At 36.0% G+C, this 72,089-nt stretch overlaps 2 protein-coding genes across 2 annotated transcripts; both read left to right on the top strand.

Moving 5' to 3' along the window:
* Positions 1–53,053: 53,053 nt before the first annotated feature.
* Positions 53,054–54,658, top strand: LOC121259048 (AT-hook motif nuclear-localized protein 19). The gene has a single exon (XM_041160531.1). The coding sequence runs from the start codon at positions 53,549–53,551 to the stop codon at positions 54,455–54,457; it is 909 nt and encodes a 302-aa protein (XP_041016465.1). The 5' UTR covers positions 53,054–53,548; the 3' UTR covers positions 54,458–54,658.
* Positions 54,659–61,276: 6,618 nt separating this feature from the next.
* Positions 61,277–61,944, top strand: LOC121258996. Its single transcript, XM_041160464.1, has 2 exons — positions 61,277–61,667; positions 61,820–61,944. Exons 1-2 carry the CDS (start codon positions 61,316–61,318, stop codon positions 61,858–61,860), a joined length of 393 nt encoding a protein of 130 aa, XP_041016398.1. The 5' UTR covers positions 61,277–61,315; the 3' UTR covers positions 61,861–61,944.
* Positions 61,945–72,089: the final 10,145 nt, after the last annotated feature.

Below are 72,089 nucleotides of genomic sequence, written 5' to 3'. Positions count from 1 at the left end.
GTAAGTTTACAAATTTGATACAAGAGAGGTTTTAATCTTTACATAATTGTAATGGAAAATAAATCAAACATAATTGCAAGGGAAACCCAACATTTATTCAAATAAACTATTGAAGAAATTCAAGAACTAGAAAGACATGAAGTACAAAAGAATGACACCCAGCAAGACAAATGAGAATTTAAGTAATGCATAGGAAACTCTACAGTCAATTATAATGAAAAATCCAAAAGCACTCATGTTTCCTAAGCACCTCTATTAATGTCTTGTTAGGGCGTGACTGAAACAAAAGGACCTATTTCTAAATATGGTCCACTGTTTTGTATACGACAATCATCTCATCTGCATTAAAAGAACATACACGCAAAGATAAAAATCTGCCTGAGTGATTATTGTACTGTTATTTTCTTTTCTTTGTTTTTTTGGTCCTGATATTAATATATTGATTGGATTCTTCATTCACGAGTTGAAATGAGCATGCTTAACATGAATATTTTTCATAATTGTACTTGCTAGCAACCAATAGGATCTCCCTATTTCAGAGGATATTGTAATCTAATGACTACATATTCCATTATATCATCCTTTTTTGGCAATCATGAAATGCTAATGCAATGAGATTGGAGAATGCGATATTATACAGAAAAGAAACAGTACTAGTTTAGACCTGGGAGAAAGTACTAGTTTAGACCTGGAAGAAAGTATGAGCTGTCCTCAACTTGTATTTTGTCTATGTCCTTAACTAGTTTAGTTAATAGGTAGAGTTTAAGTAGGATGGAGATTGATGAGAATCAATCTAGTAGTTTTGGATGTCCCTAGGGAGGTTGTACTTAAGAAGGAAACCATATTATAGAGTGATAAGTGCTTGTTGTAGAAATCAAATATGATAAGGATACTACAAAATCGGATTAGTGGGAGACTTTTCCTGTGTTGCTAAGTGAAAGAATATAAATATCAATCTTCAAACAAAATAAGACTTTCTTGGTTTGGATTATCGGGTACCTCGTAATCGAGGGCGAATTTCTCAAAGGTATTATAATAGGTTCTCACTAGACTCTCTCTCTCGGTAAGACCCAATTTGGAACACGAGTTTGCATTTATTAACAGTAGCATAGAGAACGAAAAATGAGGAGCAGAGCATGAAGAAGATGAAAACAATAAAAAGCTAAAATTGGAATAAATGAATTGTATTCGAATAATTGTGTATCTGTTCAAGCAACGTGTTGCTATTTATAGATTACAAAAGATGAAATGAAATAATAAAATGAATCAAAGAATAATTGACAGCTTATAATGTATAACCGAATGGCCTCATGTGATCGTTATATCAGGTGGAACCATGGGCATCGTATGTCCAATTGCATCCTTTAATCTCAATAGTCCTCCACAAGATGGAGAGTAGATGTTTAAGACTCCCATCTTGGACAAGCATCTAGGGAGTGCTGGAGAATGTATGAGCTTGGTGAGAAGATCAACTAACTGATCAGAGGAAGGGACGTGTGCAATAGCTACTTGGCCAGCTGAAATTTTGTCGCGAACTAGATGATAATCTAGCTCGATGTGCTTGGTTCGCTCATGGAATACGAGGTTGGCAGCTATATGTAATGCGGCTAATTTATCACAATACAAGGTGGCTGGATCATCAATCGTAATGCAGAGGTTATTCAGAAAATATCGGGGCCATATAAGTTCACAAACTACGACAACCATGACTTTGTATTCTGATTCAGCCGAGGATCACGAAATAGTGTTATGCTTCTTTGATTTCCAGGCAACGAGAGATTGACCAAAGAACACGCAAAAGCCAGTTGTTGATCATCGTGTGTTGGGGCAATTGGCCCAATTAGCATTCAAGTAGGCTGTGAGTTTTAATGGTGAATTGGTGGGAAAGAAGAGTGCTTGGCCTGGTGCATTTTTGAGATACTGAATGACCTTAATGAGAGCATCATAGTGAGGTATCTGTGGGGCTTCCATGAACTGACTTTGAAGATTCACGCTGTAACTGATGTCAGGCCTTGTATTGGTTAGATAAAATAACTTACCAACCAGTTTCCTATATAGAGTAGGATCACGAAATACAACTCCTTCTTCCTTTTGGAGTTTGATATTTGATTCCATTGGTATGGGTGAGGGCTTGGCAGCGAGCATGCCAGTCTCGGATAGGATATCCAAGGTGTATTTGCGTTGACCAACTTGAATTCCATCCTTTGATCAAGCGATCTCCATGTCGAGGAAATATTTGAGTGAACCCAGATTTTTTATCTTGAATTTGGTGGATAAGAAGTGCTTGACTTCATCAGCTAATTTATGGTCTGAACTCATCAAAATAATGTCGTCAACGTAGACCAATAGAGCTGTAAATGATGATGACGTGTGTTTGATGAACAGACTATAGTCTGACTTGGATTGCACGAAGCCAAATTCGGCAAGGGAGGATGAAAGCTTTGTGTTCCATTGGCCGGATGCCTGTCAGAGACCATAAATGCTTTTGTATAGTTTGCAGACTTTGTTTGCTTGTGTGGAAGCAAGGCCAAGAGGAAGCCGCATATATACTTCATCAAGTTGTCCATATAAGAACGCGTTATTTACGTCCAATTGCTTTAAGTCCCACCCAGCTACAACAAGGAGAGTGCGGATAGAGACCATCTTAGCAACTGGTGAAAACGTATCATGGAAGTTGATTCCTTCACATTGAGTGAATCCCTTCCCAACCAATCTCGCTTTCGCAAGTTCAATGGAGCCATCAGCTTTGAATTTGTATCGGTACACCCATTTGTAGTCAATCGACTTCTTGCTAGGAGGTAAATCGACGATGGACCATGTTTCATTGAGCTCTAGAGAAGTGAGTTCTTGCTCCATTGCCTTACACCAGATGAGATTTTTTAGGGCTTAAATGTGTGATGTTGGTTCGGTGTGTACAGAGATCGGAGCTGTAAATGCTTTGAATGATGGTGATAAAAAATCGTAAGACAACACATAAGAGAGAGGAAATAGAATGTTTGAACCTGTGCTGTTGGTGGATCTAGTAGCTTCCAACTCGGAATAGGATGGAGATGGAGACAATGCATTACAATGGAATTCTTTGAGGTAGACAGGGGCGGTTCGAGTTTTGGTGGATCGTCGTAAAGGTAATTCAATTGGCGTAATGTTGGGATTGTCAACTGGAGGTGTAGAATCAAGGTGTGGGGAAGATGTTTGTGGAAGGTGTTAATAAGTGCTGTGGGTGAGTGGAGCGGAGGGGAGGTGTGAAGGTCTTGGGATTCGATGGTGGGTGTAGAATCAAGGTACACAGGAGGTGTTTGATGGGTGTTGTCAATAAGTGGCGTGGGTGAGTGAAGTTGAAGGGAGATATGCAAGTCTTGGGGTTCGATGTTGGCTTGTCTGAGAGGGAAAATGTCTTCATGAAAGATAACGTCACGGGAAATGAATATTTGGTTTGTAGTGGCGTCGAGGAGTTTGTATCCCCTAACACCATAAAGATAGCCAATAAACAAGCATTTTTTGGCGTGGGCATCAAATTTGGAACGGCCATGGGTTAATGTAGAGGCAAAACAGAAGCATCCGAATGTTTTGAGGTGGAAATATGATGGTTTCTTGTCATAGAGTATTTCAAATGAAGACTTTCCTTGAAGGTTTGGAGAAGGGGTGTTGTTGATTAAGTAGACGGTAGTGTTGATGAATTATGTCCAGTATTTTATAGGTAGGCCTGACTGAAATTTCAAAGCTCTGGCGATGTTTAATATGTGTGCTGATGCTTACGCTCAGCGAGGGCCATTTTTTGGGGCGTGGCGACACAAGTAAGTTGATGCAATGTTCCTTTGGAAGCATAGAATAAGGGCATATTAAACTCTGCACCATTACCAGATCTGATTGTTTTGATTTGTGTGTTGAATTGAGTAGCCACAAGGGAAAATAAATTTTGAATGGATGTGCGAGCTTCAGATTTATTTCGAAGTAAATGTATCCATGTGCATTTGGTGAATTGGTCCCCAATTGTGAGGAAGTACTTGACATCATTGTGAGCTTGGATCGGATTAGGGCCCCAAATGTCAACATAAATGAATTCAAATGGTTTGGAAGCCGTGGTATTTGATTGGGGAAATGGGAGTTTGTGCTACTTTGCGAGTGGGCAAATTTCACAAGGAATGTTGGATAAATCCGTGGGCTTTGAACTCGATTCTTGGATATAATTCAATACATGTTGTGTCATGGAACTATGTCCAAGTCTGTAATGCGATAGTGTGAATTCATCAAATTTTGAAACATGTGTAGTGTTAACATAACTAGAACAGAAAGTAGAAAAAAAAATTATAAAGTCGTGGGATTTGATTTGGTATTTTGGAGGTGATAGAGTCCATTATGCACTGTCCCCATGTCAGTCGTCTTCCAAGATGAAAGGTCATGAATGTAGCAAGAGTTAGAAAAGAAAATGAGACAACAATTTGAATGAGTGGACAAAGATTTGGTAGAGAGTAAATTGAATGAGGAAGCAGGTACACAAAGCACATGTTTGAGAATGAGTTGGTCAGAAAGATGGATATCACCAATGTGTGTGGCCGGTGTTGTGGTGCCATTTGGAAGCTTGATCATGTGTGAGATAAGGGTTATATTATGGGTGAAAAGAGTGGGGCTATAGATCATGTGATCTGTAGCTACGGTGTCTATTATCCACGAGTGAGTGGATTTTGTGATGGTATGTGATGTGTTTGTAGAATTGTAACAAAGAGTACCAGAAACAAGGGAAATTGCAGTGGTTGATGAAGCCGAACAAGTATGGTTTGCAGCAGATATAGCGGCGGGAAGTTGAGGAGATTGGAGTAAGGCAAGGATGTGAGCGTACTGTTCTTGAGTAATATGTGAGCCATTGTCGATTTGTTCTTGTTCAAGTGAAGATTGATTAGCATGTGATTTGAACTTCGAATTATTTTTGTGACCTGGGGGAAACCCATTTAGCTTGTAGCACTTGTCTCTGGTATATCTTGGTATGCGACAATGGGAACACATAGGGAGATTAGGATTTGCTTTGAAGCACCATTCTAATGAGTGTCCCTGGATGTTGTAGTGTGTGCAAAACAATCGATCTTTGTGCGAGGAGGATTGGTTGCGTTGATCAGGTCCTCTACCATTGCAATCGATGCTAGAAGGGAATTAAGTTATCTGCGCCTTTCCTCTTGTTGTATAAGAGATAAAACTCAATTTAATGCTAGGAGAGGATCATAGAGTAAGATTTGTGCTCGAACGACATCAAATGAGTCATGCAGTCCCATGAGGAACTGCATAACCTTGCTTCGGTGAGTGTAATCCATCAGAGTTTTCACAGCTCCGCACGTACAGGAAGGCGGGTTCATATATTTCCAATTCATCCCAGAAAATTTTGAGTTTATTATAATATTGACTAATTGATTCATCATCTTAAGTAAGTGCTGAGATTGATTTAGTGAGCTGAAAAATTCGTGGAGCATTTTGAATTGAAAATTGCTAGCAGAGATCGTTCCAAACAGCTGCGGCAGTGTTTGCATGAGCAATGCTTGCTCTATGATCAAAGCCAACGGAGTGTTGAATCCAAGCAATCACCATATCATTGCTGTGTTCCCAAGCAGTATAGATGGGATCTTAAGCATTTGATGGTTTGAGAATTTTGCCATCAATGAATCCCAATTTGCTTTTGATATTTAAGGCTGGGCGCATGGTCCTTCCCAAGTTATATAGTTTTCTGTGGTTAGAAGGTTTGGAACCAGTGGGGAAGAAGCTCCTTCACAGGGCTGGATGTAATATGGACTAGCTGGGTGGTGTGGGCTTGTCTCAGGATGGGCGGACATATTTTTATCGTTGGTTTGGGTTGGAGGTGTTTTTGTCATGGCTCATGATACCATATTAACATTAGCAAAGAGAACGAAAAAGGAGGAGCAAAGATGAAAATAACAGAAAGCTAAAATTGGAATAACTGAATTGTATTTGAATAATTGTGCGTTTGTACAAGCAACATGTTGCTATTTATAGATTACAAAATATGAAATGAAATAATAAAATGAATCAAAGAATAATTGATAGCTCATAATGTATAATCGAATGGCCTCGTGTGATCGTTATATCAGGTGAAACCGTGAGCATCGTATGTCCAATTGCATCATTTAATCTCAATAGCATTAGACAATCCGATCGAAGAAATAAAAAATAAAAAAAATCATAGAACATCGGTTAGAAATTACCATGCTTTCAAAACACTAAAGGAGGAGAAGCTCCTTAAAATGCTACAAGAATATACTCGTGTATCCGGCGAAAGAACATAAAAGACAAAAAAAACACCAAATATTAATAAGAAATTACCACGCTTTCATAGCACCAAAAGGAGCATCTCCTTGACACGCACTATAAGGAATACAAGGTAGGATCCATGAGTTGGAAGGGGGATGGGTTGATTCATTTGGGTTATCTATAAGAGCTATTGAAGGGGTTGGAAGATTTGGGTTATACGTACTTTCCCAGAGAGCTATATGCTCTACATCTGAAAACACCGTTAAAGGGAGGAGAGAAAAACGAGAATGAGAATTGATAAGTTTCGAGGAATCTCAAAAGTTAAAAAATAATGATTCATTTATTACTATTTGATTTTTTTTAATTTTTAATTTTATTTAATGATTAAAGAAGTTTGTATTAATAAAATTATATATATTTTTTAATTTTTTTAGTGATTAAAAATGTTAAAAAATATTTAAAAAAAAAAACTTAAAATATACTTAGATAGTAGACATGTAGTAATAGAGTAATAATCATATCACTACCCAAAATTAAAATATGTAATTACTAAAAATTATAGAAGCAATTTCGTCTTTTGACAAACCTGTACCCACGTTTTCTGGTATGATGAAAAGTACGATGGTAGAAAAGTATCTAAATGATTTTTTCCAATGTAGTTTCTAACTTATTTGGATTTAAAAAGTATTTTTATATAAAGAGAAAATATATTTACAATCGTAAATTGTGTAACCACTGCGTAATCGCTTTGAAAAAAGTAAATAAAATATAAGATCCACATAAAAAAATTAATTTTTTAATAGTGGACCTCACTCTTTTTCAAAGCGATTACGCGGCGTTTACGCACTTCACGGTTATATGTAGAATTACTCTTTAAGTACTTTTCAGACCTCCACCACAATTTTAAACATAGTAGAATATGTTTAAAAACACAACTATTTTTAGATATTTTTCATATTATATTATTATTATTATTTATAAATTACTCATTACTATTTCAATACTATTCTCTATGCTATTTATTAGTACTTTGTAACTTTTTTTAAAAGTTATAACAGTGGCATTTTAAATTTGATAATAGTCATTAACGTGTTTTATTCTTAATCCGTTAATAGTTTTATTGATTCCGGCATTACTTTACATTTGTAGCACAAAAATAAAACCTTCATTGATTCTTGAGTGGTGCGTTTTCTCTTCCCGTTTGACGTGGCCCCACCACGTTGCACTGCTTTTAATTTTTTATTTATTTTTTGTTGAAACACATCCCCAAGCTTGGTCTCCTTCTCCCCAACCATCGCCCATCGACTTCACCCCCCCAGCCCCAGCCCCAGCCCCAGCTCCAGCTCCCCTCCCCTCCATCTCAGAAGGAATCTTCAAGGTAATTTTATTTTTATTTTTATTTTTATTTTTTTACCTTAGTTTCCCCTCCCCAGAGAAATAAAGAAAAGATTGTAGAGATCGTTGTTAAGATATTGTGGATTCCTGGCTACGCATTTGAGATCCGACTGCTTTCAAGAAAGACTACTTGAAACTAGGGAGAGGCTCTCAGTTTTCATTAATAAATTTGATCTATAAAGTGCTTCAACGTTGTTTAGCCCAAATTGGCTCGTCCGATCATTGAAACTCCGGCCAGCAAAGTGGGAGCACTTGGCCGCCCTCTCTGCAAACCCAGGATCAACAGAGAATTCTGCCACACTGGAACTCAAAGGCATTGATTTTCGCAAACTGGGTAAAATTTTTTTTATCACGTGATCCATCCTAGGCACATTAGGCTTAGTAGGAGAATTCAGAGTGTACTATAACAAGAAGTGTTGGCACTGTTATTTCCACTGGAGTTGCCATTGTTTCCCAGCTTTCCAATCAACTCCCTTGTCATTTTGAAAGAACTCGTTCTCCATGGGGAAACAAACAAATAAATAAATAAAATAGGCTAAAATTCAACAAAGTTGAGGGCTTAAAACTGAGGTTAAAAAAAAATTACCTTTGAGATTCCTTCTGAGATGAGATGGAGGGGAGGGGCTGGGTAGAAGGAGACCTAGCTCGGGGGATATGTTTCAGAAAAAAATAAAATAAAAAAATAAAAAATAAAAGTAGTGCAATGTGGAGGGGCCACGTCAAATGGGAAGAGAAAATGGGATGAACGAGCGAGATATGTAGCATTATCCTTTTTTGATAGATATTATCTCTAACTGGGTTAACGAACATCTCTTTAAATTGACATTGTTTGTTTTCACAATTCTTTTAAATTCGTTTTATCTCATCTCATCTAATTATTATAATTTTTTCAAATTCTCATACAAAACAAAATAAATAATTTAACTTTTTTAAATACAAAATAAAGAAAAATATTAAAAGAAATATTTTAACAATATTTTATTTAACTTTCAACTTTTATCTCAACTTATCTCATCTTATTATATCTTATATGCGAAAACAAACGAGACATTTTAGTGGTTGAGCCTTTCTTTTTTTCATTTTATTTTTTCGCACGCCATTCACTCTTAATTGTTGCCTTTAACCTCATTAGTGTTCGTGCTCCACTGTTTTATTATTCCAACATTTAGATTTTCTATGGGATGGTTTTTTTAGGTAATAATTTACTACTCTTAAAAGGCTTCTCAATCATGGGATCTACTTTCATCTCTAAGCTTTCGTTTCTAAGGCCAAAGTAGAAGTTTTGAACCATACACAGAGGCACATAAATGCCTGGATCACAGAAGAGGAAGGTAAGGAAAGGTGGCTGCTAACAGGATATTATGGTCAGCTTGAAACTAACAAAAGGGTAGAATCATGGGATCTGCTTTCATCTCTAAGGCCAAGAGGCAGCAACCAAGGATGGTATGTGATAGGAGATTTCAATGAAATTTTAGCCCGCGATGAGAAGGTGGGAGGTAAGCCTAGATAGGAAAAACAAATGGAAAGTTTCATATCAGTATTCAAGAAAGGGAATTTGTCAGACTTAGGGTGGAGAGGAAATAAGTTCACTTAGAGTAATAGGCATGAGTATGACACTTTCACAAAAGAAAGGCTGGACAAGGTTGTGACTAATCCAGGTTGGGCACAAATGTTCAAAGAATATTGGGTGGAAGTACTAACTGGCAAAAGCTCAGACCACAAACCTTTATTGATGTTCATGAATAATGAAGGGAGGAAAGTAAGGAGGGGAGAAAAGTCTTCAGGTATGACGCAAGTTGGGCTAAAAAGGAGGGCTGTGAAGAAGTCATCAAAGGGGCCTAGTTGATATGAACCCGCGGGAATGAAATCCCTTGAACCCACAATCAATTTGAAAACTCCCCAAGAAAGCCAAATTCAAGTCAATGGATGGAAAACTAGACCCAATAAGAACTCGTTTCAAGAACCTAGATTATATCAAAATCTAGACCCGTTGAAGAACCCGTCTCAAGAACCTAGATTACAAAGGAGGAACGCCACAAAAGTTGTGATTTACCTTTGATAAGTTCAAGAGTTCAATTAAGAACAAGAGGAGAAAACTCAACTCACAAATAACATTCAATATTGTCTAACCTTCAAATGAGGCTACAAGGAGTATTTAAACTAAACTTAATTAAAACCCTAGCCAAAATCAAGCCCCTTTTTACCCAAAATGCCCTGATGAACAGTGTCGCGCTACAGTACCTGCGGCTACAGTAATGCTACAGTACCTCTTGAAACCCTAATTCCTAAAAAGTAACTTTCCAAATAAGCCCTTGGCCAAAATACAAGGCCTTCTTGAAAACCCTAGTTCATTAAAAATAAAACGTGTGGGCCAGACATCTTCAAACCCACTTATTCTAAACTAATAAAATAAATCATTTAACTAAATTGGAAGTCTCCAATAACAATTGGTCCTATCTCTAAGTCATGTCTTCCACAGCTTGAATCAAGTAGATCAAAGCTAGTTCTCCTCTTTCAAGCCCATCTTGAGTGTTGGGCTCTAGCTAGCTTCATTCCAAGTGGATTGCACCAATCCGTGCATTGCTTCCTTGATCTTCTTGGCCCTTGATATTGTAATTAGCCCATCTGGAATTTGCAAATGATCTTTAAGACTAGGCCCACCTTGGTTCCCATCATTCCCCCTCTCCTCAAAAGGATTCGACTTCGAATCTCCAACTGGATCAAAAGGAAAAATGTTAGTAACATTGAAAATAGCAAAAACTTGATACTTACTTGAAAGATATACTTCATGTGTATTTTCATTAATTTTCTCAAGAAATTGAAAATGTTAATCCAAGTTACTCCTATCATCAACAAGCAAAGCCATCAAAGGTAAATGAGTAAGTGGATTAAAACCATAAACAACCTCAAATGAGAAATAAGAAATAGTAGTATGCAAGGTTTTATATGCACACTCTAATAAGGGCAAATGATACTCCCGCAAATGTCTATGTAGCAATTCAATGAATGGCAAATGATACTCACACAAACGTTCATGAAACACACCTAAAGTTTTTCTTACACCACTCCAATTATATGCAAACTCAATGAATGACAAGTAATACTTCCACAAATATTCATGCAACACGTTAATGAATGACAAATGATACTTCCACAAACGTTCATGCAATACGTCAGTGAATGGCAAATGATACTCTCACAAACGTTCACGCAACATATTGAAAGTTTTCCTTACACCAAAGTTACCCAACAAACCACCATGTCTATCACACACAAGCAACTTAAGTATAAAACTAGTTAGCACACAAAATCTATTCTCTCTAAACAAGTACCAATCTAATTTATAGAACTTACCAAACGATGGTTTTTCACATGTTCCATACACACTAGCAAAGTCATCATCATTAGCATGCAATTCCTTATTATATTCAAGTCTCAACAATTTTGCATCTAAAATGAAGATAAGGACGTACATTCTTGCTAAAGCATCAACTACAAAATTTTTCATACCTTGTGTATATTTGAATACATGAGGAAAAGTCTCAACACAATCCTCCTGCTTAGCATGTATTATAGTCAACGACTTACCTTGTCCCTTCAAGTGTGAAAAAGACTCATGTTCTTCAAAGAAAGGTCGGTTAGGAATTGTCGCACCTGACACAAAATCAATGTAGTATTCTATCTCTCTAATAGGTGGCAATCCACTAAACACACCTCTAGGAAACATGACCTCATATCCCTGCAACAAAAAGACAATAACATTAGGCAAAGATACGTCAAGTTCGTTAGTATTAAGACTTGCCTTAGCATAAAAACTCACTTTTCTTTTTGTTTTTCTCTCACTTTCTTCACTCTCTCTTTTCTTTCCATAATTCTTTTCTTTTTCACTCTCTTTTTGCTTTTCACTCTTTTTTTTCTGTCACTCTCTTTTCCTTCATCTTGTTTTGACCTCTCGACCTGACAACTGTTTTTCAACTCATTCTCTCTTTCTCTTGAGGTTTCAGCCTCACCCTCATCTTTTCTCTCTCTCATTTTACTCTCTCTCTCATTTTCGGCCTCACTATTTCTTTTTTTCTCAATCTCACATTCACTCTTGCTTTTTAGCCCAATCTCCTTTTCACTTTTTCTTTTTTGATCACACTCATTTTACTCTTTCTTTTTTGAGCAACCTCACTTTTCAGTTTCAAATGGTCCCCATAGACTTGTGTTGGAGTTAAAGGAGCAAGTTTGATTGTTTTTCCATCCTTTTCAAAACTGTACATGTTCCTTAACCCATCATGGATCACCTTCCTATCATACTCCCATGACTTCCCCAACAAAATATGACCAGCATGCATAGGCACTACATCACAAAGGAATATATCCTGGTATTTTCCAATTGAAAAAGTAACTAGCACTTGCTTATTGACCCTAACCTCCCCACAATCACTCGACCACTGCAACATGTATGGTCTAGGGTGTTTTAAGGTAGGTAAATTCAATTTCTCAACTAACGTAGTGCTAGCCAAATTAATACAACTTCGCAAATCAATGATCATACTACATACCTTGTTGTTAATGTGGCATCTAGTGTGAAAAATGTTCTCGCTCTGCTTCTCTGTATCATCCATCTTAATTTGTATATTGATAGCATGCCTGGCAACAAAAGACTCACCATACTCTTCGTTCTTACAGTTATGTTCAATACAAGGTTCACTCCTCCTCTTATCTCTCATGCCTTGTAAATTTCTAATTACCACTTCTTGATGATCCATCCTATCCCTCACTTCACCTAACACCAAGTTCAGCCGCTCAAACTGTTGTTGCATGGATTGCAACACAAATGATGAGTTATCTACCATCCCCTTTGGTGAAGAGCCACTCCGATGAGACATTGTAAAGTGCTGCACAAATGAATATTAGTGGAAAAACTTCACACTCTCTTACGTGTTTACGCTCGAATAATGACATTCCACTCGTGTTTCACTCCTAATTGGCTTTTCCCCGATAATAGTTTCACACTCTCTTGCCTTTTACCTCAATAGTTTTTCCGCTCAAGTTCTTTAAGAACTAGTTGAACTAAATCAAGACAATACAACCTTGTATTATTCCACCCAATAATATAGATCCAAGAAACAAGAAACAAGAAAAGAATAAAACGACACGGGACTCAAGGAATTTATATGAGGGAAAGAGTAATTATAGAACAAGATACCAACTACAAATATGTATTCAGCCCATTTGACGATAAAACTCAATCAACAAATGTTTTTCTTTGTCTTTGTTATAACTATGTAGCAACCTTTAAATATGCTACCTCTCATTATCTTCTTCTTCTCCTTCTTCTTCTTCTTCTTCTTCTTCTTCTTTTTTCTTTTTTTTCAAATTTTCTTTTTTTTTCTAATTTAATCACAAACAGAAATACTCAATTGTAAAAATCAAGCAATTGAATTGAAGCACACAAGAATTGACAACGAAATAGAAGAGAATCAATGGAACGACATTCCAAGCAATTGACAAACTCAGATATGCATTAAACCCTAGAATTTTGAAACCCTAGGTGATGCAAATTTCAGCCAAACCCAAAACCCTTAGAATTTTGGCAGCCTACTTTTCGTTTCTGCAATTTTTTTTTCTTTTTTTTTTTTGGCAACTCTAGAACAATGTAGCCCTAGAATTAAATTTAAGGATGCAAGAAATTAAAAGATAGAATCAGACCTGATTGGAAACCTTGCTCTGAATACCAAATGATATAAACCCGCGGGAATGAAATCCCTTGAACCCATAATCAATTTGAAAACTCCCCAAGAAAGTCAAATTCAAGTCAATGGATGGAAAACTAGACCCAATAAGAACTCGTTTCAAGAACCTAGATTATATCAAAATCTAGACTCGTTGAAGAACCCGTCTCAAGAACCTAGATTACAAAGGAGGAACGTCACAAAGGTTGTGATTTACCTTTGATAAGTTTAAGAGTTTAATCAAGAACAAGAGGAGAAAACTCAACACACAAATAACATTCAATATTGTCTAACCTTCAAATGAGACTACAAGGAGTATTTAAACTAAACCTAATTAAAACCCTAGCCAAAATAAAGCCCTTTTTACCCATAATGCCCTGATGAACAGTGTCACGCTATTGTACCCGCGGCTACAGTAATGCTACAGTACCTCTTGAAACCCTAATTCCTAAAAAGTAACTTTCCAAATAAGCCCTTGGCCAAAATACAAGGCCTTCTTGAAAACCCTAGTTCATTAAAAATAAGACATGTGGGCCAGACATCTTCAAGCCCACTTATTCTAAACTAATAAAATAAATCATTTAATTAAATTGGAAGTCTCCAATAACAATTGGCCCTATCTCTAAGTCATGTCTTCCACAGCTTGAATCAAGTGGATCAAAGCCGGTTCTCCTTCTTTCAAGCCCATCTTGAGTGTTGGGCTCTTGCTAGCTTCATTCCAAGTAGATTGGACCAATCCGTGCATTGCTTCCTTGATCTTCTTGGCCCTTGATCTTGTAATTGGCCCATCTGGAATTTGCAAATGATATTTAAGACTAGGCCCACCTTGGTTCCTATCACTAGTACTATACCACAAGAGGAGAGAGCAATAGAAAAACATTCAAAATTTGTTGGAGAGCTGCAAAGGAGCTCTCATTAGATGGAGTGACCAATTTAGTGTGGATAGAGTGAAGGAGATAAAGGAAAAGACTGAGATCTAAAAAAAGTCACAAGATAATGAGAGTAGTTACAATTCTGCAGAGATTAACAAAATGCAAAAGGATATTGGGTTAATGCTTGAGAAGGAGGATGTGAAGTAGAAACAAAAAGCAAAAAGGAATTAGTTTGCTATGGGGGACAAAAACACCAAGTTTTTTCATACATGTGCAAATCAGAGAAGAAGGAAAAACAACATCAATCAATCTGTGGATGAATAAAGGAGGGTTTTTAAAAGTCATGAAGAGATTGATAGAGCTTTTAGGAGTTATTTGAGAGCTTATTCACCACAACTCAACCTAGCACAGTAGCTATGAATGAATGTTTGCAACATTTGGAGCCTAAAGTTTCAAAATAAATGAATGGAAAGCTGTTAAGGCCTTTCAGTAGAATGGAGATCGAGGTAGCTATCAAGCACATGACCCATTTGAAGTCACCAGGTCCTGATGGATTTGGTGCTTGCTTCTATCAGAACCATTGGAACACAGTAGGAGAAGAAATGTGTTCTGCAGTGTTAGGTTTTCTAAATGGTAACATCCCTTTTTCTACTATGAATTACACCTACATTGCTCTTATTCCTAAAACAAAAGACCCATGGTTCACTGAATTTAGGCCTATAAGCCTTCTTAATTTCATTTACAAAATTGTGTCCAAAGTGATAGCAAATAAAATTAAAAAAGTATTGAAAGAAATTAGTTCAGCCAATCAAAGTGCTTTCATACTAGGGAGAATAATTATTGATAACATCATAGTTGCATATGAGGTTTTGCATACGATGAAGGTGAGGAAGAAGGGTAAAAAAGGAAGCATGGCTATCAAACTTGATATGTCAAAAGCATATGATAGAATATAATGGACTTATGTTCAAGCAGTTATGAAGAAGCTAGGTTTATGTGATGAATGGACAGATCTAATTATGAACTGTGTTACTTCAGTGTCGTATTTAGTTTTGATTAGTGTCAAGCTAGAGGCTAGAGTTTATCCTTAAAGGGGCTTAAGACAAGAGGATCCCTTATCCCCCTATTTATTCATCATGTGTGCTGAGGGGTTGAGTTCTTTGCTTAACAATTCAAATTATAAGGGGGATACAATAGGGGTTTTAGTGGTGAGAGGGAGCTTAAGGGTAAATCATCTGCTATTTGCTGATGACTGCATATGTTTGGGAGAGCTTGTGCGGAAGAATGGAGGAAACTACAAGCTTTATTGTTAAGGTATGAAAGAGCATTAGGACAATTCCTGAACAAGGAAAAGACAACAATTTACTTTAGCACAAACACCTCATTTGATGACATAAAGTTGATTCTAAGGGAATGAGGGTCTCTAGTGCAGGGCAATTATGAAAAATACTTAGGGTTACCCACTATGGTTGGCAAATCAAAATAAAATACCTTTAGGTGTCTTAAGGAGAGAATGTGGCAAAAAATCAACAATTGGAAGAATTGTTTTCTCTCGGGCGCAGGGAAGGAAATCATGATCAAGGCTGTGCTACAAGTTATACCTTCTTACACTGAGTGTTTTCAAGCTGCCAAAGAAGCTTCGCAAAGAAATTAATGTGATGCTGTCCAAGTTTTGGTAGGGTAACCAGCAAAAAGAAAATGGGATTCAATGGAGGAGTTGAGAGAAGATGGGAAAATCAAAAGGAAAGGGTGGACTGGACTTTAGAGATTTGGCAAGTTTCAACTTAGCTTTATTGGCTAAGTAGGCATGGAGAATTTTACAGAAGCTTTTTTCTATGGCTGCTATGATTTTTAGAGAGAAATATTTCAAAAATTCTTCATTATTAGAAGCAAGATTGGGAAATGTTCCCTCTCTGATTTGGAGGAGTGTGTGGAGTTCTATTGGGCTGTTAAAGGAGGGTCTTAGATGGAGGGTGGGGAATGGAGCTAGAATCAATATTTGGAGTCAAAGATGGTTGTCAACACCATCATCCTACTGTGTTCAATCCACCATTTCAATGTTGAATGGTGGTGCAAAGGTTAAAGATCTAATTAATGAAGAGAAAAAGGACTGGAATGAGAGTCTAGTTAGATCAGTTTTCAGGAGGGAAGAAACTGATCAAATATGTAGCATCCCTATAAGTAAAAGGAATGCCGAGGACAAGATGATTTGGGGTCCCTCTAAGAATGGCTTATTCAGTGTCAAAAGTGCACATTTTCTGAAATAATCAAGGAAAAAAGCAGTTATGGGGAAACTTTAGTGGAGGCTGAGATAGATAGAAGATAGATAGAAGATAGAAGAACATTTGGGATTTGCATATACCTGGAAAGGTAAACATTTTTATGTGGAAGCAGGGAACAATCTGCTAGCTACAAGAATGAATTTTTTTGTTAAAAAGATTGCTGGGGAACCAATGTGTCCTATCTGTTTGCAAGATGAAGAGACAGTGATGCATGAACTATGGCATTGCCCTGCTATAAATGATGTGTGGGTTGTGGCCTTAAAACCAGTTTAGAAATGGAGGATAGATTAAGGTGACCTATTGAAACTGTGGGAAGAACTAACAGAAAAGCTTAATAAGGTTGAATTGGAGGAAACAACAGCCATTATGAAGGGACTATGGATTAGAAGGAACAATTTCATCATTGAAAACAAGTTACACAGCCCGTGCAGTATAATCAGATCAACTAAAGAAAGCTTGGATGAATTTCAATCAACTAAGGTTAGTTCAGAGAAGCCAGAAAGTTCTAATATTGTAGCAAGGGTGAACCAACTATGGAGATCCCTGGGAGAAAACTGCTTGAAGGCAAACTGAGATGCAGCACTTGATATTAAGCAGAGGAAGATAAGGATAGGGGTTATCATTAGAAATAACAAGGGGGAGGTGATGGCAGCCTGTTGTGGGTTAAGAGGCAATGTGGGACAACCAGCTATAGCAGAATGTCTTGCACTGAGGAAAGCCATGGAATTATATGCAGTGATCTGAGTTTCAATAGAGTGATACTAGAAGGAGATGCACAGATAATTGTCAAAGCAATTAATGATTCTAATGAAGACTTATCTTACTACGAAAGCATCATTGAAGAACTGAAGACGTATTTATAAATTTGGTCTAACTGGAAAGTGCAATATACAAACAGAAACAAAAACACAATAGCTCATAACTTAGCTAAGGTAGCTATACAGTCTGATGTAGAGAAAATATGGATAGAAGAGGCACCTGTTTTTATTTCAACTTGTTTACAGAAAGACAATAAATGCATTGTAAACATTGTTCTATGAATGAAAGAGGAAGTTTCTATTTAAAAAAAAAAAGGCTTCTCAATCTTTACAAACATAGAAGTGTGGTAGCTGCTTATTTTGTACGTACAAGAGAGAATAAAAAGAAAAGTGTATAGATATTTTTTGAGAATTTTCTAGACAAAAGAAATCTATTTTTATTAGGGGAGTTTTGGCTCAACCACTTATGCAGAGTTGATCCAAGCTATACGACAATCAGTTCGAATGTTGTATTATGAAGGAGACAAGTTAAGAGGAGGTCTACTGCACTGATTCATTTGAAACTTTGGATATCGTAGAGGGCTTGAATTTCCTAAAGAGAGTGGGATTTTCGTGCACATGCCTTAGTCCGGAGCCTAAAAGTATCTCAGATTATCTATAAATAGTAGTAAATAGTTTGTAAATTGTAGTGAAATAGTTTGACAATATCTTAAAATAGTTGTATTCCCAAACAAACCCTTAAATTTAGACTTATTAAATTAGGAAATATGCTATCTATAATTGTATTTTTTTAGAAATAACCTTTACTTATATTTTACTTACATAGGAGGCCAGTCATTAAAAACTGTGAAAATTTTAAAATTCTTAATTCTTAATTTAAATAAAAAATAAAAATAAATTGACACGGTATATATAATACGTATAATATTGTGCATAAATTTTAAATGATAACACGTAGTCGTACTTATTTATTAGGTATCATTTAAAATAGAATCAAATAAATTCCTTAAATTCATCCGTCATTAATCGTTAATAATATCATTATTGAAACCTCAGCCAATTATCATTTCTTTAAAAAAAAAATCAACTATCATCAATGTTTATCAAACTATTCGATATATGTCATTTTTTTTAATCATATATAAGATGTATATAAATTTAAAAGAAAAAAAAAACTCAAATTTTAAAGAATACCATTTTAAAAATAATACACAAACAAAGGATTTTTAAATTAAAAATAGCAATTATATATATCTATGATAAAATAGTGAGCTTAGAGTCTTTAGACCCTATCAAGTAGAATTCATGTGATGACTTAGATCAAAATGCTCTTCTATAGATCTCATAATGGACTGAAATACCCTTACTACAGATACTGAGCTGACCAAAGTGCCCCTGCAACAATTTTTGGATTAGGCTAAAATGGTTCTGCTATATATTCAAATGGAACAAAGTAACCCTACAACAGATCAAATTAGATAAAAACACTCCTAATCCAAATCAAACAAATTGATGACAACCAAAAATCTCTAGAACTATCAACAACGAGAAGTTTCCATCTCAAGATCTCAATCAATCATGAAATAGAAACAAATCCACTGTGGTGTCATCGATATCATCATTTTCAAGGCTGCAAGAGAACCAAGAGAGGAAGCTCCATTGAAAGAGGAAGAGGAAATGCAACTCAAAGAAGAAATGCTGCTAGAAGAAGTTAGGAGCTCAAGTTTTTTTAAATGTTTCAAAGAGTTCAATGGGAAGAGGAAAATTTGGAAAAAGAGAAAAAAGAGAAAAAAAAAAGATTGGATGGATTATTTCGAACCTAGCTCCGTTGTCGTACAAAACTATAGTAAGAAGAAGTGGAAATGCCACTCAAAGAAGAAATGCTAATGGAAGAAATTGGCAACACAACTTTCTAGAAATGTTTCAAGGAGTTCCATGGGATGAGAAAGATTCAAAAATAGAGAGAAAAGAGAAGAAAAAAAATTAGAAGATTGAATGGATTATCTCAAACTGGGCTTTGCTATCGTCACACGAACCATATGACAACACCACAACACTAAATTTATCAAACCACGCTTTGGGTGATTGCGTAATGGCAGGTAGTGAGCTCTATTAGGTCCCTAGGGCTACTCAAGAGCACCTTGTTGTTACTCAATATGGCTCCAAAGCTTGCTTCAACCATCATATATTTTCAATGAAAATTGAAATTTGAGGTTGCGAGCACTTGTGGATGGTGAGCACTTTGCCACCCTATGCTCCCTTGGGCACAAGCTTTTGCTCACCCCTGGGGAAACCTTCATGGTTGTTAACAATGCTTGTTAGTATGAGAGCACTCCTCATTGGCCTCTGGTGCGAGCTGTTGTTGTTCACCTCGAGGTGCGAACACTCTTTGCTCACCTCAAGATGCGAGTGCTCTTTGCTCTCCCCAGGGTGCGAGCATTCTTCTCCCGCGATGTTTTGAAAACATCTCATTTTCATAAAGGAGGAACTGAGCTCGTTCCCTCTTATTAGTTATTAAAAAATAAAAGAAATAAAAAGATTTAGAACGACCATCCAGCCATTCTCTTCCCTACTTGCTACTAGTGATGAAGTCTCTAACGTTTAAAAATCCATACTTATAGTTTCTCGTATTTCACGATTGTACTTTGTAACACGACAGTCACTATAAGTTAGCTTCTAACTTACTGTCAGATTACTGTGTATAGGTATTGGTAAGGGAACATTTGCCTATGTTTTTATGTTATTATATATGTCATGTTATGCCATGTCACTATATGTTTATTTGTTGCACAATGTATTCCTTCAAGAATGTTTATCTGTTATAGGTTATGCCATGCCATTATATGTTTATCTATTACATATTATATTTCATCATGAAATGTTTATCTATTACACGTTATGTCATGTTATACAATGTTTATCTGTTACACATTATGCTATGTCATGAAATGTTTGTCTATTTCACGTTATGTCATGTCATTCATCTCACATACATGCAACGTTACGCCACGTTAAGTTAGGTCATATGTCTTTTTGTTTCATTTCACATCATGTCTTAAGTATCGAGTGTGTCTCGAAAACATTTTTTCATGTCTCGAGTATCTCCATTGATAATTCATGCAAGGTACTTCTGGTGTAATCATTCCGATTGTTCGAATATCTCTACTCAAATGCTCATGACGTAATCATTTTGATTGTCAGAGTATTATTAGGTACTCCTATTGTAATCAATTTGATTGTTAGGGTATCTCATTTAAAATATTTCTGGTATAATCATTCTGATTGTTAGGATATCTTATTTAAACTACTATTGGCATAATCTAATTAGGGGTGGGCTCCGACTCCAACGGAGTCGAAATGCCCACCTCTGACCTCCTACTCTGACTAGGGTTGGTGGTCAAAAGCTGCTCCAACTCTGACTCTGATTGGAGTCAGAGCTTGGAGCTTCAATCGAAGTAGAAGTGGGCTTCCCAACAACTGAGCCCCAATTGTCCTACTCAAATTGGGCCTGGGCCCATGACCCAATATCCAAGGCCCAATTTGAAATTTAGACTGGCCCACCCCTGTTTAAAAATATTTAAAAATAATAATTAAAAAAATCTAAAATACTGTAGAAATAAGTTAAAAAGCTAAAATTTAAATACAACTAAATCAAACTACAAATCGCAAACGATAAATTTAAATTTAAAACTACAAATTGCAATAAATTTAAATTTACAGCACCAAAATATTAATAATATCATAGATTTCATTCAAATATGAAATAACCACAATCCCCTGCATCAGTCTTGACAATCCATGCATTTAAGTCGATGACTCGATAGTGATTTCCAGTTTTTCGGCATGAAGTTTTATTGATTAGATGCAGTATATTTTCTTTAGTCATTTAACTATAGACTTCTAAACCATCAGTCAAGTGATATATGACATAAAATATGACATATTATGAACTCACCTACACCTCTAACTCTGATGAGTTTTGCATGATGGTAATTTTCAGAATTGAGTTTCTCACCAATAAAGGGGTCATCCCACAGTGCGTTTGTCTTAGTCATCCATAATTAGTCTAGGGTTCACATCTAGGTCTAAAAAATCATATAAATTATAAATTAAATAATGAAAACATTAAAATTATGTAAAAAATTGTGGATGACCCCTGATTCAAGCTTATAGCTCTCGGCATCAATGGTATCTACTCCAATGGGTGTTGAACTTAATCAGTTCTGTGTGCAAACGAGCGATGGTGGTCGGAGACAATGAACTCTGATAAGTATCCAAGACACGACCACCGGTGCTAAACGCCGACTCAGAGGAAACTGTAGGGATATGAATGGCTAGTACAACCCTGGCTATTCTGGAAAGGACTAGAAACTTGCCAGAATTCACCTTCCACCAATTTAATATCTAGAATTTATCACTAGGTGCCTCGACATCTTTCATATAGTAAAGCTCAACCTCATACTTACACTGCATAATATTCCTCGATGCATGATTTTGATGATACAGTCGTAGCCACAATAAATTTGAACTTTGTGCATGTGTGTCATCCCAATAAGATGTCAAGCCGGTCGAGCATAAGGAGCTACCACCTTCGGTTGAAGATTGACCACTACTATTGTAATGATTATATAAGTCATCAATATTATATTTAAGCGATCTAATAAATTGATCAGCGTCCTCATCACTTAGGACGTCTTTAATCCAATCTTCTACAATCTTTAACTTATATCGCGGGTCAAGGATCGCAGCCACAAATAATATTATATTTATCTTCTCCAAATCTTCCCAATATTTATTATATTTGTATTTCATCCTCATAGTCATTGCACTTAACAAACCTACATTGTCAGCAAAACTCTGTTGTAAGTGGTCATAAAGTTCCGAGAGCTCCTCGAAGTACATGTTCGTAGTAGGATATTTTATCTCAGATATTCGCATAGTTATTTCATAAAATAATTTCAAAATTGAACAAAATACCTAACATTGGCCTAATCAGCTGTGTTCGGCGCAACGAACCCCCTTCTCCACCCAACTGACTCCAGCAAAGCATACCTCATGCCTCCATCCTCAACCTCAATCTGCTTGAACGTTGTTTGGTACTTCTGCGCTACATCTAACATCATGTATATAGAGTTCCATCGATTTGGAACATCCAGTTGCAACATACTGAAAAATGAGATCTCAAGTTGTTCAACTATTGCCTTAAATTGGCGGAGCCGTTAGGGGGAAGCCCTCACATATTTCATAAGGTTTCAGACTTTAGTAATGAAATCATCAATCTCCTTGAACCACACAGAAACTATGAGGTTAATGATATGGGCACATCGAACATGGATAAATTGGTTCTCATGAATGATACCTCTTTTGCCGTTGTATTTCGACTGAACCAATCAATGGCAGTGTCATTCACATTGGCAATGTCAACCATGATACAAAGCACTTTTCTGATCCCCTAATCCTTTGTACGGTCACCTATCTCCTTGCCAATGGATGACCCTTTGTGATCAACAATTTCTTTGAAACTGATAATCCGCTTCTGCAACGTTCACTCACTATCAATAAAGTGGTTGTGATATACATGTGGCCCACATTCTATATGGAGGTCCATATATTAGTCATCGAGAACATTAATGAAATGTTTCCATGTCCAAGAACGTTTTTTACTAGATCGTGCTGGTGGATCAGCCTCAACATTATCAAATCCTCCTCCTCATTAAGCATATCGACGACTTCTAGATCTATTGGGACTCGACTACTTGTATAGGAGATAGTTGATCTAGATGGGGGTCTACAACCTAAAATACCTGTTGGTGATGCCGACAGTTGCTCATCATCCTCTTGTGGAGAATTGCGGCGAGATGGTGTAACATTCATAATTTGAGCAAATAATCTGAAAAAATTAACAAATAACCGTCATTTAACGTGTTATAAAAATTATCTGCAAATTGAAAACTTATTGAAAAGGAAAAACATATGTGTCTATTTGTGTTTGTGATTTTAAAAATAAATACAACACAAAAAAATGAACCTCCGCTTGAGTCACACTCGAGCAAAGGCTCGAGCGAACAATCTGTGTGATGTTCGCTCAAGACACATTCGAGCGAAGGCTCGATCGAACAATTTGTATGATGTTCGCTCAAGCTATACTCGAACAAACAATCTATGTGATGTTCACTAGAGCGAATCCTCTATGACGTTCGCTTGAGCGACACTCGAGCGAACATCATTTGGAACAAAAACACCCGATTTTTTCAAAACACCCCTCAATTTTTAAATTTAATAGCCTAAAAATTGAAATCATTGAAATGAATAACAAATCATACATATTTCACAAAGGGGGGAGGAGGAACAACAAATCACAAATTACATTTTTACAATTTGAGAAGGAACAACAAATCTATTGGAGGAGTAATAACAAATCATTCTTACAATTTGTGATGAACTCCGGAAGGTCGCTCGCAACGGCCTTAGGTGATGGTAGACAACAGACGGCGAGGGAGGTGAACTCGTGTGACTGTGGGTAGGCCTACACATTGTTCAACCTGCAATGGTTTTGGACCCGACCCGACCCGTGTCCAGCCCAACAAGAAAAGAATCAACCCGACTTTAGTCAGGTCAACCTATCTACCAATTTAGAACTTAAAAGTCAAAACCAATCTCCCCATTTCTTTTCCAAGCCCTAAATATTCCTTCCTCCCATCTCATCCCTCGTTTCTTTTACACTGCAAAAACAATCTCCTTCCCCTTTAGCTGCTATTGCTGCGCTATGAATGGTCGAGTGAATTTATGGGACTTACTGTGGAGGACTTCTTGAACGAGTGTCAGCAGTCGGCGTTGATGCCCGCATCTTCCTCTCCCTTCTCCATAATCGCTTCGCCTCCTCCCCTTCCAAACTCGCTGCCAAGCAGTTCTTCCACTCTTTACATTTTTGTATCGAAGACATTCTTCTCGATGGGGATGAGTTGGGTCGTGTGATGTTTTTCTTTGGGCTACCAAAATGTTTTAAGGTGAGCTTTGTTGATTAATTACCCAACTTGTGATGAATTTCTAGTTGCTTGGTGGACGAGGGCTACGTTATTGGGTAGTAGGGAAGTGAAGTGAAGTGAATTTCTGGTTGCTTGGTGGACGAGGTACTCTTTTATTGTCCTTATTTTCTCTCTGTTTGAGGCTGTTCTTGTTGCTTGTTGGAGTTGACGGGGAGTCGACAATGAGGACAAACAGAGTTGACAGCGATGACGGTGATTATAGAGAGAAATTGGGAAGGATGGCAGCTAGGGTTTGAGATTTGGGGAGGGATGGCAGACGGTTTGAGATTTGGGGAGTTTTAGTCAGATCGAAACCGACAATTACCGCAAGTTAGTTCAACTCACTTTTATCGGTCGGGTCAGTTGGTACAGATGGTGCAGGTTGATGGATTTTCTGCACAGCCCTAATTGTGGAGACAAAGGGACTGTAGTCTATTGTAGTGTTGTGCCTTGTACGAAAGTGAAAAGGAAGAAGGGGGTCCTGCGTTTTGGACCCCTTCTTTACGAAACAATGTCGTTCCTCTTGAAGTGGAACAATGTCGTTTTGATCATGTGTTTTTTTTAAAAAGAAATCAGAGTTTGAAGTTGGAGTGACTCTGACTCTGAATTCTGCCAACTCCATCTCCGTCAGAGTTGGAGCCTAGTCAGAATTCTGCCAGAGTCAGAATCTCAGAAATTTTGCCCACCCCTAATTGTGGTTGTTATAGTATCTCATTTAAACTACTCCTAACGTAATAATTTTAATTGTTAGGGTATCTCATTTAAAATACTCCTGGAGTAATCATTCTTATTGTCAGAGTTCATGTTCAGTTTCACATTTAATTCATGTTCAGTTTCAGTTGAGTTCATGTTCAGTTTCACATTTAGTTCATATTCAATTTCAATTCAATTCTTGTTCAGTTTTAGTTTCAGTTCATGTTCATTTTTAGTTCAATTCAAGTTCAGTTCATGTTCAATCTCAGTTCAGTTCACGTTCAGTTGCCGTTCAATTCATGTTCCATTTCACGTTCAGCTTTATGTCATGGTTATTTCACGTCAGTTCAATTCAAGTCATGTTAGTTTATATCATGCTATTTGTCAAGTCACGTCAAGTTTACTCATGTTCATATTTTTGCATACATGCTTTTACTGTCATGCATGCATCTTCCAACTGTCAGTTTAAGTCGTTTGTTAACTTGCTGAGATTTGTAATCAAATCTCACTATGATAGTTCCAACTACCATTCCCTTCGGAATGGAAGACCATGTATCAGATTAGGAGGCGCATCAGAGGTTGATTGACTGGAGATGGTCGATTAAAGGTAACGACACTGCACAAAGCTCATAGCCTCAATGCTTTGATTTATAGTTAGTAGTATGACATCCTTGACTGAGTTGTGCGAGCTTCTCAAATTAGACTAGTAGTTGCTTTAGTTCCTACTTGTACTTAAGGAGCGCGGTCTCCAGTACTCTTATGATTACAGACCTTTTGGACTTATCCCATAATCTTGCATGTCTATCACATTCAGTTTATGAAGTATGTTTCAATATTTTGGGATATATTTGTTTTGGTGCATAGTATTGCTTAAAGAAAGAAATTATTTGCTGCAAATACTGTATATTGCTAGATGTATACTAGGTGCATTGCATCTTTATTTGTTATAAACGGAGCTAAATAACCTTGTGTTGCATGTCTCGATACTTCAGAGTCCATTCGATCTCAAGCAGAATTTGGGGGCTTCCCAAAAATATTAAATGGATTTGAAGAAGGCCCAAGAGTTGGTTTAAAAAGGGTCCTAGCTTATTAAGATAAGAGGGCAAAGGATAGACTCAAGACTATTGGCCCAACTTGGTAAACACAAGACCATATGCCCAACTTAATAGACACAAGACTATTAGGCCCAACATAGTAAGACCCAAGACTAAGATCCAAATTAGTGAACTATTGAGGCCACGGAAGCCCCTGAACGAAAAACTTCAACCACATAACTTTGCAATTTTGCACCCAATTGGTTTACTACCAAGCAATGGCAAATTGGTAAAATTGTAACTCGCTCCGATTGGCCCAAGGATGGGGCATACTTAACATAAGGTCATGGTAGTACCATAGGAAGTCCCAAAGCAAAAAACTTCGACCTCATAACATTGCAACTTCCCACCCAATTGGTTTACAACCAAGCAAGGGCAAAATAGTACAAATGTGACCCACTCCAATTGGCTAGGGATGAGACATACATACCTTAAGGTCAGGGTAGGATAGTAGGAAGCCTTCGAGTGAAACTCCAACCTCATAATTTTACAACTTTGCACCCAATTGATTTACTACTAAGTAACGGTAGAGTGATAAAACTGCGACCTGCTCGGATTGGCCCTGGGATTGGGCATACATACCATAAGGTCATGGCAGTACCATATGAAGCCCCCAAGTGAAAACTCCAACCTTATAACTTTGCAACTTTGCACCCAATTGGTTTACTACTAAGTAAGGGCAAAGTCATAAAAATGTGACCCGCTCTGATATGCTCGAGGGTGGGGCATACATACCATAAGGTCATGGTAGTACCATAGGAAGCCCCCGAGCGAAAAACTCAATAACTTTGCAACTTTGAATCCAATTGGTTTACTACTAAGAAAGGGCAAAGTGGTAAAAACGTGACTCGCTCTAATTTGCCAGCAGATAATACCCATACTATAAGGTCATGTTAGTACCATATGAAGGCCCTGATCAAAAAGCTCCAACTTCATAACTTTGCAACCTTGCACCCAATTGGTTAACTTCTAAGCTAGGACAAAAAGGTAAAAATGTGACTCACTCTGAATGGCCTAGGAATGGGAGATACATACCTTGAAGTCATGGTAGTACCATACGAAACTCTTGAGCGAAAAACTCCAACATCATAACTTTGCAACTTTGCACCCAATTGGTTTACTACTATGCAAGGACAAAGTGGTAAAAATGTGACCTACTCCAATTGGACCAGGGATGACATACATACCATAAGGTCATGGTAGTACCACAAGAAGCCTCCGAGTGAAAAACTCCAACCTCATAACTTTATAACTTTGCACCCAATTGGTTTAAGCTGGGCAAAGTTGTAAAAATGTGACTTGCTTCGATTGGCCCAAGGATGGGGCATACATACCACAAGGTCGTCGTATTACTGAAGGAAGCCCTTGAGCGAAAAATTCCAACCTCATAACTTTGTAACTTTGCACCCAATTTGTTTACTACTAAGGGAAAAGTGGTAAAAGTGTGACCTGCTCCAATTGACCCAGAGATCGGACATACATACCATAAGGTTATGGTAAACCATAGGAAGCCCCTGACAGAAAAACTTCAAGCTCATAACTTTGCAACTTTTGCATGCAATTTCTTTAGTACTAAGCAAGGGCAAAGTGGTAAAAATGTGACCCACTCCGATTGGCCTAGAGATGGGGAATACATACCATAAGGTCATGGTAGTACGATAGAAAGCCTCCGAGTGAAAAACTTTAACCTCATAACTTTGTAACATTGGACCCAATTGGTTTACTACTAATCAATGACAAAATGGTAAAAATGTGACCTACTCCAACTGGCCCGAAGATGGGACATATATACCATAAGGTCATGGTAGTACCATAGGAAGCCCCTGAGCAAAAACTCCAACCTCATAACTTTGCACCCAATTAGTTTACTACCAAGTAAGGGCAAAGTGGTAAAAATGTGATCCGCCTCCGATGGGCTTGGGGATGAGACATACATACCCTAAGGTCATAATAGTACCATAGGAAGGTCTTGAGCGAAAAATGCCAACCTCATAACTTTGCAACTTTGAACCCAATTGGTTTACTACTAAACAAGGGCAAAGTGGTAAAAATGTGACCCGCTTCAATTTGGTCGCAGATAGGGTATGCATACCATAAGGTCATGTTAGTATCATAGGAAGCTCTTGAGCGAAAAACTCAAACCTCATAACTTTGCAACTTTACAACTTTGCACCCAATTGGTTTACTACTAAGAAAGGGCAAAAGTGTAAAAAGGCGACCTACTCTGGTTGGCCTAGGGATGACATACATACCATAAAGTCATGGTAGTTCTACTGGAAGCCCCCGAGCGAAAAACTTCAACCTCATAAATGCATTGGCATTGGCATTGCCAGGTCTAAATCTTGCCTAGAGCTTCAAGTTTTGGCTATAGCATTAACCTTTGGCTAAGTGAATTTACATTGGACTAGCCAACTTAAAGTCAAAATAATAATATAATATTATATATTTTAATAATATTTTACAAATTTTTTTTTAATATTTTGCAAATAGACTCTATATATTAATTAATAATTTAATTTTTACTTAAAATTATTGTTTCCCAACTATATTGCAGTTTCTACCAACACAATTTCTACTCTATGGTTGTAGTTTCTACCAACACTGCTCCAAAAAACTAATTGCAGTGTCTACCATATAAACCACTACTGCACAACATTATCCAACACAAACAAAGGCAATCAAACTAGTAAACGTTGTTAACTATTAATTATACAAGTCGGTTTCCCTTGCTTCTCTCCTCCCCTTTGTTACTAAAGACTATTTTATCTGGAGTGTAGATCAAATAACTGCCAACTGGGGTTCTATTGGTGATAAGTAAACCTAAACCAATCAGTGCTAATAAATGTAGAAAAACCAATAACAGGGATGTCCACAACACTAACTATTAACATTCAAGAGAAGCCACATCCCACATGATAGGTAAACCTGCTTAAACAAGACATAACAACCTCCCAGAGCAGTAGTTGAACCACAAAAATGGAAGTTTTCATCCTCCACAAATGAAAACAATTCCCACATGATCTTTGTAGCACAAAGAAAGAACCAAGACAAGCAATGGAGCAGTAAGCACCTTGCTCCACAACCAAAACATATTGATGATTACATTGCTTAAGCAATCAACTAAGCAAGAGAAAAATGAATAATTAACAACCAAAACAGATATAAATACATGATTTGAAAAAAGAAATGACAACCAAAATCTGATATTTCTAAGTACTACTCATATTAACTTTAAAGTGTACCTGTGAGAGAACACAGAGCAATGACTACACATGGTTACGTGAAATTGAATCACCAACAAAGGCCCATGACTTATTCCTCACTAGTAGCAACATTGAAAGTCTATACCAGTTTCCACCATCTTCAGCAAAATAGTTCAAAAAACAAAACATCTAAATTGGATGGTTTTTTAGAGGGCCCCACATGCCCTCTGCGGGTCCCATAGTTGGTCGATTAGATTCCATCTCTCAATCTTTGGTTTTTTTTTTCCTGATTTCAACCCATAACATAAGATCTTCCACATTATAATGAAGCAGAGAGGTAATTGCATCTAGGATTTAACCATTTTAGTTATGCCAACAATTTTTTTTAATAAATAGTAGTTATGACAAAATCTTAAGACCTTGGACAGTGCTCTTTTACAAGTCCATCTAGTTCACTACTTGAATGTGCAAATGAATCTCCACCATCACTACTCTTTGACTCATAATCACCCTCCACCCGGAATTCCACTTTCAAATCACCAGTTTGTCCCTCTTCCAACCCCATGATCCCTTTCGCCACAAACTCCGACCCAACGCATCGAAGCCCAAACCAGGGAGCTGGAGGTTGAAGGTTATGTCGAGGATTTTGATGAGAAATAGAGGCCAATGGGTTATGATTGAATGGGGCCAAGTCTTGTGAGCTGAAACTAGTAAGTTCCAATGTGATCTTAAATTAGGGAAAAAGAGAAAATGGAAAATCCACCATATCATCGCTTGAGAGATTCAAACTCTTGTGGGGAAACCCCATGTACTTAAGCTAAGCCTAAAGAGAGCACTTTGACAACCTAGGGACAACGACAACAGCAAGGGAACTGAAAGAAAATCAGAAAAATGAGAGAAGGGGAGAGATGGAATGTTGGGCCAATCTAGAGGGAAGAGAGAAACGGGGAGAAAAAAATGAAGGGGCTTTTCAGCGAGGGAGAAAGGGAGAGAAAGTGAAGAGGGTTTCAGGGGAACAGGTTTACAAGGGAAATGCTTTGTTGCAGTTGGTCTGCTAGTGATTTTAGAATAAAATACTCATTTGGTTATGAACAGGAACTTGCCAAAGATGGAAATATGTTTAGATATACTATAGCTCAGAACTTAAACTCCCACCTTTTACCTATTCCAAATCAGCATGTTTAAAGATATAAAAAGCCATATTTTGCATTATTTGGAGTTATGCCTAGGCCGATGCAAATGCTCTAACTTTGCAAGTTTGTACCCAATTGGTTTACTACTAAGCAAGGGCAAAGTCATAAAAATGTGACCAGCTCTGTTCGCTCGAGGATGGGGCATACATACCATAAAGTCATGGTATTACCAGGAAGCCCTCGAGTGAAAATTTCCAACCTCATAACTTTGCAACTTTGCACCCGATTGGTTTACTACTAAGCAAGGGCAAAATGGTAAAAATGTAACCAGCTCCGATTGGCTCGAGGATGGGACATACAAACCATAAAGTCATGGTAGTACCATAGGAAGCCCCAGACAGAAAAACTTCAACCTCATTACTTTGCAACCTTTGAATGCAATTGCTTTACTACTATGCAATGGCAAAGTGGTAAAAATGTGACCTGCTCTGATTGGCCCGGGGATGGGGCATACATACCTTAAGGTCATGGTACTACCATAGGAAGCTCCCGAGCGAAAAACTTCAACCTCATAACTTTGCAACTTTGCACCCACTTGGTTTACTATTAAGCAAGGGCAAAATGGTAAAAATGTGACTTGCTTCGATTGACTTGAGGATGGGGCATTTATACCATAAGTTTATGGTAGTATCATAGGAAGCCCCCGAGCAAAAAACTCCAGCCTCATAACTTTGTAACTTTGCAATCAAGTGGTTTACTGCTAAGCCAGGACAAAGTGATAAAAACCTAACCAGCTCCAATTTTTCCGGAGATGGGGCATACATACCATAAGATCATGATAGTTTCATAGGAAGTGTGATGCCCCCAACCTCTGCTTGGGATGGAACGGAGACTTTGAGTATCAGGATTTGCAACACACGGTTACATACCTTCATTCATGACAGTTAATATGCAATGCATCCTACTATGCAACTAGTAGTATGCAATAATCATAGCAGAAATAAAGGTGACAAAAATATTTGATGTCAGAATGAACTAAACGTTCCAATGATTAATAAACAATAAATAGATACTTCCTTACTTACGAGGTCCACATAAGTTCAACATGAAGTGGGAGATAGAATCTCCCTAAAACAAAAAACTTGGTTCAAGTTCCATGGTCAATTCAAGTCTCTCATCTGCTCTATGGTATATAGAGCTAATGCTAAGAATGTTAATGTCAAGTCTAGCCTCTTCTCCAGATTGTGCTCATCCTTAACCATCTGAAGCCAACGGTTCATCCTACTTGTCGTATGCTGGTCCTCATACAACTTCTATTATTTCGGGGGAAATGGTAGTAGTCCACAAGGGTGAGATTTACTTAAAGTCTCAGTAAGTTAAATAGCCAACTTACACAGAGATAAAATATGCATGATTAATGATAAATATGAGATGCAAGTCAGAAAAATCCGTATTTGGCTCTCATCCAGATTCCTCAACATTTCTTAGAAAAACTTTGATGCACATTTTCTTGCAGAACATTTCATAATTCATCATTTTAAAAACATAACATCATTTCTTATTCATTAGAACATCATCAACATGTGGTAGCAACACAGTTTCCCATATCCACCGTGAGCACCTGCCGATGACCATAACACAACTTAAGTTGGTACTGCATCAATCAGAGCTGTGCAAATAATATTCAATTCATTGATCATTCATATATAATCAAGCCGTTCGAATTAACCATAACAAGAGTATTCATTCATAGCAGTATCCACCAGCATTAGGCAACATATTCATACGACAACGCCCTGAAATCCTTTAAAGAAAACCTAGTGGACGGGAATTCCACTAGGATAATTCCTCATCCTAACTTTTGAGATCGTGACAAAATATTTTCATGCTATACTTATGAATAAAATATAGTTCATGACATGTACATATATAGTAAGTTTCATGAAAAATGACATTTATCTATGCAATATGTTAAAATGGTGAGTATTTCACATGTTATGTAAGCAAGTAATCAAATTCTCAATGTATCATACAATATTTCATGCTAAAATGGCATTTATAATATGAATGTGGCGTTTAAGTAATAATCATAAATAAATTATCAAAGGGTAAGTAAGAAGCTAACTTACAACTTTCCGGGTACTTAGGAAATTGGTACGACTGTAATAAGAGTTAATTTTAAGTTTGGAATCACATAACTAAGGAAGCTGTTCATAATCAAAAGGGTTCAACCAATAATTATGAAATTGCCGCTAAGGCCCTAAACTTTCACTATTTTCATGTTGGATCCAAATTCCACCAAATTTCACAAACCTTATATTTTCCATGTTCTAAATCCATATATAACCTTAGAATTGCAATAATCAAACAACTACTATGCAATTTTCTACCCAACCTGTGGCATGCTTTCGATGACCATTTGTGATTTCAAACCTATAGCTTCTATGCATGCATGTGTGATAAGATTCCATTAAGTATAAATCTACAAATCTGATCTTGGAACATGTTTGTAACTTAGATTTATACCACATGAGTTCATACCAAAACTTAGGTATTGAATAACACCAAATCATCCAAAAACCTTCAAACCATGTGTATGCATGATGTTTCTAGTTCTATTGGTCAATGCAAGTTTTAAAGCCTAAATGAATCATGCATTTCAATGCCTAACAAGATGATAACTGATTTCTTAAAGGTTTAAAACACCATATTTGGGAAAATATATCAAGATATGCCAAGATCATTCTCATACAAGTGGAAATCGAATGCTTAGATGATCAACACAAGATATTGGCATAAGAAACCTATCATGACATGTTGTTTTCCTCAAATTTAAACCTTAAATCAAATATTCAAGATGTTAAATATACATAAGATAACATATCAAGACATGTCATGACCAAATTTTCATACGAAAATAATTTATACATGCAAAACTTCAAATCTGGCCCAAATGAATCAATTTGAGTAAAACCTTTTATAACTCAATCAATTCCTCATTATCATGTGATAAATCAAAACCTAACATGTTAATCTAACACCAAAAGAGATAAGGCAAGATTACTTACAAAAATCGTGACACTTGAGCTCTTTAAACTCAACTCACTTCAAGAACTTCACTCAAGCTATTCGATTTCAAATTTTTCTCACACTTTGAGTGTTTTGCTCTCAAGAACACTAGAGGAAGGCTAGAGAAAGTTGTGTGAAGAAGTGAGGGGTGAAGGGAGGTATTTATAGGACTCCATGGAGGGGTGAGGGGTGAAAGGTACACGACAATGGCTAAAGGGTGTGGGAGTTGATTGGTGGTTGTGGGCGGTGGGGAGTCTTGAGTGCTTTCTTGGCTGTGCCATGGCTTGGTTAGATGAATAATGGCCTGAAGCTTCATGATTAAAGCCTGGTCAAGAGCTAGAAGGTGTCCAAAGGTGCAGGGATGCATTGGTTCAGAAAATAAAACAAAAATCACAAGGAAGCATGCCACAACCGATGGTTTTGATCTCCAAAGCTGTCTAGATTTTTTATCAACCTTTGTCGCATCTTTGTGACTTTTTTTATGGGTATGAAAACCTCTATTTGGTCACTTTTCCAGGTTAGGAGAAGAGGTATGAGTGGCTACTATGTGATCATGTTTGAATAGAAAATGAAAGAGATGAAATAGGTGGTGGTTTTAGCCAAGTAGTTTAAGTATGCCTCACCTTTTGCCAATTTTTTTGGCTGCCTTAGGGAGGTAATTTGACAAGTAAGCACTTGAGTAATTTGAAGCACTTCCTTGGGACTAAGGTTGTGTTTGGGCAGTGAGGCCAGTTGAGAAGACTTATGAATACTAGTTAGTAGAGATTAAGGCCTTATTTGTTTTCAGAGATGAGATGAGATTAAAGTTGAAAAGTTGAATAAAATATTATTAGAATATATTTTCTAATATTATTTTTGTTTTGGGATTTGAAAATTTTGAATTATTTATTTTATTTTGTGTGAGACTTTGAGAAAGCTGTAATGATGAGATGAGAGGTTTTCAAAATTTTTAAAGTTTTGGGTTTTAGTCTTGAAAACAAACTAACCCTAAGTGAGTTTGTGGGTCTGATTGAGATGAGTTTGAGGTGTTTGGATGTATGAAGTATGTTGAGTTGTTGACTTTGAATATGAATTTGAAAAGGTTATGGGTCCCATCAATGATTGATTTTAATAGTAATGATGATGAAATAATGATTTTATTTATATGTTGTAGTAATAAACACAATTATTATGAGAAATGACTCCAAACACTTAAAAAAATGAATTTTGCACATTATTCTTTTGAGTGAAATTTATGTAATTCAAAATTGGTAAAAATATTAAATGGCTACAATTATTCCTTCAATATTCTCATGCCCCCATTTTGTGAAATAACTTTGGGTATATATTATGATGACAACCCACAGGTTGAGTTAAAATTCAATTCCACATCTTTTTCACTCTGAAGCTTATTTAATTCAAAAGTTTCAATTTATAATAAATATTTTCAATTATAGAAACAGGTATGCTCATTTAAAATTCTTTGAAAACAGAAATTATTTAATTCTAAATTTCTCAAAAAAAATCAATTATTATCAATTATGAAGACGCCATTCTCATGCTCCCCCTATTATCAAGATTTGTATTACAATTGTTTTCATAAAAGCCATAAAAGCCAATATTCGATCTTCTACATCTATTTCCACCCAACTTTAACCTCAGCTACATTTTCCATTTCACAAGTTCGAGAATAAGAAATATTTATATTTAATGACATAAAAACTCCAATTTCTGAAATATGTTCCACATGTACAAAAAAGGTCATACAATATAATGGAAACTATTATAAGTATCAATTCTCACTCCTATGTGCCCACATAGGTAGTGTGATAGACTCTCTGGTTAAACTCATAGCTTGTGCCAACATAGATGACATGTTAGGAACACGCAACAGAGGAGCCAGGTTATCATCTGTTGTCTGTCCATAACGATTCGGATTGGTAAAACCTCAGAATATCTCATTGGGATATGGGGACATAAATCCCTCAGTGCATAGAAAGGCGAAATCTACTAAGTGATAATAACTTGAAAAATATTAAAAACAGTAATAATTTTTGCTTCAAACATAGCGAAATACTACTCGTCTAATAATTAATTAATGTATAATAGTTATCTTCAGGAGGCCATGAAAAATTGATCACTGGACAACTCAACGCATCCATAAATATGCGAGCATCATGGATAGTGCCCTCCCACCCTACATATATGAACATGAATTTCGTATCGAAATCATAGGCTGCTAGCACATTTTGGCTAACTCGGTGATGCCGAGTTATATACGCGTTAGTTGCCTCAGCAAGTGCCCATGCATCGATATAAGTCCCGTCGATTGCACCATAATATTTCTGCAATTATCTAATGAAATTGTGAATTCTCTAATTTTTAATAAAAGGTACCGGCCACACTACGAAAGTGTAAACCACATATCACCTTTGGTAACCCAAAGTAATAAATAGTTACCTCGAATCAAGGATAATGTCTGGGATTGCCTTAAATATAAGGCGCCACCCTAGTAACATGTGTAAGTGCAATCACCTGAGAAGCAATGCGATATAGTACCCGCATCACTACGTAGACATGCTGATTGATGGTTTCACTACTCGAATGTTGAAACCACTCGCCTGTGATGTGCTGAACTTGCCTATATTCGGTCGTATATGGTTTCATATATCAAAATGAGTAGTACTACATATACTTACATTTTTACTTACAAAATTCATTTTGTTAGTTTTTTTTTTTATATTCAAATTTGAATTTCAAATTTTATGATTTTCATCATATCAATAACTGACATGTGAAAAAATAAGACTTTTTGTAAGTTTTTCTTAAATACATTTAGTATTTTCCATATCAAATTAACCAGCTGCTAAAACTTCTTGCTAGCACGTAGTACTTTCGCCTATTTATAGTATGTTATAATTATATGTTCCGTGTTATATATTGCATATAATTTTATTGCTCGCCTTAGTCAAAGATGCGCTTCATTTAGAAAGTGCAAAGAGAACTAATTAATTTCCTCGTGACCATTCAAAGACGTTGCAGTTATTACTTCGTCTTACTTGAATACTATATTGTCATGATGATATTACTTCGTCTTACTTGAATACTATATTGTCATGATGATGTTATACTTGTCTAGTCATCTAAAATAAAGTCTTCGATACATAAAAATAATAAAGCCTAATTTGAAGTTTTTTAAGGGGAGGGGCTATTATTTTATTTTATTTTTATAATCTTTAATTAGGAATTTGAGTGACAATTAATTTGGTTTAGGTAGGAAGAAAGAGATTAGAAGTTTACCAAGCAAAAACCCCATCTTGGGATATATATACATATATAGATATAATAGTTGAAAAATACAATTTGCACCCTCAAATTATCAAGAGTTTTTCATTTTTCATCTCAAACTACCAAAACTGATACATTGAACCCTCGAGTTAGCAAAAACTGACACTTTACACAATTTTTAAAAATTTGACAGCCAACATTATTTCCCTTCACCTCTTTTTAATTCATCTCAAAGGCCATAATTTAATTAGGGTGCACGATGATAGGTTTTGGTAGTTTGAGAGAGAAATATGTCAGTTTGGTGGTTTGGGATGGAATTAAAGCGTAAAAACCCTAGTCCATAGTTTGAAGGTGCAAAATGTAAAATTTATAATAATTTGAGTTGTTTTATAAGTGTTGTGGACGTGTTTCCTATTCTTGCTAATGGCCTCCAGCAACCTGCACTAAGAAGATAAGAGGGGCTTGGTGTGGTGAGGCACACCTCCTATGTCTAAGTCAGAATAGAGTGTATGGAATATTTCAATTTCCAAATCGTTCAGAAGTTACTTTTGGCATGTGCTTTGACCTCTATTTGTACTGGCCGAGTGTGTAATTGGCATGGCATGTCTTACGGCTTGACGCTCTCTAATCTTAGCTCGACTGCATACTGTTAGCGCTTCAAGTCCGCTACTATGCCAAGAGGAATGGATACACCAGGCGAATATCATGGACGAGTATCACGCTGGAGAATTTACATTCTTGTCAGTCCCGTTATTAAATCCTTATTAATAACAATTGGATTCGAATCCCGTATTGCTATGTTTTGGGGGTTGGGCCTTGGTTTCTAATGAGCAGGCTTTTGGTTTTGGGTTCATGGGCCCTTGTGACGTGGTGTTTGGCCCATTTCCTTTGAGAGAATATTTGACCTAGCAATAAGTGTACTTTTTCTATATAAGAATGGTTGTTTCATAGAGAGAAATCTCATAAAATTGAAGCTCACAAAATGACGTAGTTAAATGTGATATATTAGATATACTTTATAGTAAAAAAAAAATTTACAATCTAATGTACCAAAACTAGTCGCATCAGTTTCTCAACAAGCTTAAATAAACAAAGAATGATCAACTATATCATGTAGGTAATATATGACATATCTTAGTTGGCCGTTCTAAATTCTAATCCTTCATTGACCTAAAATAATTAAGACTTTTATTTAGTTCCTGATTCGGATTAACTAATCTGGAATTTTTTTTTTTTCTTAGCAACCTTATTTAATTTAAGAAAATGCTACTTTGTCCAAGGTATTTGACCGATAAATGTTACCGATCTACATGGCATGCCATGTGGCTAGTTTTTATATTAAAAAAAAAAACAAGAAAATAGTCTCAATTTTCCTCTCCTAGAACCCGATATTTCTTGATTGCAGTTGCATATTTCTCAATCCTTGTTGAGCTCCTTTACTTTGTTAGCTGCTCACACGTTCATTTGTCTTTATAATCCTTTGTGGATTGACTCATTTGCTCAATCGATAGACTTAATATCGTCAACACTCATTCCAGTTGATGTTGTTCCTCACAATTGCCAAATTCCTCACAGCTTTGCACTACAACACAATTAGTCTTTAGTGACGGTTGGAAAATTGTGACAGTCCCCAAACCGTCACTAAATGGTCTTTTCTGTGACGGTTTCTGGAAATCGTCATTAAAGACAGATAAGGTTTTTTTAATGTTCGAACGGATTGAAAATTTACATTCAAAGGTCAAATTTACGTTCGAACATTTCGACAACTTACGTGCGAACGTAAAATATTTTGGCGCCAATGTTCGAACGTTAGTAATTAACGTTCGAACGTAAAATGTTTTGCGCCAACGTTCGACCGTTAATTAATAACGTTCGAACGTTGATTGTAAATATAAATTAAATGACTCTAATTTAAAAATTATGTGATTTTTATAGTGCATAATTTGTGAACAAATCTAAAAAATTGACATGTATATATTTATAAATACACAATTTGTAATATATAAATATATTTTTATGTTTATATATATTTGAAGTGCAGCGATTTAGTATTAAAGTTGAAAAATATAACATTAAAGAAGATTGAGAATTGAATGATGAAAAACCATAGAAATATTAAATAACATTTTTCTTTATAAATAATAAAAGTAAAATACAAAATATGATCGAATTTCTTAAACAACACTTAGATAATAGCGTTGTTCGGGAAATTCGAATTCCGTACCTCCTCAGTCAACGTATCAACCTTGTTGTTGAGGATACCTACATGATGGGTGATATCAGATACAGACGCCTCTATAGCCGCGAGCGATCGATCGATCTTATGATCAATATGCGCAATCAGCTGTGAGATCACCGCATCAACCCAAGCAGGCCGTGCATCTCCCGCAGATGTACTCGGTGGTTGCTGACTACTACTCCCCACATGACCTAGCTCAGGCTGCGTCGGAGGAACTAGATCCTCTACAGGGGTGGCTGACGTCACCTAGCCTGTCCAATGCTACGTCGATGCGTGGTCATGTCGAGGGGGCTCATCTGATCTTTCACCCACTCCTCTGGCTGAATTGGCACTCCTCGTGCAAGTAATAGTAGGCTGATCAGGACACCGTATGAGAGATTATCCGTGGAGACGATGCTCGCCTCATAACGGATCCTCTCAAAGATGTAAAGTGGCAAATCTATGGGATGTCCATGTGCCACTCGTATCAAAAACTGTGCCCGAAGCCGACTAAATGTGGTTTTATGTGCCACAGGATCCACGTTTGTTGCAACAATAAGGTGAAACATGCGGAAGAAAGGCAGCAGATGGTTCTGGTTGAATGCGTTCTTCCTCTAATCTGCATGCGGTCCCTCCCGGTGAGGATGTAGAAATCCACATCTCGGTCATCATCTCGAGCCTCGAGGCCAGTATCCTCGGCCTGTGATCGGTCTACATCTCTGGCTGATGCTGGCTCAAATGGGCGGCCAGTAGATGATGCAGAAGTGGCTATATCCTCACGGGATATAGCGTGTGCATATTTCTCAACTCCTCGATGAATCCCGAGGTGCTTGGCGATGACATTTGGTGAAATATCAATGGAAACACTATGTACAGTCACGGTGTGAGAGGATGTGTCCTGAGGCATGGCACACATCCCCATATAGAACTCCTGAACCATTGAGGGGTATACCTTCCCCCTCAATGTGCAGATATTTCCCCATCCTCTACTGAGGAAAACATCTCTCAGGTTCGTCTGCTCCCAAATGAGTTCGTCAAACTCATTAATCAGGACCTCTCGCTCTACCATAAAAGTACGAGCAGTGTCCTGAGTGGCTCCTTCCCTCCCTCGTTTCCTAGTATGCAGAGGATGAGCCATATCCTGAAAATAGAAAAAGAAAAAATATTATTTACATTGAGGTATTTTTTGTGTTAATTTTAAACTGCTCTGCATTAACGTTTGAACATAGTAAAATATACGTTCGAACATGTTTCTTTTACGTTCGCAAGCAAAATACATACGTCCAAACGTAAAACATACACGTTCAAACATAAGCAGTAAATAAATATTGGCTGCGTATGTTCGGGCGTTTATATTATACGTTCGAACGTATGTGTTTTACGTCTGAACGTAAATATGAACGTTTGAACGTCCAAACGTTCAAACATAAATATTGTAACGTTGTATGTTCGAAAGTCTTGAACGTAAACAATAAATAAATTTAAACGACATACGTTCGAATGTGTATCTTATATGTTCATGGTATTGTTTTATATGCGAACGTAAAGAATTTACGTTCGAACGTTAAAACTTAAATAAAGTTAAAAAAAGTAGTACGTTCGGACGTATTCATTAAATGTTTGGATGTAAAATTTATGAAAAATAACGTCCGAATGTAAAAAATTAACGTTCAAACGTATAAGCCTTAACGGCTATGTAATTGAAACGTCATATATTCGAACGTCTTGGTGAAACTTTCGAACGTTACGACACAGAATGTCTAAGTCGACTCAACCATTATTGAAATCTCGAAAATTAATCTACAACGTTCTAAATGCTGAAATGACATCGTAAAAATGAAGTATACACTTCAAGAAACATTTATACGGTAACTATTTGGCCAATGGCAAGCCGTGGTGGCCGGAAATGCAGTTGAAAATCCGATCACCACTTATCTCTTTTTAAACAAAACTCAATCCAAATCTCAAATAAAATACATGTTATTTGATTAAAAGATGAATGCCTACCTTTTAGTGACGGTTGTGGCGGAGTTTGACGGCGGCGGCGACAGAGGAGAAGCGGCGTACAACAGTCAGACAATGATAATGGTGAAAATGACATGGATGCCGTTCTGTTTCCACCTTATATACGCAAAACGTTCGAACGTAATTCTTAGTACGTTCGAACGTGTTTCGATTTATTTTCCTAAATATTAACTATAATATATTATATTATTAATATATGTTATATATTATAATGTTATATATAGCATTATAATATATAATATTATACTATAATATATATAGTATATTATAGTATATATATACTGTGTATTATATATATAATGTATTATATAGTATATTATATAATATATTATATATATATATATATGATCTATTATAAACTAATGAAATCAACATTAGAACCACATGCTCTTATTACTTGTCTAAAACAATATACTTTATTATTACAATCTAGTACCCAAAATTCTAGTGTACAATTTCCTAAATAATTTGATTGGAATCAAATTACTCTCCCTAATGAATGACACTTAGATTAATTGGTTTTTTTGAATTTGTGAGTGCTATTATATTTTTAAATTTAGCAATATGTTTACATATGTTATTGTGATTTTATACTTACTCTTGAAATAATTGTGATTATTGTTTGTGAATTTTGTGAATAGTTTGTGAGTTTATGGTGTTCATTGATGAATTAATATGTGTATAAATATTGTTGTAAGAATATTGTGAATATGTTGTGATATGGATTTAAAATATTGTGATTATTGTTTTTGAATTTTTATTGAATATGTTTAACAAGAAAATTATAAGTTTATGATCTTAATTTAAGTCAAAATTAAAAACATTTAATATACAGATAATATGAAATTTAATATTTAACATGGAGTAAGTATATATAATATATTCATACTAATTTAGTTAGAATATGATTATTATTCAAATTATAAGTATTGTGTAAATTAAGTCTTAAAAAAAATAAAATAAAAATATATAACTTAACTATATATAAAGTATAATTCTTTTTTCATGTAGAAGGAGATCAAAGATGGGGCTGACTATTGGATCAGTAAATAGCAAGGTGCATTTTTTTGGGGAGGATCGATCCATTTTGTTTTCTAAGTAACGTTCAAACATCCTCCATGATTGTGCATGTTAGAAGTAATAAATATATAGAGGACTGACTAGCTAGCTAGCTTGGTGATCACGTTGTAGTTGCGTACCTTCATTTGTTGCATTTATGGCTATGAAGTGGGTCGTACGTATCTTCAGACATCGAGATAGATGTCCATTAAGTGGTAGCCCCAGCTGTACTGCAACAGCTGATAGTCGTTGAAAGTCGGGAATATTTATGAACGGTATGGAACTGGGTTGGATGAAGTTAAAAGTCATATGTTTGGATGCAGTTGAAAGTCATACAAATTATGACCCTCCAATAATGTGATTCAAGAAAATCATTACTATATAGTATTTATATAGTGCATTATATATATATAAGTTTTGTTGTTCGTTTTATTAATTATATATTATTGATTTATATATATGGTATAGTATATATACTATATTATTATGTTTTCATCTAAAGTATTATGCTATCATACTATATATATATAATATATATAGTATATATACTACACTATAATATAGTATATAATGCAGAATTTATGGAATAACAAAGAATATCCCTAACAACTAGGTTGTATGAAATAAGAAAATAGTGAGAATAAGTTGGTATTTTTTTCAACTTAAAAAAAAAAATTATAATGAAGAGAAATATTGTGAGTATCTAGAAAATATTACGTATATATAACTATTATATTAAGGAATACTAACTATTGAATAAAAATTTACGTCCACCCAAGATTTTTTAACGTTCGAACTTTAATAATGTATTCCCACTGTATTTTTTATATCTGTTAGGAAGGGTACGTTCAAACGTTTCAATTATAACGTTCGAACATTATACTAAAAGTGCGGAAATTTTCCGCTCGATTAAGGTGATGATCTAAACGTTCGAACGTTTATACTGTACGTTCGAACGTTGGTAACTGAAAATCACTAGAAAATTATAACATTTGAACGTCAAATTTTTGAACGTCCGAACGTTAGGAAATTAGTACGGAAAATTTCCCGCTCGATTATGGTAACTCTTTGATGATATGAACGTTCGGTGTGCAAGTTGTACGTTTGAACGTTAGTCGGTGAAAATCTATGAACGTTCGAACGTTTAATTCCTTAACGTTCGAACATAAAAATAAAAGTACGGAAAATTTCCCGCTAGATTTCATGCTCTATCATACGAAGGGTACGTTCGAACGTTTATATAAAACGTCTGAACGTTAATCGTAGAAAAATTATCTTATTTTCTTACGTTCGAATGCCATATTAAAATTGGGCGGGATAATATAACGTTCGAACGTACAACTTAAACGTTCGAACGTATGGTCTAATAATTTTAGACTTAATGAATACACGCACGGGAGGAAGCGGCTCATTTCTGCTTCTCCCGAGTGCGCAACAGATCAGAGAGAGTTGAGAGAGAGTCTCCTGCAGGGGAGAGAGAGAGAGAGAGAGGGTTCAGTGAGAGAGAGTTGAGTGAGAGAGGGACGTGAGTTAGGAAGAGCGAGAGTTATTGTGAGAGTCCCATTGAGTTTTGGTAAGGAAAAAATATTGAGTTTTTGTCTTTTTTTTTTTTAATTTTATGATATTTGTATTGTGTTTTTGTTATATAATACAAAATAATAAATTAATGTTGTATTTTTTTGAAGGATTGGTTGTTTTGGCAAGTTGGAAGTATTGGATTTGTAAGAGGATACTGTGAATGCTAGGTATATTTCTAAACTTTAGCAATATGTTTATACATTTTATGATTACTCTTGAAATATTGTGATTATTGTTTGTATAGTTTGTGAGTTATTGTGAATATGTTGTGATATGGATTTGAAATATTGTGATTATTGTTTGTATAGTTTGTGAATAGTTTGTGAGTTATTGTGAATATGTTGTGATATAGATTTGAAATATTGTGATTATTATTTGTATAGTTTGTGAATAGTTTGTGAGTTATTGTAAATATGTTGTGATATGGATTTGAAATATTGTGATTATTGTTTGTGAATTTTGTTTGAATATGTTAACATGTTTAGAAATATACTGTCTTTAGGTTTTGTTAATACATGGTTATTGCTTACTCAAGTTTAGGAATATGTTAATACATATTGTTATCATTTTATGCTTACTCTTGAAATAATTATGATTATTATTTGTGAATTTTGTGTGAATATATGTTTATATGGTTAGAAATATATTGTGTTTAGTTTTTCGTATTTATGTGAATTTTTTATATAATAATTTTTTTTGTGTTTTTTAAATTTGTTCTTTGACAAGAAAATTATAAATTTAGGATTTTAATTTAAGTAAAAATTAAAAACATTTAATATGAGATTTAATATCTAACATTTAATAAGTATATATAATATATTCATACTAATTTAGTTAGAATATGATTATTATTCTAATTATACATATAGTATAAAACTTAACTATATATACAATAACTACAATTAATAATTACTTATTAAATATAAATAACTCACTCAATTAAAATTATATAATAAAATTTGAAATTAAGTATAAAAATTAAATTATACTTTAAGAATGATAATAATTAAAATGTTATAATAACATTTGGAATTAAGTATAATAATTAAAATAACTCTTTAAGAATTATAATAATTAATATTATATTATAACCTTTGAAATTAATTATACCAATTAAAATAACTCTTTAAGAATTATAATAATTAATATTATATTATAAAATTTGAAATTAAGTATAACAATTAAAATGATACTTTGAGAATGATAATAATTAAAATGTTATAATAACATTTGGAATTAAGTATAATAATTAAAATAACTCTTTAAGAATTATAATAATTAATATTATATTATGACCTTTGAAATTAATTATACCAATTAAAATAACTCTTTAAGAATTATAATAATTAATATTATATTATAACATTTGAAATTAAGTATAATAATTAAAATTATACTTAAAGAATGATAATAATTAAAATTATATTATAACCTTTAAAATACTCTTCAATAAAAAAGTCTTGTACCTACCAAATAAGTAGAGTTGGAATAAATATACTTATTTATTATAGACTAAAGAGTAAGTAAATAAGGATCAAATAAATGCTTATATAAATATTATATACTTATTGTCTATATAAATAAATAACTCACTCAATTAAATATAACAATTAAGATTATAATTGTGGAATGATAATAACTAAAATTATATAATAACAACGAGGCAGAATGATCTTGAAGAAATGTCTATCAATTTGCTTGACTATCATTGTCTCTCCAGCCTTGACTACTCTCTTCCGGTCTTGACAATTACTAATTGAGAGTTGTCAGGATTGGAGAGTTTATGATAGTTAAGCAATTAGACTAAAATATAGATATTTCTTCAAGATCATTCTGGCTCGTATCTACTCATAAGACGAAACTTGTGAATATATTCTTCCATCTCTCTCTAGTTTAACAATATAGCATACAATACTATTTGTTTGACAATCTAGACACAGAACATGAAGATATTGTTTGTAGTGTTTTTTTATAGATGCGTGTGACATTGCATAAATAACCTTAGACCCGTTTGGGAATTAGTGTACATTTATGTGTCCACCAATTCCTGAATTGTCCAGTATAGACAGTTTGAGATTATATTATCTGTATTGTACATTTTTGTTACTCCTACTTTCCACTTTTAATATGAAGTTTCGGTGTCTTCCTCTACTGTTCTTCGGGTATACTATTCGTAGGGTCACAATCTCTCTATTTGAACATGTATACTTGGAGAACTATGGGGAGATACTGCCGAAATTTCTACTAACGTGGAAAGTAGTAGAGTGACGAGATTTGTGCAATATGGATAATATAATCTCGAATGGGATAGGACCAACTATATTATCAAAAAAGCAACTTCGTATTGGAGCATCACATGCATGTGAATTTTCTATATACATGTTATTAATAGATAGATGCTTTTAGAAATGGACAAAACTTGGATGCGTCTGGGCGATAGACTTGGAAAGGATTACATACCCTATGTGCGTGGAGTAAGAACCTTCATTGATTTTGCACGAGCCTCTGCTGATAGTCGTGGTTACATTAAGTGTCCATGTCGAGGGTGTAAAAATTTGTGTGCGATAGGGTTGGATGAAGTAAAAAGTCATATATTTGTGAATGGTATGGATCTGGGGTATACTCGATGGGTACTGCATGGCGAGCCATATGAACAGTCAGTAGATATATTGGTCGATCATCACAATTATTTGTGGCACATAGATGATGATTATGAGTAGGATGAGATGGAGGAGATGTTGGGTGACATTGGAGCGGGGATGTTTATGGATGAGGATGATGACAATGCCTCAAGTGGCGGAGGGACTGATTGTGATAATTTCGCTTCAATGTAGAAAGATACAAAGCGCGAGCTTTATCCAGGCTATATAAAACATTCCAAAATGTCGTTTATTGTTCGGTTGCTTCACATTAACTCATTGTGCGGGATGTCGACGAAAGCAATAAACATGGTATTGGACTTATTTAATGAGATGCTTCTGGAAGGATCTGCATTGCCCAAGAACTTTTATGAAGCGAAACAGTTGAGAAAGAGATTAGGATTTGAGTACAAGTCCATACATGCATGTAAGAATGATTGTGTTTTGTTCTGGAAGGAGAACGAGGAGAAACAAGCATGTCCTGTATGCGGAGAGTCGAGGTGAAAGGGTAAGAAAAACGTGACGGTTAAGGTGTTGCGATATTTTCCCTTGAAACCTAGGTTGCAAAGACTATATATGTGTAAGAAAACAGCTCATGATATGAGGTGGCAAGAGGAGAAAAGAGTTAAGAATGACGCATATATGAGGCACCCAGGTGATTCACTTGCATGACAGTCTTTCGATAATCAATATCCAGAGTTTGGGATAGAAGCTCAGAACGTGCACCTGGGACTCACAACAGATGGATTCAACCCTTTTGGGAATATGAGTACAAGTTATAGCACTTGGCCCGTGGTATTGATTCTGTACAATCTTCCACCATGGAGATGCATGAAGGCCCCAAAAGTTTTGTTAACTTTACTCATCCCTGGCCCGAGATCACCTGGGAATGACATTGACGTATTCATGCAGCCGTTGATTGAAGAGTTGAAAGAGTTATGGGAAACAGGTGTTAGAACTTATGATGCATCCATGTCGACATCTTTTCAGATGCATGCTGCGGTAATGTGGACCATAAATGATTTCCTGGCATATGGGAATCTTTCCGGCTGGAGTATGAAAGGGAAATTAGCGTGTCCGACGTGTAATAAAAAAACTGCTAGTGAGTGGCTAAAATATTCTTAGAAGTTGTATTTCATGAGTCATCAACGTTATCTACCAGTAAATCATGCATGGAGAAGAGAATGTGCTAAGTTTGATGGGAGAGTAGAGGATAGAATTGCACCAAAAGAGTTGTCTAGGGAAGAGATAGTGGAACAACTGCAACATGTTAAAGTGAACAATTTTGGCAAAGGTCAGGGAAAGAACAAGAGAAAACGAGGCACAGCAGAATTGAATTGGACAAAGCGTAGTATTTTTTTTGACTTGCCGTATTGGTCGTCCTGCATGTTGCGACATGTTTGGATGTAATGCACATAGAGAAGAATATTTGTGATAATATACTAGGTACATTGATGAGTATTAACAAAAAGACGAAAGACGGGATCAAGATGAGAAAAGATCTTGAGAGAATGAGAATTAAACATAATCTACATTTGCGGGTGGAAGGCAATAGGGTGGTCATGCCACATGCATGTTTTACGATGACCAGGGAGGAGAGGATGGATTTCTGCAAATGGTTGCAAGGTGTGAAGTTGCCAGATGGTTATGCTTCAAATATTGGTAGATGCGTGAGTCCTGATGACTGGAAAATCAGTGGATTGAAAAGTCATGACTGTCACGTATTTTTGCAAAAGTTATTACCTGTGGAAATTCGTAGGAAGATGACATCTAATGTATGTGTCGCCATATCTGAACTCTGTATGTTTTTTAAGGATTTGTGCGCTCGAGTAGTAAATTGAGATGTGTTGTCGAAATTGGAAGAAGACATTGCTACTATACTATGTAAATTCGAGCAGATCTTTCCACCATCATTTTTTGATGTCATGGTCCATTTAGCAATACATTTGGGTGGATCAGTGCAGTTCCGTTGGATGTATCCAGTTGAAAGATATTTGGGTCGACTGAAGCGCACTGTTGGGAATAAAGTCAGAGCTGAGAGTTCAATAGCAAAGGCCTATATACACGATGAATGGTTAACATTTTACTCTCTATATTTTCGTGGTGTTGAGACAAGATTTAATCGTCAAGAGCGAAATGCTGATCTTGCTGCTCCGCCTCCTCGTGAGCTATCAGTGTTTTCCCAAAATGTACGACCCTTGGGTGCACGAACGGGTTACTATTTAATTGATGGAGAGTTGGGTAAAGTTCAGTGGTATGTGCTAAATAATTGCCGGGAGATTGATGATTATCTCAGGTATGTCATTCCATGCTTCGAATAATTATAGTTTTCTTAAAATTAACTATAATTGTTGTGCTCAAAATATACTTCTTTTACAATATGTTATAACAGTAAGCACATAGACAAACTTAGGACGGAAGGCGTAGAAAATATAGAGGCAAGACACGAGGAAGAATTTTCTGGATGGTTTGAAGAACGTGTATGAACTAAAATTAAATATATGTTATATTTTGAAAATTTTAACTCTGGATAATGAAATAATAAATATATACTATTTCAATTTTTAGATTTTGGAACAACGTGCTCGTGATCCGGGATCAATTTCTTTTTAATTGTATGCATTGGCCCGTGGTCCCTCAAATAGAGCACTTTGATACACTGCATGCACGGTTCGAGGTTATAGATTTCATACTCTGGATCGTGAACATAATAGAAAGACTCAAAACTGTGGTGTGTTGGTCGAGGGGAGTCATGGAACAGATGATATTGACTATTATGGTGCCATACGTGATATTATCGGATTGAAATATCTGGGTGGGTCTGTAACATATGTCTTTAAATGTGATTGGTGGGATCTAGGCAGTGGTCGGGTTTCGATACATAGAGATAATCACTTTACAAGTGCCAATACTGCATCTAAATGGTACGAAGATGATCCATTTGTATTGGCTTGTCAAGCTACCCAAATCTATTACTTGATTAATCCAATGGAAAGTGTTGATGAAGATAGTGGAGAGATAACTTGGTGAGTCGTACAAAAATTTGTCTCTCGAAATATATATGAAGCAGGAACGAGTGCAGATTATGAGAATAGTGGAGATGAAGATCATGACACTCCGATTGTAGAGGCATACCAGGAAGATGGAGAGGGTATTAACTTGTTTGTTGACCTCGGTGCACTAGAGTTGCTCCCCTTGTGTAGAGATGATGTCCCACCCGTTCATCTCGACCCGTCTGTATTAAATGATCATTCAATTCAAGTAAGTGAGGAGGAAGAAGAAGAGGAAGAGTCAGAAGATGAAGACGAATCAGAATCCGGACAGGAGGTGGATAAGGACAATGAAGAAGAGGTGCATGATGATAATGAATATGTTATTGATGGAGATTCTAAAACAAGTATAGAAAATTCATCCGTAGATGAAGAATAAAAGACTAAATATTTAATTCATATAGGTGACTATAAAATATCTTGAATTTTCAAAATTTCTTCTAATTAATTTTCTTTGATATAATTAATTATTTTCAAGAATGCCTCCAAAACGACAACGAAGAAATGTGCCTCCACCAAGTCCAAGTCCTGAACCCATTGAGGACTTCCCACTCAAGGAATCCGTTCCTGAAAATCAAGTTAACACAGAAGAGAACAACAGCCAGTCGACACCCACCAGTAAGGAAATATTGTCGCTGATAATACAAAATATAGTTAATACTTTTGTCTCAATAACTATATAATTTATAATTATACTATCTATTATCATGTAGTTGACGTATCTGCACGTCGCGGTCGTGCCTATACACGTGGCATCTCTCTTGAAAAAAATAGAAGGTATGGAAAACTGAAAATCACAATTCCTGATAATTCTACTGGAGGAGTGGATGATAGTGCAGCAGCGCTTTCCTCCTATATTGGCACAGTAGTTCGAGCTTATACTCCATTTTATGTGCGCTCATGGTGAGATATTCCGAATGAGATTAAGAAGCACATTCGAAGTCGTGTGCTGGTGAGTTTACTTTGAGAGTACATTTTTTTCACCTAGATTAGTATATCATGATATTTTTGACCTGATTCCCTTGTTAGGATGAATTTGACATCGACTTTGGCCGTAGCGAGGATTTGAGAACCGTGAATGAGTTGATGGCTACACCATTCCGTTGTCACAAAGGACGGTGTCATGATCACTTCAAGAAGTTTGAGACGTTGGAAGAGGCTGCGGAGTCTCCTTTTCAACAGATGAAGTTAGATGATTTGAGAAAGTGTTGTGATCTTTTCGCATCTCCAGATTATCAGGTATTTTACATTTATATCTTTTAATTATTTACATTCATATTCGTTCTATATATTATATGTATACATATTACAATTAACATTCTTAATATATTTGGTAGCACTTGAGTTCTACAAATGCACAGAATAGATCCGCTCCGACTGTCCACCATCATGCCGTTTCAAGGTCATTCCACCATCTTGCTGAAAAAATAGTAATTAAAAAATTATAGATTTCATTTATTTTCCTGATATTCTTTTATTTAAGTATTAGCATTATATTTTTAAAATTGCTAATGTCACTTTGTTAGAAACGTGACGATCCTGAAAACTTTTCCCTCATTCATGTCTATGCTGCTGCTCACACTAATGAGCATAGTGAGTGGATGGATCCTGTCGCTGCAGATAATTATGTAAGCAGTGTTAATTTTGTTAAATAAATTATTTATGTAACATTTGAATAATTTAGTTTTTATTTTTATTTCTTTTAATACGCTACTAATTATTTACGATCATTACCTTTCAAATTACAGGAAAAAATGATGGAGATGCAGTCGACTTCTGAGGAATCCTCTCCTAGTGACATAGACATATTCAAGCAAGTGCTCGGGCCGCAGTCTAGTATGACAAGAGGTTTGGGACGATCTATCAAGCATAGATGTTCATCCTCCTCAACCTCATCGACTTCACAAATTAATAATCTTACGGCAGATTTAGAAGATGCACGGCGTGAGAATGAGTATATGAGGTCGAGACAACAAGAGTTAGAGTCTCTCTTAGAACGGCAGTCTCATTTAGAGACGCGTTTGCAGAACCAACAGAGAGACCAGGAGGAAAGAATACGCAGTGAAGTACAAGAGCAAATACAACGGGAGATGATGGTGCAAATGGAGCGTGTTATGTCATTACAACAGAATTGCGGTGGGCGAGAAAAAAAGAAGAAATAAATTTGTCTTTTGTAATGGTGGCTTGTTTTAATATCTAATTTTAAAATTGTATAAGACATTGTTACTTTTTAATTGATGGTATGTAATATGATAAAACAAGTAATATGTTTTTAAATTTTATAAAATTAGTATATCTGATCTGTACGTTCGAATGTAAAGTAAAAACATTCGAATATTTGTTCACATTCGAACCAACGTTCGAACGTGAATACATATTGTGTATCGTAACATTCGAACGTAGGCCTATAAGTTCGAACGTTCTGACCCTCAAACGAACAAAACGTTCGAATGAGTCAACAATTAACGTTCCAACAAACCTCTGAACGTACCACTTGCATTCGAACGCTCATTCGTTTACATTTGAAATAACGTCCAAACGTTAATGCTAACGTTTGAACATTAGTCCATTTACGTCTGAACAGAATTTTGAACGTTTAGTCTAATTAATGTTCGGACGCATGAACGTTCAAACGTAAATATGATACGTTCGAACTATATTCAATGAATGTCAACTTCTCTCATTCGAACGCTAATCGATCAGGTTACCGTTCGAACGTTTAATTTGACATCCGAACATGACTTTCTATGACAGTTCTCAACCGTCACAAAAAATGGAACGTTCTACCAAACGGAACACCTCCATCCATCACTAAAAAATTTTTTTGTGACGGTTGAATAGTAAACCGTCACCAATTATTTTCTGTGACGCACTTTAGGTAACGGTCGTGGTGACGGTTACAAACCGTCACCAAATATCTTTAGTGACAGTTTCTCATTTTTTTTGTGACAATTTTCTCTGTCACAAAAGACACATTCTGTTATAGTGTTGGTTGTAACCGTCACCAAATATCTTTAGTGACGGTTTCTCATTTTTTTGTAACAATTTTTTTTATCACAAAAGACACATTCTGTTATAGTGTTGGTAATTATCCTGTTGACTCTAATCCCTCTTCTTCTCAAATTCATGAAAGTGCGGGATGTTGAAGAATGGGGTATCGGGTTTTGGGAGAGGAAAACTCATACCATTTTTGTTTTTTTAAAATATAAAAACTAGTCACGTCGGTAACATTTATCGATCACTGTAGCTGCACCCTTTAATTTAAGAATTTTCGTAGGCTATGTGATGAATCTACTACTTTATTAATAGGACCTTTTATGTACCTACAAACCAATATAGAGAATACACACTCTATAATATTAACATGATATAATTTAATTTACAAGAAACTATTAAAATCAAATAAAAATTTATAAATCAAATTCTATCATACAAATATAATTTTTCTTCGCTACTTTCCCATCAAAGAGCAAAACCCACGAATATAAAGGAAGTAAATTAGCTGCTCGCCAAATGGAATTTGTTTATATTTTTAAAAATTCAAAGGAGGTCAGCAATTATAAGAACAAAGAGCTCGATCGGGTGGTATGAATGTGTAGCATATGTCGGTATGCGAGAGGAGGAGGAGGACGTGCAACCCACCTTCACACGCGCACGCGACCCAACGCAACCAAACAAACCCTAATTTCCCAACACTTCCTCCACCTCTCTTGTTCACTTCTCATTTCTCAAAGCAAGATATAGAGAGATTTTAGTAAAAGAGCCAACATCTTTCCTGTAGCTTAACACACACTCCCACCGTCAAAGCCACCCAATCAAAGGCAAAGATGCACCAAAAAGCCCCAAGAGTTCCATAGAGATACACTCCATAAATTTAACTTATCTCTTTTCTTGTTCATCCTTTTGGTTTCTCTTCGTTTTTTTTTTTTTTGTTTTTTTTTACCATATTAATTCTGTTTCTCATCACTACTTTAATCTGTGTTTCCTTTCGTAAAGATCGTTCTTCGGGTTTAAGCTTTCAAATCACTTTTGGGTAGTTTGGTTGTTTAGGCCTTCTGCACTTCACAAACCCAAGCAAACATCTTGATCTTTCTTGGTTTTGACTTGTGTGAGTTTAGATTTAGATGCATGACCTAAACAACTATTTCTTCGGGTGATTTTTAGTGTTGATTTTGATCATCGTCTCTCTTTTTTTGCTTGTGCTTGAGTTGAAATCATGGCAAACCGATGGTGGACCGGGCAGGTGGGTCTAGCTGGACTGGAAAACTCGGCAAATTCATCGCCAATGAAACAACCAGATCTGGGAATATCCATTAATGATGACAGTGGAACCGGAAACAGCAGAGGTGGGAACGAAGAAGAGGAAGAAAGGGAGAACAGTGAGGAGCCGAGAGAAGGCGCAATCGAAGCAGCCACTCGACGGCCGAGAGGCCGCCCTGCTGGCTCCAAAAACAAGCCGAAACCGCCTATATTTGTCACCCGGGACAGCCCTAATGCTCTTCGGAGCCATGTCATGGAAATAGCAAGTGGAGCTGATGTTGCAGATAGTGTGGCTCAATTCGCGAGAAGGCGGCAGAGAGGTGTTTGTGTGCTCAGCGCCAGCGGCACCGTCACAAACGTTTCGCTTCGCCAGCCGTCTGCGCCTGCAGCTGCTGTCATGGCACTTCAAGGCCGCTTCGAGATTCTCTCACTCACAGGTTCGTTTCTTCCCGGACCCGCACCCCCCGGCTCCACCGGACTCACCATCTATCTCGCCGGCGGACAAGGTCAGGTGGTGGGGGGCAGTGTCGTGGGCCCGCTTGTGGCTGCTGGGTCGGTGATGGTGATGGCGGCGACATTTTCTAATGCCACCTACGAAAGATTGCCTTTGGAGGATGAAGACGAAAGTGGTGGCCCTGCCGGACAGGGACATGAGGTGGCTAGTGGTGGTGGTGGTGGTGGAATCTCCCCGCCGCCGGGATTCAGAAGTGGCGGAGGGCAGCAGCTGCAAGGTGGAATGGGTCATGAGCATTCACAGATGCCGGTCTATAATAATTTGCCTCCAAATTTGCTTCCCAACGGTGGGCATGAGTTGAACCATGAGGCTTATAATCCTTGGGCGGGTCATGGCCGGCCACAATATTAGACTTTTTAGGGTTTGTGAAGATGATCAGATCCATGGGTGAGATCGAAAGATTAATTAAGACACAATTAGTAGGGAAGAAAATGAAAGTTAGAGATCGATCATGATCAAGGTGAGAATAATTTCACGGATTATATATATCATGTATGCATGTATACTACTACTTAATATATGTCTCGATCTATATATGGCTTTGCTTTTCAACTCATGATTTTCAAATGCAATTAGGTGCTTAATTGCTTCGTAATTAATTTTCTCATTATCTTATATAAAGTGCTGCTAATAATTACTTACTCAGCCAAAAAATAGAACAAATATTAATTAATAGTAGTCCTAGCTAGCTTGTACTTCAATTTGTCTTGTTAATTTATACATATTGATTCATATCTTTGAATATTAATTCACTTAAATTTTAAAGCTGTAGGCCTGTAATAATTATATTTAATATATATTTCGGCTAGTTCATTAATACATGCAGATTAATTAAGAATATATATATATATATATATATATAGAGAGAGAGAGAGAGAGAGAGAGAGAGACTTTATAGTTTCCATACGCTTATATTATCATACAAAAATGTCAGCAAATTAATTCAGCCACTTGGTAGAATCAGGATAACATATATATAACTAGACATTCCGTTTGTTTTTCTTTCTTCTATTAATTATTATTTACTCTTCTAAAATCTAAAATCATGTATAGAGGAGGGCACGCATGCATGGTACTGTTATTCAGGTCCTTTCTTCCTTTTTATTTTCTTTGTGTTAATCCTTGATGTTCATTGTTGATCGATCATGATCGTCTACTCTCGACCAGTACTACTGTTTTATTTTTCTCTATCTCGATCCATTAATTAATGACTGTGGATGTATCTTTATAACTTCTGATCTCTTTCAGCTTGGATGTTATTAATTCTGTCCTCTGATAACTTAACAAGAAGGAAATTACAGTTTTGGATTCAGGGCCAAATTATTTATCTATATATTTATTATTTTTCCGGAAATGGAGGGTCTAATTTGTAATATGTTAGATCAAGCCAGATCACATTAATCTCTACTCTAGCTATATATATATATATATATATATATATATGTTATCATGTGCATCGATCGATCATTTATAAAAATAACAAGCCTAATTACATGCGCGCATCTTCGAGATTACCACTAGCTAGTGTGGAAATAACAAGTACTAGATCATCTGTTAATTATATTCTCATCCGAGAGTAGCAAGCTGTATTTTAGTTTTTTTTTTTTTTTTTTGAAAGGAAGCGTAAGAGCTTATTCCATTATATCTAATTTGAAATACATGGAGAATATCCTCCATAGTAACCATTACATCAGAAATGACTAAGGCATCTTGTGCCAAAAGATGATGGGCCATCACATTGCCACTTCTCTTGACATGAGTGACATTCCAATTAACAAAATTTCTACGTTTCATCTTGGCTTCAAAACAAACATGCCAAAGCTGGACATTTGATCCTCTTCTTTCTTCAAAGCTTGAACTGTTTGTAAAAAATCCCCTTAAAAAATAACCTTGTCTCTAACCCTAGATCCAGCGCAAAATCAACTACTTGCAGTGCCCCATATGCTTCAGCCAGAGAAGGAAGAGGAAATAGGCATTACTTTCTTCTCATAGTAGCAACTAGAAGCCTTCAAAATCTCTGACTGCTATACCAATCCCACTCTAGCTCTAGTTTTGTCCACTGTTACATCCCAATTAAGCTTGTAAAAATGCGTAGGAGGTGGCTACCAAACAATATTGTTGCTGTTGCTATGTGCTGAAGGAATACTTTTTTCCACTTATAGTTCTTTCATCATTTTCAAGTTATGCTTTGTTGCATTGACTACTTGATTAGGATGTCTAAAATCTTGGTTAAAGATGAACTCATTCCTCCTCCACCAAATCTGCTTTGCTACCATTGCAAATTCCTTAAGACTATTTGTATTCATAGTTTTTGCAATAGCCTAAAAAATTTCTAGCATATTCATCTGTGAGAAATGACTTTTCTGTAGACTCTTGGAACACTGACTCGAAACATCTCTAGCTGACTCACATTCCCATAAAGCATGTGTTACTCTCTCTTCCTTAATGCTACATAGTGTGCACTTTGGATGGTCTACCATCTTCCTCTTAAAAAGGTTAGATTGAGTTGGCAGTGCATTTAAGCAAGCTCTCCACAAGAAAACTCTGTCTCCTGGTGTGACTTGTAGTTGCCAGAGAATTTTTCATATCTTGTTGAAATTATGACTACTCGAGGGTTACGCTTTAATTGCCTGACTCATCTCTTGATGCATATGGTATGCATTTCTGACCGTGAATATGCTTGAACCTTTCCATATCAACTTATCAGGACTAGTAAAGGAGCTGATTGGTATTTAAGTAATGAGATATGCTTCTTCTTTATCAAAAATATGCTCAACAAGCTCCATATCCCATCTCTTCTCCCCTTGCTTTATTAGTTCCTAAACTTTGGCATGATTGGCATCAAGCTAAGACACTGGGCTGTTGATTGCTGATGGTATAGTTTTTGGTAGCCATTTATCACCCCATATTCTTACCTCTTCACCGGTCCCAATTCTCCAATAAGTCCCAGCCTCAATCAGTAGCCTTGTTTTAAATATACTTCTTCATAGATATAATGGTTTTTGACCCTTCCTAGCATTCAAGAAAGGTCTCTTGGAAATACTTGACCTTTAGAACTTGTGAAACTAAGGAGGAAGGATATTGAATTAGTCTCCACCCTTGTTTTGCAATTAATGCAAGGTTAAAGCCTTCTAAGTCTCTAAACCCCATTCATCCTTCATCCTTAGCAAGTATTTTAGTTAATTAGGGTAATATAATTGCTTAATTCTGCATGTTCGTCAATGAAAGTACCAAAATTGAATCATGATTAATATCTCTAAATTAAATTAAATCGCGGGTCCTGATCAGACAATCCTTGATATATATGCAAGAATTCAAATATTATGACTTAAGGGTAAAATATTATTCTATTCATGAGGATTAAAATATAAAAAGAATGAACACAAGTTATTTTATGGACGTACAAGATCAATATATATGTTGATGCCTAACTTAAAGGTATCATGTTTTGATGACACTCAACGCACGAATACTTGAAGGACCCAATTCACATGTACGTCACTGCTATTGAATCCTAATAATATATATATATATATATATATATATATATATATATATATATAATAACTATTCAGTTAAAAAGAATTATTATAAGTTGATACAAGGGTTATAGGTCATGCATATACAGCATCACTTCAGTACATGAATAGGATAGAAGTGAGATGAGTACTGTTGTAGTACCAAAAACTTGAATAATTAAAGATTTAAGCCTTTTTACAACCAATTTAATTATAACTCTATTTTAAATAGAAGTCATGATTTTTATAAAATACCGTAATTAAATACTACTTAGAAGTATAATTTTCTGAATGTAACCATTAGCTTGGATAGTTTGGTCTTTTTTACTGAAAAATTATCAAACGGTTACCTTGCGCAAATCGATCCTTTAGATCCTTCCACATATCTGTTGCGTTGTCTATGTGGAGGATGCTTGAACCAATGTTCTTAGCAACTGAGATTATGATCCATGAAACCACCATATCATTGCATCGGACCCACGTTGAACAGAGAGGATCAGCTTCATCAATTAGCTTCTTAAGGATTCCAGTAATAAATCCTGTTTTGTTCTTAGCAATTAGGGCGTTCGACATTGATCTCGCCCATGGATGATAGTTTTCACCAGTTAATCGTTCGGTCACAAGCAAGACCCCAGGGTCTTCTCCATAATGAAGAAAATAGGGATTTTGAAGGATCCTCAAGTAAAATTTGAGAAACTACATATTCAAAGTCATGGCAAAACTGTTCCAGAACAATTAGATTGCTCTATATATACCATGATAAAAGTATATTACATTTTCCAAAAATGGACTCCAAGCAAAGTTGTAAAAGAAATATAAAAATGGTTCTATATATATTCTTACTCATTTCCCATAGCATTTTCCAATATTTATTGTACAAGTACTAATAATGTACCTATAGTTATAATTTACAAGTACTCTAATTTAAATAGAGTACAATTTGGTAAAATTAATGAAATATTTAAATAAAGAAAACTTTAGCATTTTTTAAATAAAAAAAAACTTTAAAATAATTATAGATTCTTATTGTTCATAATTAGTCACTTGCATATATGCAATGTTTTACTGGTAAAGCAGCCGCGCTGATGGATCCCTCCCAACTCCCAAGTTTCAAGAAATATCCCTTTAATATCTTGCGTACTTCTATATCACCCTGACCTTAGACTATATATATAACCTCTCTCTCTCTCTCTCTCTATATATATATATATAGACATAAACATACAAGTTTATGCGCGCATTGTTTGTCTCTTCTCTGGGCCGTATGGTTTTAATTTATTACACAAATCTTGTGAGACCAAATCATATTTCAAAGACAATCAAAAGCAAACAAGGCGAATAAATTAAGGAAACGTGGACCACCCGATAAAGCCTAATTAATTGTACAATAAAAAATTATTAATTTCAATAGCCATCGGCCTCCGGTAATGGGAATCATGTACATCAGCAAATGGAAACATTATTGGGAGCATGCTCGCTAATTTCCATGTCATTCGTGACAAAAAAGCATTAGGTGTGATCTATATATATATATATATAATTATAAATAAAAAATCTAATAACCTGATGACATATAGTCCGGTTCTTCAAATAAAACCTGAATTCGAACCCACTCCCCAATTAAGAAAATAATATTGTCATTGAGAGTGCAGGTGCGAACCCCACGCCCCACCGATCATGGGTCTTGCACTGATCCTACCAATGGGATTGCGCGTTGGAATGGCGCGGGCATTAATTGGATTGAATAGCAGGCCGTCCGGAAACATATATACTTTTTATATGTCTACTTGTTTCATTCACTTCATATGCCGTCGGTTAGACGCCTCCTGCATGCAGTTGGATTATTATTTGCTCGTTGACCTAATTTTAAGTATTCGCCATCTACTATTTGGTTAAACTACCGCCATAATATATATAATTAATAGAGTAATCTTACATACAATTATAGATTATGTAAACATTACACACTACTTTTAAAAAAAAGTAAGATTACCATTAAAAAAAATAATTTTGTAATGTAAGTACGTACTCTCATATTTACTCACTTTTTTTTAAAAAAAAAAGAGTGCGCAGTACTTACTGACTACAAATATCATTAATTCATTTTCAGTAACAATGGATGCAGTGGCATATATATTCAATATTAATTAATGTCGTGATGATAAGGGTTTTAGAGCATTTTTCTATACAAGTTAGAAAGCTAATCAGTTATCTTGCACTTCGTGTGAGATATGTCTTCATGATATAAATATAGAAGTAGTACTCGTCAAAATCATATAGCTAGGCATTTTCGAGGATCTGTTGGTTAATATTGAAAGCGACTCATATATGCATAGAATTTAGACTTATCGTGAGCATGCAGGTGTTTTGGTGAAACTAAAAAGAGGTTACTCTAGAAAAAAGAGTAAACAGAAGTAATTAATACCTAGCATGCATGATGCATGTATGTTGATCGTTTTAGGTTCCGTTTGGATATAGAAACAGTTTCATCTCTTCTTATCTCACTATCCAAATGGGGCCTTACTGATCGACGTAATATATGATAAATTAATTTCTTACCAAATTTCTGATGCCTTTTTTATATGTAGATATTGTATTAATCCTTCAAAAGAAATTCCATCTTTTCAACGAGCTCTAGATAAAGCATTAATTATTATTATTACATATATTTGCATGTTCACATGAAATTATTAACTAGTAATGCTACTCATCATCTCATGATGTGACAATTGATAATAAAAGACTATTTTATATTTCACTTGTGAACCTGTCATATAATGTCATATTAATTATAAGATGATGAGAAAATGAATGATGAATAGATTTTTTTTCATTATTAATTATCGGGAGCATATATATAATTATTTTATGTGAAGAGGAACCTCAATATTTGTGGCAAAATGTATTTTGTATTAGTTTTTGTAAAAGTAGATGGGTAAGATTGCAAAGTACGTATTTTGAAAATAAAAATAAAAATTGTGAGATCTAATCGTACGAATGTTTTTGGATGTGTTTTTTTTTATTGGATTTATTAATAAACCTAACTAATTAATAAGAAAATTCAATGCTTCATCTAGACATGGTTGGTCTTGTTGATGGTACCAATCCTTCTCCAGCCAAGACTCTGCCTGACGGCTCCCCAAATCCGGAGTTCACTTTCTGGTTGAAGAAAGACAATAGTGTTCTTAGTTGGCTCTATGCCTCCACTACTGAAAAACTTGTTTCCACAATTCTTAATTTGGAAACTTCGAAGCAGGTATGAGATGCCCTCCAAGCCCGCTTCTCCTCGACTTCACGGTCTCGCGTTGCCTTCCTCAAACAGCAACTTCAAATCATTTCACAGGGGAACCGTATCTGTCTATCTTACATCGAAGAGGCCAAGCTCTTCTCAGATCAGTTTTCCGCTGCCAAAAAACCAGTAGATGAGCAGGATCTCATCACCTATCTCTTGAGTGGGCTCAAGTCGTAGTTCATGCCCTTTGTCACTGCTTTCACCTTTCCAACCAGGGACAAGGACTTTACTCTGGACGATTTTCAGACCGAACTTCTGAACTTTGAAACATTGATGGAGAACTCTAGCTCCTCTGTTATTTTTGAAACTAACTTTGCTTTTGTAGCCCAAACTCATTCAAGACAAACGGCACAAAAGAAGACTAAAGGCCCTGGCTTTTCAACCCAAACTCGTTCGCCTATGCCCAATACTCGTTCGCTAGCTCATATGGGGCCCTCTAGCAACAGGACCAATGTCTCTCACTCTGGTGACAATAGACCCATTTGTCAGATCTATAGTAAAAAGGGCCACATGGCCCTTGATTGCTATAACCGGTTTAATTTCTCCTATCAAGGCCGCTTACCACTATCGGACCTTGCGGCTATGGCAGCTGAAGGTAACACTTCTTATGCTCAACAGGTATGGTATGCAGATAGTGGGACCAATGCCCATATTACTAGCAATACGGTAAATCTCACCACTTCGCAGTCCTATGAAGGAGAAGAAACTATCACAGTTGGAAATGGCTCAGGTTTGGTGATTCAAAATATGGGTACCGCATCTCTCACCTCAAATAATTCCAATTTTACTCTAACCAATGTTCTTCATTGTCCAAATGCTTCCTCAAATTTAATGTCTATCAACCGATTCTGTTTAGACAATGATTGCTATTTTATATTGACTGGAAATGATTTTTCTGTGAAGGAGAACAACACGGGGCGACTACAACTCCAAGGGCAAGTTAAGAACGGACTCTATCCAATTGCAGATGATAAATCTTGTTCAAATAAAATTTTGTGTTTTGTGGCTAAACTCGACGTGGCGACCACTCTTAACACGTGGCATGATTGTCTTGGCCACCCGTCTCAAGTTGTTTTAAATAAATTGGTCACTTCCAAATATTTAGATGTTTCCACACCAAATAAAGTAGGATTTTGTTCGTCGTGTCCTTTAGGGAAATCCAAACAATTACCACTCAACTCGTCAAATAAATCGTCCTTTAGCACTCATTCATTCAAATGTATGGACATCTCCGTGTATTTGGTTGGTGGATCAAAATATTATGTTATTTTTGTTGATGACTTTTCTCGTTTTACTTAGCATAGATGTTTATCTATGCTACCGACTCAGTAAAATTATATGTGTTGGTTTACGTTGATGACATCCTCGTCACTGGTTTTAGCAAGGATGCTATTGATTCTTTCATTTTATCTCTCAATGATTCATTTCTAATTAAAGATCTGGGTAAACTGAGTTTTTTTCTAGGTGTCCAGGCTAATCGTGATCAACATGGGCTACACCTACGTCAAACCCGGTATATAACTGATCTGCTTGACAGCACCAAGATGGTGGGTGCTAAAGCTCTCAACTATCCAGCAACCTCTGGACCGAAACTCTCTTCAACTGAAGGTGAGCTTTTATCTGATCCAACTGAATATCGCCGTGTAGTTGGGGCCCTTTAGTATTGTACAATCTCGCGCCCCGACATTGCATATGCTGTCAATCAATTGTGCCAATTTATGCACAATCCTAGAGAGCCCATTGGATTGCTGTCAAACGACTGCTTCGCTACCTTAAGGGTAGTATTGACTATGGTCTCTATTTTTCCCCTGGTGCTATAAACTTATAAGCTTATTGTGACTCCGATTGGGCTGGCAATCCGGATAAGAAACAACCATCACCTGGACAGCCAAGAAACAACCAATTGTGTCCAAGAGCAGCACCGAAGCAGAATATCACAGTTTGGCCATTGTAACCGCTAAACTATATTGGATACAGATGCTTATAAAGGAACTTGGTGTACTCCTATCTTCCACTCTAACCATTTGGTGTGACTACGTTTGGAGCAATTGCTTTGGCATCCAACCCGGTGTTTCACGCTCGAACCAAACATGTTGAAGTTGACCACCATTTCATTAGAGAAAAAGTTCTCAATAAAGACATTCAAGTCAAATATCTTTCTACTCAAAATCAGATTGGCGATATTTTCACAAAGGGCCATACTGCTCCTCGGTTTACTTTTCTACGGTCCAAACTAATGGTGATTTTAATCCCTATCACTTTGAGGGGGGGGGGGGGTGCTAGACCAACTGGAAATCCCACACTTGTAGCCGAGATTCCTGCACTTTCCAACTCTATAGCAGCAATTCAATCACCTCCAGAACTAGCGTGATCTGCTTCCTTGATTTCTCCTTTCCCTTGTATCATGCAAAAAGTCTTCTTTCCATCTTTGTATATTTCCATATTTATTCTTGTAAAGCTGTAACCTCTCATAGACTGTATTATTTAATTCAAATGAAGATGAAGGAGAGCTCAAGTTGGCCTCTTTGTTTTCGCTATTCACTACTGTGTTTATAAGTTCTTACAGAAGAATTATTTTATATACTTAAAAGGATTATCTTCTAAAAACAAGTAGCCGGCAAATTAAAATTGGAATTGGCGCAGTAGTGGGGAATTTTCCGCAATGGGCGAAAGCCTTGCAGATCAATGCTGCATGGAGGTAGAAGGCCTACGGGTCGGCTCTACAATGGAATTCACTTGTAACACCCCAATCTCGAAGGTCCGGAGAGTTAACTCTTATTACTTAATATCAATTTCAATATCACAACTATAAATCCAGAAAACTCCATAAAATATTAATTTCATTGCTCAATCCAGATATCTATGTTCCTTCACCAAAACAGCAAATAAATTCTCAATAAAATAAATTAGAAACTCCCCAAAGACTCGAAAATATCCTTAACCCAACACATTAAAATATCCAAAAATAATCAATTTACTAACTATGACTCTTGAATAAGTACTTGTACCCTTGGGGACTTATTCCTCTTCGATCAATACACCTTGCTAAAACTTCTTATTCTTGTTCTCCAGCTGAACCACCAAAATTATCTGAAAAATATTTGGAGATAAGGGGTGAGTTATTAACAACTCAACAAGCAGAGAACATATACTAGTGTGTAAACATGAGCATTTATTAGAATTCAGAATGCTAAACAAAATATTTCCTTTCAGAATGCAGAATTGGAAAACTTGATTTTAGAATGCAAAATCATAACATGTTACCAAAAATATAAGAGCGAAACTTTCAAAAAACATTCTTATGGAAAATTTCCCTTGGCATAGCATAAACTGAAACATCACATATTATCTTATCATATCAGAACAGAGACCATGGTTAACCCTCGTGGTAGGGTTGTGCAAACCCTGGTAGCTAACTAAGCAGAAATAGAATGCGATCTTCCCCTTATTCATTCTCAGAGCAGCGAGTGTGCACATAGCACACAGAAAACCACTTTATTTCCAAAGTGGGTGCACCAAAAACAGAAAAGTTGGTACCAACCTGAATAAAGGCCACAGTTTTACACCCGTGGTAAGGTCAGAACTGAACAGAAACAGAAACAGAATGTTATGCCAGAGGTTTTCAGAAATCACATCATATCATATCAGAGTACAGAACATCCTCAAAACAGAATAGAATCTTATCACAAAAACATAATTTATGCACAAAGTTTCATATTCGCTCTCTTTTGCACAGTTCAGAAATAAAATGTAAAAAATAAGCTCATGTCTACACCAGTCATGCTAGAAAATACTTTATTCTTATACAGAATTTCATGAGTAATACAGAACAAATAACTGAGGTAGTTCAAATTTCTTTTCATAACAAAACATGCATATTTTTCAAAAATCAATCTCAGCTCATTTTATTTTATGCAAAATCTAGCATAGGAACCTCGCTTACCTGGAATTCTTAACTTTTCAGAAATTCTCCATAGTAGTACTGAACAAAAATCAATCGCCACCTATAAAATAGTCACGTACTCCCATAAATTTCTAATTAGCCATGTATTTCGATATTAAAACCCGAAATCAAGCTATTGTAATTTCTCAAAACCTAAAATTTCCATAATTTCTAAAATACCATCATTTTCTAAATCCATCAATATCCACTTAAACTTTCCGACTAAAACATTAACTTCCAACTTATTTACTATTGAGGTCCAACTATGCAATATAAAATTAGATAACATAATTATATCAAAATGTATTAAAGTAGATCAAGCAAAAATATCCTTTAATTAAAAAAAATAGGCTTAATTAGTATCTGTTTAAAGGGGTTTAAAAAAATAAATAAAATTTTGTACTTACTATTCACATATGAAATTCATACTTTAATAATATACATCAAGATCTTTGTTTATTCTATATATATAAATCTAAAAACTAAAGTCAACAAAACTAGATTTAATATAGCACTCATCTAAGATAGAGTGTTTTACCAAATCGACTAAAAGTGCATGGGCTATCATGGGAAGGCACGACACAACAGAACTTAAACATTATTATACCACACAGTAGAATCATGCTCACCGTGCGGTAATGAGTTGTGCGAAGAGTAGGGAGGTGGACGGCGGCTACGTCGGCGGCTGGGTGGCTAAGGACAGAGAGATAGAGTGATGAGAGAGAGACCAATTGATGCGTGATAGAGAAACACGGTGAGAAGAAGCAAAACGTGAGGGAAAAAAATACGTGAGAGGTAGGGGGTAGATTCGGCATGGGCTTACCATGCTGAAGATGAACGTGCGGCTGATCAGGGCTGACGAAGAGTGTTCAGACTGTGGTTTGTGGTTGGCTAGGTGGTTTCTCGTCGTGTAATGGGGCTAAAAAAAATGAGGGAAAGGGGAGATCTTCTTACTCTGTTTTGAGGGGTCAAAAATAGAGTGTGATGGCGGCTTGCGTCTTCCATGTGCAAAGGAGATCTCGTATGAGGCAATGGCTGGCGGCAAGGATCCTCTCGCGTTACAGTGACCTGTTGGTTTCCATGCGTGGAGTTGCAGTGGTTGGGTTGTGGCTACTTGAAGGTGGTGAGGTGGCTGGAGTGGTGAACCCTTAAGGAATTTGGGTGGCTAAGACGCAAGGAGTTGGCTTTGTAATGCAACAACACCACAGTTGTGCCACTAGTCATCTCGGGCTAGCCTCGCTAGCAGTAGCGGAGTGGAGGTCTCGGTTTGATCTTCTGTGGTGAGGAGGACAAGAGGCAACTTGGTCTAGGGTTGAGGATGCTTAAAACGTGTATAATATTGAGGGCTAACAGGAGGTATATATAGGTGAATGGAAGACCAAAATAAAACCCTAGAGATGAGAGAAAGTGGCGTGCATTCAGAGGAATAAAACGGATGCGAAACCGTGTAGAACGTAGAGTTTGAAATAAGTTAACACGGGCTTGGGCTTTTTCTGTGAATTATAGGCCTCGCCTCAAGTTCAAAAAAATAATTCAACTAATCCAAAAATTCCTTGGACCCATAAAAAAGATTTTAAACCTAATTATCAACACCAAAGAAAAATAATAAACTGCCAAAACAAAGTTTTTAAGCCCGTAATCTATTCCAAAAAAAAAAATACTCAAATATTCAATTGGGTTTTTCATACGCATAAGCCTAAAGATATTTAAAAAATACACTTGGCTGGGTCTCGGTGTTACGTCACTTTTTCCTTCCATCGAAGAGACAGAAAATATAGGGTCTATCATACTAGACCCAGATCGGTAAAGCCATGAGGCTATTCCCCTGACTCGTACTGATGAGAATTTGACTACATAAGAAATTGAGCAAAAAGCTGGAAGTTAACAAGAGTACTACTGTGAAAAAAAATAAAGCCTAGAGCTCAAGGGCCTAGTCATATAACTATTCTATTAAAAGATATATCCATAAACAAAGAACATTATAAAAGATCCAAATACGCCATATTATTTCAATCAATCAAGTCCAGACTCCTTCGAAATGAAAACTAAAATACCCAATAATTAGTTTTTCTCCCTTCCCCAAGACACCATAACAACCGGATAGGAAAAAAGACCACCAAAACAACCAAGAACACATCACTACAACAAATTTGATCTATTGTGATGGATGAAATCGTCACAAAAAATAAGCAAACCGTCACAAAAATTTTTTTGTGACGGTTTGAGATTGTCACCACAACAGTCACCAAAAAGGCATCATAGAAAGTATTTTGTGACGATTTACTGTAAAACTGTCACTAAATTTTTTTTTTTGTGACAGTTGGAAGTCTTATGTGAGATATAACATTCGAACGTTAAGAGTTTTTGTGATAGTCAAATTCCATCACAGAAAGTAACGTTTGCACGTACAAAATAACGTTTGAACGTTTACCCAACCGATTAGCATTCAAACGATAAATATATAACGTTCGGTATTTTTCATTCGCACGTTTGATTTTTATGTTCGAACGTAGACACGTTCAAACGTTTGTGCTGCAACGTTTGAATGTCACATTCGCACGTTAATAGGAAATTGCTCGAACGTCAAAGACTTAACCTTTAGATGGTTAATCAGCACGTTCAAACGTATCTTTTTTAGTCATTCGAACATTAACTGAATAAGTTTGAATGTTTGTGGAGTATATATGTTCGAACGTAGTGCCTTGGGTTCGAACGTATTTATCGAATGTCGGTGTAATTATGTTCGAATGTAAAGCCTTGTTCGAACATTTTTTCTTTACACTTGAACGTACCAATCAGAACTAATTATTTCATAGAATTAAAAGCATACAAATTATATCACATTACACCACTAATAACATCATCTGGTGAAAATGTTTTATAGAGTTGTAAAATTAGAAAACAAGAGTTTTGAACAATAATAGGTTTATTTCTTCTTCTTTCCTGGCCCAAGGCGATCCTACTGGAGTGACATAACATGCTCCATCTGGACTTGTTCTTGAACTTCAATGCGTATTATTTCCTCCTTGTCTCTTTGTCTCTCCTGCAAACGCGTTTCTAAATTGGATTGTCGCGATAAGAGTGCCTCCAACTCCTGCTGTCTCGACTTCATCGGCTCAATTTCTTGGCATGCGGCGTCCAAATCTGGTAAGATTATTAACTTCTGAAGTCGAGGTCATGGTGGATGAACCAACAAGTATGAAATAACGTCTCAAACCTCTTACCAAATCAGACTTGGTCTCGAGGACATGCATAAATATGTGCATGTCTCTAGGAGAAGATTCCTTAGAGACTGACTGCATCTCAATCATTTTTTCCTACAATTAGGAGGAAAACACACAATAAATAACATATTAAAAGAAATTGTAAGTAAACATAATATCTATTCACATGTTGGCTTAATTTATTCACATAAAATGACATCACTTACATAATTATCTTTAGCGACAAGATCAATCCACTCGTTGTGCGCATCGGTGTGAGTGGCAGCATAGACATGAATGGGGGAAAAATTTTCAGGATCATTGAGTTTCTAACAAAGCCACATTAGTAATTTTAAAAAATCATGTTAGTACTTAAATAAAGATTATGATAAAAATGACTGAATTTTAACAAGTTATTAATTATCGTTTTAACGGCAAGGCGTTAGAATGACCTTGAACCAATGCGATGCTAGATTGTCAAAGACATTCTATTCTGTGCATTGATAGAACTTAAGTGTTGCAAGAGAAATTAACAATGTTAAATATAATATATGAAACCAATATAGATGTAAATAAGTTATAGGGGAAAAATTTAGAATACTTGATAATTTGGGCTTGCGAAAATATCACAACACTTCCTCCAATCAACTAACTTCATTTTTTGAAAAGGGGACTGAGCAACCTCTTCCAACATCTCAAATTTCTTGAAGTGGTCATGGCCTCGTCCATTGTGACGCCGAAATAATGTAGCCATAAACTCATTCACAATTCGCACTTCCTCGCTACGACCAAAATTTAGGTCAAATTCATCTTAGGAAGTGAATTGCGTCAAAAATATGAAATTAAAACATCTTTAAAAAAACTATGGTATATAAACTCATGAGTACATAACTCCGAATGTGATCCTTAATCTCATTCGAAACATCTCACCATGACAGCACACAAAATGATGCATAAGCTAGGATTAGTGTTTCAACATAGGAGGAAAGCGATGCCGCACTATCATCCACACCCCTAGTGAAGTTATTAGGGATGTTGATCTTGATTTTCTCGTTCCTTCTATTTTTTTCTAGAGCCAGGCCACATGTTAAGCCACGACAGCGACGTGACAAGGCATCATCTAATATATTTAAAATTATTAAAACCAGTCTCTCCAAGTATTCAAATATAATTAATTATCAACAGGAATTTTCTTACTAGTAGGTGTGGACTGGTTGTCTGCCTCTTGTGCATCAACTTGATCAGGAGTGGAGTCCTCAACCGATTCGAGACTTGGTGGAGGAGGCATATTTCTTCGTTGTCTTTTTGGTGGCATACTTGAAAATAATTAATATTTTCAATGAACTAGATTAGAAGAAATTATGAAAAATGTAAGCAACCGTCACCTATGTAAATAAAACATTTAATACTTTTATTCTTCATCTCCAAATGTATTTTTCATACTTGTTTAAGAATCTCCTTCAATAACATTTCAATAATCTCTTTCCTCATCATCATCTTCTTCTTCATCTTCTTCATCGACTTCTTCTTCTGACTCTTCTTCTTCTTCTTCTCCTTGTTTTGATTATTTTGATTCGTCAAAATTTTCAACTAATTGATCATTTAATACGGATGCGTCGAAATGTATGGGTGGGACGTCATCCATAAGGGGATTAGTTTAAGTGCACCAAGGTAAACAAATAAATTAATACCCTCTCCATCTTCCTAGTAGGTCTTAGTAATCAGAGTGTCATCTTCATCTCCACTACAATCGTGATCCACTACCAATCCTACATCATAAATATTCTGAAGAACAAACTTCTCTATGACTCACCAAGTAATCTCTCCATTATCTTCATCGACCCCTTTCATTGGATCAATCAAGTAATAGACTTGGGTCACTTGCCAATCAATACAAACGGATCATCTTCGTACAATTTACATGTAGTATTGACACTCGTAAAGTGACTATCCCTATGTATCGAAACCCAACCACCATCTAGATCCCACCAATCACATTTAAAAACATATGTCACATTCTCGCCCCCGGTATTTTAATCTGATGTTTCAAAAGCAAATTATGAGAAATTTTCAGATGAGATGAGATGAAGTGTGTTTCCCAAATAACCCCTAAGAGCACTCTCATTGGCTTAAGTCCAATGATAGCTAAACCTTAGCCAATATGTGCCAAAAACATCATATTGGATTAGGCATTGTTATAAAAATTTGGATATTAACTACAGTGATTCAACAAATTTGTAGGGGAAACAATAACTTAGCCAAATATTAAAATAATTATTTCTCACTCCAACCAAAATCGCAAGAATCCCTCCTGCTAGTGAAATCCCATTCTGGTCAAGTCCTCCCCTCCCTATCGAAACCTAGCCCCTTTCTCTCACTCCTGAAATCCCTCTCCCCATTCTCTCTCTCACTAGACCACATTCAACTGCAAGAACCAATTTTCTTGTTTTACATACATAAAATTTATTCTGAAGATAAACCTTTCACAACTCCCCCAATAAATCCTTTAGAAAATTAGCAAAACACCCACCAAGTTTACAGGTGGCTAGAAAGACATTTGTTAGTAAACATAACCCAAGCAAAGGATGTCTCTATATGGAATAGCCCATGTATTTTAACACGATCCACTGCCACATATAGATCGAAAGGAACATAAAACACCTAACTTTGACAAGCATCAAAGCTTGAAAATCACCTCTTGCATTCCTGCTTTTAAGATGCATGTGAACATGTTTCGCTAGCAAAACTAGTTTAAAATGACATCAACAGATTGTGTTGAACCCCATAAGCATGTTCACATGCATCTTAAATTTTATTAGAATTAGTAATAACAGTTGTTGGGGGTGTCAGTTTAATTAAAGTTTACTTTTGTTAATAAACTTCCATCATGTATGACGCCATAGTAGTCAATATCTTTTGTTCCATTACTTCTCTCGACCAACACACCACAGTTTTGCATCTTTCGATTATATTCACAGTCCATAATATGGAACCTATAACCTCTAACCGTGCATGTAATGTATCGAAGTTCTATGTTTGAGGGAGCACGGGCCAATGCATGCAATTCAGAAGAAACTGATGTGAAACTGATGCTAGATCATGAGCACGTTGTTCCAAAATCTAACAAGTGAAATAGTAACAAAATTATTAAAAGTTACTAAGAATTCAAATGGTTTTCAAATATTCTACGTTATGGGACATTTAAATGCATACGTGTTGTTCAAACCATCCTGAAAATTCTTCTTCGTGTCTCCCCTCTATACTCACTACGCCTTCTGTCCTAAGTTTGTCTATGTGCTCACTCTATAGAAGTAAAAAGAATAGAATATTTGAACACATTCTATATAGTACTACTTTAATAGAATATATATTAATTAGAACTATTCTAAGTATGTATCGACATACCTGAGATAGTCATCAATCTCTCGACAATTATTCAACATGTACCACCGAGCTTTTCCTCACTCTCTACAGATTAAGTCGTACTCCATTTGTGCACCCAAAGTCCATACATTCTGAAAAAATACAGATAGCTCACGAGGGCAAGGGGCAGAAAAATTAGCATTCCGCTCTTCATGATTAAAGCATGTCTCAACCCCACGAAGATATAGAGAGTAAAATGTCAACCATTCATCGTGTATATAAATAAGCCTCTGCTATTGAATCCTATGATGACCCGAGCTTGCCTAGGCATCGCCCATAGAACTTATTCTTAGATGCCATAGCATTTTAAGATCTTTAGTTATTTTTGGAAGACCTTAGAGTCTTTGAATTAGTAACTTAAGCCCAAGAGGGGAGTAGCCCTAGAATGCCTTGTAATTTTCAGCCCTATTTAGAAACCCAGGCCCAATGGCTTTAGGTCTATGACCCAAACCTTAGTCAATAGTGTCATGTGTCATGCATGTGTTGCACTATGAATCTGGTCCTAACAGTGGGCTAAAATGGAGAGAGAAGTGTAGGGAAACACCAAAAGGTGGCTTACACGCCTACCCTAGAGAATTTGCCGCTTGTCAACATGTTAGAAACC

Source organism: Juglans microcarpa x Juglans regia, chromosome 4D (assembly GCF_004785595.1).
Source record: "Juglans microcarpa x Juglans regia isolate MS1-56 chromosome 4D, Jm3101_v1.0, whole genome shotgun sequence".
NCBI classification, from domain to species: domain Eukaryota; kingdom Viridiplantae; phylum Streptophyta; class Magnoliopsida; order Fagales; family Juglandaceae; genus Juglans; species Juglans microcarpa x Juglans regia.
The sequence above is the reverse complement of the archived record's forward strand: the minus strand, read 5'-3'. Positions and strand labels throughout refer to the sequence as shown.

Bases quoted from the DNA above. Each gene is read 5' to 3' on its own strand.
- LOC121259048 (XM_041160531.1), top strand. From the start codon at position 53,549: ATGGCAAACCGATGGTGGACCGGGCAGGTGGGTCTAGCTGGACTGGAA.
- LOC121258996 (XM_041160464.1), top strand. From the start codon at position 61,316: ATGCCCAATACTCGTTCGCTAGCTCATATGGGGCCCTCTAGCAACAGG. The intron at 61,668-61,819 runs GTACCGCATCTC...TTTTCTGTGAAG, and splicing joins TTTGGTGATTCAAAATATGG to GAGAACAACACGGGGCGACT.